At 37.4% G+C, this 65371-nt stretch overlaps 2 protein-coding genes and 1 pseudogene across 2 annotated transcripts; 1 reads left to right on the top strand and 2 right to left on the bottom strand.

Annotated features, from left to right (window-relative positions):
- Positions 1-7606: 7606 nt before the first annotated feature.
- LOC127416596 (semaphorin-7A-like) lies at positions 7607-27934 on the bottom strand. Its single transcript, XM_051656023.1, has 14 exons — positions 27676-27934; positions 27061-27179; positions 26365-26406; positions 25647-25745; positions 25491-25566; positions 21979-22071; positions 21455-21594; positions 18800-18972; positions 16901-17012; positions 14521-14695; positions 12650-12771; positions 12387-12532; positions 11285-11310; positions 7607-10966 (listed from the first exon to the last, which is right to left on the bottom strand). Exons 1-14 carry the CDS (start codon positions 27770-27772, stop codon positions 10611-10613), a joined length of 1776 nt encoding a protein of 591 aa, XP_051511983.1. The 5' UTR covers positions 27773-27934; the 3' UTR covers positions 7607-10610.
- A 4534-nt stretch (positions 27935-32468) lies between these two features.
- Positions 32469-46445, top strand: LOC127417112 (uncharacterized; annotated as a pseudogene).
- Positions 46446-48693: 2248 nt separating this feature from the next.
- On the bottom strand, positions 48694-64654 carry LOC127416605 (5'-3' exonuclease PLD3-like). Its single transcript, XM_051656035.1, has 12 exons — positions 64464-64654; positions 63213-63280; positions 63003-63053; positions 61640-61797; positions 58735-58915; positions 58534-58651; positions 58221-58348; positions 56372-56569; positions 55861-56000; positions 55008-55170; positions 50064-50163; positions 48694-49901 (listed from the first exon to the last, which is right to left on the bottom strand). Exons 2-12 carry the CDS (start codon positions 63237-63239, stop codon positions 49714-49716), a joined length of 1452 nt encoding a protein of 483 aa, XP_051511995.1. The 5' UTR covers positions 63240-63280; positions 64464-64654; the 3' UTR covers positions 48694-49713.
- Positions 64655-65371: the final 717 nt, after the last annotated feature.

The raw sequence follows: 65371 nt of genomic DNA, 5'->3' as shown, positions 1-65371 counted from the left end.
TATTCCTACTTGATATATCCGACCATGAATGCATTCCATTCCCCGATATTCGGAACTGCAACGCTCCTGTTAGCTTAGCAGGGTTTGACTCTCATTAGAGATGTCTCCTAGCAACCCAACTGATAAACAATGCTGCAGCTCTAGCATTTGTGCTTCAGGTGTACGATTATCAAAAGAGATTATAATGTTTTATACACCTGTTTCTGCAGGCATTTATTAAACAAGCTTTAATATCATGTAATGTGGAAATGAACTCATTTATCGATATTACTTAATAAAGTGAATGTTTATCACTTACTTTGTATATCTGCCTGAGTGTTGACATGTTTGTGTGACATCATGCCCCTGCATCTTGGCGAATTCGGAGTTGAGAATTTTTGCACGAGCCTACAAGTTGTAATTCTGACTTAAAGATGCTTTCCATTACACTTTTCCTAGTAGGAAGTTGTCAAATCCAACTTTCCGAGTTGAATGTAATGCAGCACTACTTTTCAAAACTTGATCCGACACTGAATGCTCCAGCAATCTAATTTACACTTAGAAAACTCCTGATGTTGCTATGTCAATGCAAAAAGCACTTAACAATTTACTTGAAGTGAAAATCAGTCCTCCTTTCATGATTAATAAATTAAGCAATCACACGGTCATGCAGAACATCTCGTGTTTTTAAATCCATAAGGATCTCTTTCTCAGTGGTGATGTGGCAGTGACAGCGGACTGTCAGCAAGGTCAGCAGATCTCGCGCATTTCATTCTTGAAATACGTACATCACTTAAAGCGTGATTGTGTCACTCAAGGTCAGCTAGAAGGCCTCCACTGGGACATATCCTAAAGATCACACTCACCAAGAACAAATAAATAAATCTGATTGGCTGATGAATCTGACATTCTGACTTTATTTGCTCATTCATTTGCACCGTTGAGGGATTCTGTGGAAATTCTGAAGGCCTGAGGGGTGGAGCTCAAACTCACACGCTGCTTCGGGCATGCAATTTGTGAAATAGTTGTCACACTTCGCTTGTAAGCATCAAGGAATAAATTCTGACTGGATAAACTTTTCGTTTTTCTCTTTTTGTTTGTAGATTAAGAGTGGAAAGCGATTAAAAATACATAGGCAAAAAGGTGATTGAGAATGAAAGGATGAAAAATATTTATTTGGCATGTTAGGCCAGCAGAGAAGGCTTTGCTGGCCCTGAGAATTCGCCACTGAAGATTTACAGTATATATATTAAATATGACTTATTAAGACTTACAATAATTCTGATCTAAAATGTTTAAAGAATGAACAGCCTGGTGAGCTTACTGCTACCAAATGGCATGATCTTAGATCAGCCTCCTTATTGGTCGTCACAACCTTCTTTCCATCAACCAATCAGATGTTAGGGTTAGGCTTTGGTTAGGGTTTGGGTTTGAAGAACATTCTTATCAACCAACCATTCCCTCTGATTTTTGCAGTAGTTTATGCTTATGGATAGGACTAAATTTGATTGACAGAAATGTTGTTCCATGACCATCGAGGTGTGCTGATCCAGGTATGTGATGTCATACTTGGCCAAATCATGGTCACCATCCGTACGGAATCTTCGCCTGTAGAACTCAACAGAAAGCTCTGCAGAAATCCTCAGAACTGGAAAACTTTACATTGTAAAAGTTCTACAGATGCCCCACCCCTTAATTTTTTATATTCTGACTGTTGTAGCTAATTTAATATTGCTTTGAGCTACCAATCGAAGTGTAGTACTCAGCTCCACTTATCACATTCCCCCCACACAAAAAAAAATCAACATACACTCAAACACATTTACACATTGAAATTTCATAACAAAATTCTATCAAATTGAATTGTGTAATTATTAACTAAATTAAATTATAAAACTTAAAATTAGTTATTTAAAATTAAAATTTAGTTATTTTATTTTATTAAAGATTACTAAATTCAATTCCTAAAATTTTATTTTGTTCAGAAATTAAAATGCATAAATCTAAAAATAATTATCATTGAGTGATTACATTTTAAAAAGTCTACACTTACATATTCACAGTTTACGAATGACTAACAGTCACCAGAAAATAAAAAAGGAGTAAAAAAAATATATACAGGTGCATCTCAATAAATTAGAATGTCGTGGAAAAGTTCATTTATTTCAGTAATTCAACTCAAATTGTGAAACTTGTGTATTAAATAAATTCAATGCACACAGACTGAAGTAGTTTAAGTCTTTGGTTCTTTTAATTGTGATGATTTTGGCTCACATTTAACAAAAACCCACCAATTCACTCTCAAAAAATTAGAATACATCATAAGACCAATAAAAAAAATTTTTTTAGTGAATTGTTGGCCTTCTGGAAAGTATGTTCATTTACTGTATATGTACTCAATACTTGGTAGGGGCTCCTTTTGCTTTAATTACTGCCTCAATTCGGCGTGGCATGGAGGTGATCAGTTTGTGGCATGGTCATTTAACCAACTTTTGGTGCTTTTGGCAGTGTGGGCAGGTGTCAAATCCTGCTGGAAAATGAAATCAGCATCTTTCAGCAGAAGGAAGCATGAAGTGCTCCAAAATTTCTTGGTAAACGAGTGCAGTGACTTTGGTTTTCAAAAAACACAATGGACCAACACCAGCAGATGACATTGCACCCCAAATCATCACAGACTGTGGAAACTTAACACTGGACCTCAAGCAACTTGGGCTATGAGCTTCTCCACCCTTCCTCCAGTCTCTAGGACCTTGGTTTCCAAATGAAATACAAAACTTGCTCTCATATGAAAAGAGGACTTTGGACCACTGGGCAACAGTCCAGTTCTTCTCCTTAGCCCAGGTAAGACGCCTCTGACGTTGTCTGTGGTTCAGGAGTGGCTTAACAAGAGGAATACGACAACTGTAGCCAAATTCCTAGACACGTCTGTGTGTGGTGGCTCTTGATGCCTTGACCCCAGACTCAGTCCATTCCTTGTGAAGTTCACCCAAATTCTTGAATCGATTTTGCTTGACAATTCTCATAAGGCTGCGGTTCTCTCGGTTGGTTGTGCATCTTTTTCTTCCACACTTTTTCCTTCCACTCAACTTTCTGTTAACATGCTTGGATACAGCACTCTGTGAACAGCCAGCTTCTTTGGCAATGAATGTTTATGGCTTACCCTCCTTGTGAAGGGTGTCAATGATTGTCTTCTGGACAACTGTCAGATCAGCAGTCTTCCCCATGATTGTGTAGCCTAGTGAACCAAACTGAGAGACCATTTTGAAGGCTCAGGAAACATTTGCAGGTGTTTTGAGTTGATTAGCTGATTGGCATGTCACCATATTCTAATTTTTTGAGATAGTGAATTGGTGGGTTTTTGTTAAATGTGAGCCAAAATCATCACAATTAAAAGAACCAAAGACTTAAACTACTTAAGTCTGTGTGCACTGAATTTATTTAATACACGAGTTTCACAATTTGAGTTGAATTACTGAAATAAATTAACTTTTCCACGACATTCTAATTTATTGAGATGCACCTGTATATTACCACAATTTCAAAATGTGTGAGAGAGTTTCAGTCTGGAAATAGATGTAGATGAAGATGTGAAGTGTAGATGCCTAAAACACTGCTGAGATACTAGAGGACAATCTATGTGCAGTCGGTCTGTCTCTCTCTCTCTCTCTTTCTGAGCTTTTGTCACTTTACAGAGAACTGCAGACCCACCATTGATTTGCATTTTTTTTTTTTTCTCTCCCAATTTGGAATGCCCAATTCCCAATGTGCTTTTTAAGTCCTCGTGGTCGCGTAGTGATTCGCCTCAGTCCGGGTGGTGGAGGACGAATCCCAGTTGTCTCCTTGTTTAAGACCGTTAACCCGCGCATCTTATCACGTGGCTTGTTGAGCGCGTTGTCACGGAGACATAGCGCGTGTCATTTTTTGCATTTGACTGCATATTGAAAACAATCAGTGGCTTTAAATAGCCAAAAGTCTTTTTCCCCTACCTTTGGTAATGGTATTTTATTTTCAAATGATGGATATTGGGCCTAGTTGTGCGTTGCTTACCTTATATATATATATATATATATATATATATATATATATATATATATATATATATATATATATACAGTTGTGCTCAAAAGTTTGCATACCTTTGGAGAATTGATAATATATGTACCATTTTAGAGAAAACATGAGTGAGCAGGCAAAACACATTTCTTTTAATTCTTATGGGATTCATATTCAACTGTAGGTTATAACAGAATGGCACAATCATAAAACAAAACATGGCAACAAAGAAAAAAATGAAATGACCCCTGTTCAAAAGTCTGCATACCCTTAGTTCTTAATACTGTGTATCTCCCCCTTTAGCATCAATGACAGCATGCAGTCTTTTGTAATAGTTGTCTATGAGGCCCCAAATTCTTGCAGGTGGTATAGCTGCCCATTCATCTTGGCAAAATGCCTCCAGGTCATTCAAAGTCTTTGGTCGTCTTGTATGAACCATACGTTTGAGATCTCCCCAGAGTGGCTCGATAATATTAAGGTCAGGAGACTGTGATGGCCACTCCACAACCTTCACCTTTTTCTGCTGTAACCACTGGAAAGTCAACTTGGCCTTGTGCTTAGGGTCATTGTCATGCTGGAAAGTCCAAGAGCATCCCATGCGCAGCTTTCATGCAGAAGAATGCAAATTGCCTGCCAGTATTTTCTGATAACATGCTGCATTCATCTTGCTATCAATTTTCACAAGATTCCCCGTGCCTTTAGAGCTCACACACCCCCAAAACATCAGTGAGCCGCCACCATGCTTCACACTGGGGATGGTATTCTTTTCACTATAGGCCTTGTTGACCCCTCTCCAAACATAGCGCTTATGGTTGTGACCATAAAGCTCTATTTCACTCCAAATTACAGTGTGCCAGAAGCTGTGAGGCGTGTCAAGGTGTTGTCGGGCATATTGTAACCGGGCTTTTTTGTGGCATTGGCGCAGTAAAGGCTTCTTTCTGGCAACTCGACCATGCAGCTCATTTTTGTTCAAGTATCGTCGTATTGTGCTCCTTGAAACAACCACACCGTCTTTTTCCAGAGCAGCCTGTATTTCTCCTGAGGTTACCTGTGGGTTTTTCTTTGTATCCTGAACAATTCTTCTGGCAGTCGTGGCTGAAATCTTTCTTGGTCTACCTGACCTTGGCTTGGTATCAAGAGATCCCCAAATTTTCCACTTAATTAGTGATTGAACAGCACTGACTGGCATTTTCAAGGCTTTGGATATCTTTTTATATCCTTTTCCATCTTTATAAAGTTCCATTACCTTGTTACGCAGGTCTTTTGACAGTTCTTTTCTGCTCCCCATGGCTCAGTATCTAGCCTGCTCAGTGCATCCACGTGAGAGCTAACAAACTCATTGACTATTTATACACAGACACTAATTGCAATTTAAAAAGCCACAGGTGTGGGAAATTAACCTTTAATTGCCATTTAAACCTGTGTGTGTCACCTTGTGTGTCTGTAACAAGGCCAAACATTCAAGGGTATGTAAACTTTTGATCAGGGCCATTTGGGTGATTTCTGTTATCATTATGATTTAAAAAGGAGCCAAACAACTATGTGATAATAAATGGCTTCATATGATTACTATCCTTAAATAAAAGACAGTTTTTTTGCATGGTCAGTCATATTTTCAAAATCAATGCCAAAATTTCACAGTTTCTGCCAGGGTATGCAAACTTTTGAGCACAACTGTATGTATGTATATATATATATATATATATTTTATCATATCTTGGACATCTTAAACATTGACAGCTAGATGTTTTTAACCTGCATCCCTGCTGTACTGTGCGCATGAGATAAGAGTTATCAGATGCTCTTAAAATATTTGAAATTGCGTTGTTTATTCTTTTTCATGAATATACGGTACTGTGCAAAAGTTTTAGGCAATTGTGAAAAATGTTCCATAGTGAGGATGTCTTCAAAAATAATGACATAAATAGTTTTCATTTATCAGTTAACATCATACAAAGTCCAGTAAACATAAAAAAGCTAAATCAATATTCGGTGTGACCACCTTTGCCTTTAAAACAGCACCAATTCTCCTAGGTACACCTGGACACAGTTTTTCTTGGTTGTTGGCAGATAGGATGTTTCAAGCTTCTTGGAGAATTCGCCACAGTCCTTCTATCTATTTAGGCTGTCTCAGTTGCTTCTGTCTCTTCATGTAATCTCCGACTGACGCGATGTTCAGTGGGGGGCTCTGTGGGGGCCATGACATCTGTTGCAGAGCTCTCTGTTCTTCTATTCTAATTTTTTCTATTTGCAATAGTAATGTTTGGGAGTCTAACATTTATATTTCTTATTGACACTAAAGCTGAAGATATAAATAACAATCTTAAGACAAATGCTTTTGTGAAACATCTTATGTGCCTAAGACTTTTGCACAGTACAGTATATTCATGAAAAAGAACAAAGACAACCCATTTTTACCATTTTAAAACGAAAAAGGCCAAGTTGACCCAGCCATAGTTGAACTATAGGTGGTGCTCTGATGCAAAGCAGAGAATGAAAGGGTTGTGATACATGTTTGAACAAGCTTTTAAAGAACAGCATTTAAACACATCAAAGATGCCCTGTTGTAGTTTTTAATTCTATTTTTTATTTTTCATAATGACTCAGGAACACATGCAGAGGTTTTTGCGTTTATCGTGAGAGCCTGACATCGTATTGAGAATTGTTGAATACGTGTATTATAGATATAGATACACAAATGCTTATTGATTACCTCATTTAACTTCTCTTCATTGTTGCTTTGTGTGTGTGTGTGTGTGTGTGTGTTTGTCATTTGCTTGGTTTAACATTGTACAAATCTTCACTGAATACATGAGCAGTGAGTTTTTGCATATTTTTGTACTGTTATAATATAATGTTATTATGACCATGGTGATAACTATATTACTGATATTATAGTTTTAAAGTTTCTCTTCTTGATTAAAAGGTAAATTTAGTTAAAAATTAAAAATAAATAAATAAATAAAAAACATGTGAATGCTTGTTCAACTGGTTTGTGCTGATTGTATTCAAAAGTGGAGCACTTTTCCATAAAACAACATGAACGTGAATTTTGGACACATTGAGTTTGTTTGCAGTAATACTATCAGACATGACATGGTTCTCAGGGCTTTAAACATGTATGTTGAGATAAAACTTTACTTTATAACTTGAGCTGTGTGATTGATTTTGTCTTTTTGTCTATGGGCAGTTGACAAACTATTTTAAACAACATTTTTCTAATTGTATTATTATACAACTAAGAGACTATACGTGGAATTTGTACTTTTATAAATTCATTTGTCACAGTTATAGCGCCTAAAATATAGGCTTTACCTTTAGATTAATTTATCTAAAACTTGTTTTAAAAAAGACAAATATTGTATTTGTGCTTTTTGCCTTTTTAAATGAAGTTTTCTGTGTCTGATTTCTAAATTAAGAATATTTTACTGGCATTTCTAAAAAGAAAATGTAAATACAAAAGGCGCAAACTTTTCATGACCTTCTGAAATAAAAAAATAAAAAATAAAAATTCTGATAAGCTTCCTGTGTTCAGAACACGAGTTCAGTGAAATGACAAGTCAAATGTGTCCTGTGATGTTACCTGTAAATGATTTACTAAAAGCATTACTTTACAATCTTTAATGAATCAGTCATACACTTCACACAAATAAACCTCAGTGTGTGTGTTAAATGTTTAAATCCACCAACACAAACTCCTGATAGAATAAATTACTAATCACTCACTGATCACTGATATTCATACATGTACAATCATTCCAGCTCCAGACAAAAGCTTTACAGAGGTTATGGGTTCATTTCCCCCTCACTGACTCATTCTGTCTTTTTTTTTTTCTCACAGAGCAACATTTAAAAGCATTTGTACAGCTACTCCTATTTATGTCATTTCCACTATTCCAATGACTGTAACATTTCACAGTTCCCAAAATCACTTCCCAAAAGTTCACAGTGCAATAAATATAAAACAAGAAGTAAAAAAAACTAAAAAAAAACATCTTACATAAGTTAGTCACAGTAGTTCAGAAAACATTCACCTCCTTATTGCACAATTACATATTTCCCTCACACTCACAATCTCACATTTAGGCGAAAAAGTTAAGCAACCACTGTCACCGGTTAAATATGTAATGTCTGAATGTCATTGCATTTGTAATGGGCTGGCTTGTTCTGAGAGAGACAGTGTTTTGGGTGAGTTTTGTGATCAGAGACTTGATCACTCTCAGATCACATAATTGCCTAGTCTCCCATTTTTTTCCAATTAGAACACCCAAGCACTTGATTTTGGCAGCTGCATTGCTGTAGAGGAAGGAGCTTAAATACTCCTTTTTAGATCACTGTTGGAGCTAAGGTGGTCAGAACACAGCCGTGGCAAGCTGTCTTTGGAAAAAAACACAGTTGATCTTCTAAAACCTCTCTGTCTCTATTTTTTCCTCCATGCAAAATAATAATTTATGTTTCCTCCCTTTGGATTTCACACCTCTTATGTGGGTTTTGGTTGTTTTCCAATTAGATTTGGGGCCTCTTTTGGGCTCTTTAGTGGCTGTTGTTGGGCTACAATACCTTGTAGATGACAATTTTCTTTTGAGTTGTGTTTTGTTATCTATTTAATTGGGAGATTGTCTCCATTTTATTTTTGTGTGCAGGTTGCAACACATTTAAAAAATATCAAAGCAAATATTATTAGGTTTCAAATGATATAATGTAGATATACAGTAGTATTTCCATAGTTAATGTGATGAACTACACATGTGTGAACTTAAGGGAAACTGACTTCATACATCCACTAAAAATCATTTTGACACCAGTTGTTTAAAAGTCATTGCAAAAATAGCTCAGAAAAGTGAAGTTAGTTCTGAGAAAAGCTCTAGCAGAATTTGTTTGTTGATTTGTAAGGCTTGCTTTGACAATTTTGAATCTAATGCAATGATATTCACACATGTTAAGTGTGATACAAGTAAACAGATAAAAAATTTTGGTACTATTTTATTTATTTATTTATTTATTTATTTATTTTTAGATTTTTTGATTTTGAATGTTCTTGCAAGTGAATCTCAATAAAATAAAATAAAAAATAAAAAACACTAGTCATTTGCAAAAAACAAACTGTGTCTAAGCCCAGAAAAACTCTAATAAAATACACTACATGTGGAGTAAATCAAAATGAAAAAATAAAAAACTCATTCATGTTTCAAAGAAACACTGATGATCATGAAAACAAATTTGCAAAAACTTCTAATCTTCCCACATCCTCTAAAATCACATGAAATCATCAATTCAAAAATGATGTTCCAATAAGCATGACAAACATCAGAGCATGATATTCTCCCACATTAACCTCATGGATGTTCATACTCTTATGACTTGTGACTAGCTGGGCTTTTTAGGAGTACTTTTCTCCCATATATTTCACATTTAATATACTGTATACTGTATTTGGAGTATTTTGAAAGCCAGTGCGATACAAACCCACCATCTTCAACCCACTGCTGACAGATTATTCATTCAGTTTAGACAAAAGCAATATTCATCCCTAGGGCTGGGTATTGCCAGCCACGATAAGATACGTATTGCGATAAATGTCACGATTCTATTTATCACAATACATATGTAACGAATCAATATATCACGATTCACAAGCTTTCGATTCCAATTTATTTGGGTATATTTCAGTTATAATGTTCAATTAGCTCTTTTAGCTAATACTAGTTTTAATTATACAGGGGACATACTAACTTAGTAAATTAACAGAAATATTAATTTGATACATTTTATTTTCATTCTTTTTTCTACATTTTGGTCACATTTTAGCTTTAAAATATACAAAGTCCATATTTCATCAATAAATATGATGTCTTAAAATTGCATATATTATGTATATATACAGTATACAGTACACACACACACACACACACACACACACATATATATACAGTATATATATGCAATTTTAAGACATGGTGCTCTGAGTTTTGGACAACGGACCTTTGAATAAATACACAAATTGTTGAACATAAATATCGTTACATGGATCTAAAGTATGGATACATTATTTTGAGAAAAAGTATTACGATATAGGCCTATCAGTATATTTGACTGTATCGACACAGCCCTATTGATCCCATTCTTTAGGGTCATTATTAAACCATCCCTATTTTCTTTCCTAATACATGTTCCTGGTTTTATTGTGAACAATTCATCAGTATACATTATTCTGAAATAAAATAAAATGTTTGTCTTCTTTCATCGAAATCAAAAGGTCACCAAGCCCTCTTATTTTTCACCATCTGCCCTCAACCACCTGTTATAGAGACCACTTTACCCCATCCAATCAATGTTAGATAAAATCAAGTCTCATCCTATATCCTGTTTCACTCAGATATGCAACATTACGTAAGTAAAACGGGTTGTAAACAGCATTTCATGCAGCACATTTTCCCCTGCCAAAGTCGCAGATTTTGCCTTTAACTATTTCTATCAATAATATCAATATTAATCATTAAAAAGTTTTTTTTTTTTTTTTTTTTTTTTTAAACAGGACCTGCTCTGTGATTTCAGAGTCAAGTAATACTGTTAAAGGTCTATAATAGAAGAGACATTGTTAGAAGTAATAAGCATGTTAACATTATTGGTGCGACACTGAGTGCTGGTGAGCCACTCATACTGAGCTCATATCGAGTAACAGTTCTGTTATAGTCCCCTTCTGAAGACACACATCTGTACAAACCTTCATAAGTTGCATTCATACTCTCGATGAGATACAAACAGCCCACATCAGCATGAACACACTCCTCACGTCTATTGCCATGGTACCAGTGGTACGTGGCATGATGGGATATTATCGGGCAGAGCAGGAAGTATCTAGCAGATGCTGGGATGATTTGCACTGATGCTTTGGCACTAATTTCAGTTTTTGATTCAGCAAATTCAGCCATACCTGAGGAACACAGATTGAAACAGGTTAATCTGAAACTATTTCACTCTGTTGTAAAACCTAAACACTACTTAGCTAAATCAAGGCTTACCCGTGTGTAATACAGAAACTTTATCATATTCCCTATCAGTTACTATTGATATCAAAACTGGGCGGCAGTGTTACACATACTGTATCAAGTTTAAAGCAGTCCAAACTATATTAATCTTGTAGGCAAAAATATTAAGCAAATATTAAGCAATTTCAGTATATTTTACATTTATTCATTTAGCAAATACCTTGCAAGAGGTACACACCCAAACATGCAAAATCTCAACTTACTGCAATAAATGTGATCCATGGTGTCACTGTGAAAAAGAGGACAGGTTACTGAGATGAGACCAGTAAACTACTAAAATCAAAATGTTTATATTTAAAAATCATTTTTGATCTGAAGTTAATCAAACATATTCATATGATTATTGACTCATCAGTGTTTGTGAGACATACTGTGTGGTTTTCAGTTCAGAGTGAGTGTTGGTGGGTGTGTGTGGGTTAACACTGTGGTACTAAACGTTGTATGCAAATGTGTGTAATCTTAGAAAAGTTCACTTAGAAAATGTACATGATTTGATACTTTTGATAGTTTAATTCTGAGGCTTAGTGCTTTGTTCAAATGACTTAAAGGAATAGTTCACCCAAAAATTAAAATTCTCTCATCATTTACTCAACCTCATGCCATCCCAGATGTGCATGACCTACTTTTTTCTGCTGAACACAAACAATGATTTTTAGAAGAATATCTCAGCTCTGTAGTTCCATACAATGCAAGTGAGTGGTGGCCAGAACTTTCAAGCTCCAAAAAGCACATAAAGGCAGCATAAAAGTAAAAAATCTCCACCTCTGACCAGCCCTGACCAGTAGGTAGCAATATGCACAAAGAAAATCTCCACAAAACAAAAGAAGAATGTGGAAGTGAAAGTGAAAGTGGAGATTTATGGTAAAAAAAGATTAAAAAAAGGACTTAAATATTGATCTGTTTCTCACCCACACCTTTTATATCGCTTCTGAAGACATGGACTTAACCACTGGAGTCGTATGGATTACTTTTATAATTACTTTGTGCTTTTTTGAGCTTCAAAGTTCTGGTCACCATTCACTTGCATTGTATGGACCTACAGAGCTGAGATATTCTTAAAAAAAAATCTTTGTTTCTGTTCAGCAGATGAAAGCAAGTCATACAAATCTGGGATGGCATGAGGGTGAGTAAATGATGAGAGAATTTTCATTTTTTAGGTGAACTATTCTTTTTAAAGTATAAGCAATAGTTATGTTGATGCTTGACTTGGGAAACACCACTACTATGAGCTTTATTAACAGCTAATAGGGGCTTTGGGCCTCATTTTTCTGTCATGCTGAAAATGCATTCAAAATGAGGTCTTACACTGTGGTGGGGGTGCACTGCAAACCATTCCAATAGCAGTAGGGATCTCTGGATAGGACACATGCTTTACAATCATCTCCATACACATCACAACGCTGCAGGTTGATCTGTACCAGCTCGTTACCAGAACTCACATACAGACGCTTCTGAGAAATTAAGACACAACACACAATAGTTCTTAGTACATCCACAACAGTTACAAAACTGCAATGAACTATATAAAAGCTTGTTAACATCAATCTTTTTAAATATACTGGTCATACTTGAGAACTGTCCAACAGCATGCTGGTGATGTGCGTTCCATGTGGAAACGTCCGAAACTCCGCAATGACAAAAACGTGGTGTTGAACATGCTCTTCTAAGACTTTATGGACCCCTCCACTTTCTGAGGAAAAAAACTTTCAATATTAGAATCACTACAGGTTGCATTTTAAAAGGCATAATCTGTATTTGACACATAAGATTGGTTCCAAACCCTTTTTTTCCCAAACCCTTTTTATTTTTATTTAAATATTTTTTTATTTTTTCAAACAGTCCATTTTCAATTAGACTTAACTATTTCGCCATTAAAGGAATAGTTCACCCAAAAATGATCTTCTGCGGAACACAAACAACAATATTTTAATGGTGATTTGATGTCTGTTTGTCCACACAGTACAAAACTTTGAAGCTCCAAAAAGCACATAAAGGCAGCATAAAAGTAATTCATACGACTCAAGTGGTTAAATCCATGTCTTCACAGGCAATACAATCGGTTTTAAGTTAGAACAGGCCAAAATGTAACTCTTTTTCACTGTACTTCTTGCCATTGTGGTCTCTTGGCATGATCTTGATTTCAAGCTCGATTACACTTCCTAGTGCTTGATGCATACGTAGGGAGCTAGATGGCGCTAAGAAGTGTAATCTGGCTTGAAATCATGATCTCCAAGGAGACATTAAAGGTACATATGATGCTTACATTTTGGCCACAACAAGGTGTCTTATAAGGCAGCATCATTTTGCTGCCTACTAATTAGAAGCATGCCTATGATGCCCAAAAAAAAACACCTATTTAGACTGCTCACTAGGGTTTGAAACAGAGCTACAGCATATTCTGATGCATCTTGACTTGCCAAATCAGTTTGATACTTTGATACACTTTATTCATAGTAAGCGTTCTGTGTCATCTGATTAACATGCAAATGCTAATGACTCATTATTCCACTTATTTTTCCAGTAATTACATACACTTGCTATTTCCTGTACCAAAAATAAATAAATAAAATTGAAAGATAAAGGCAGCATTCACACGGAACAGGATCTATAACTTCAACAAAAACTGAACAGAGAGTGTGGTTCTAAGGTTAGAGTGACCATTTATAGATGTTAGATACTTCAACGAAATGCCACATTTTCAGTTCATACAAGTTACTGACCAACTGCCTAGTTGGTTGCTGCTCATAACCACAGTGACAAATTGAGACATATGACGACATCCTGCCTCAACTTCAACTTAACCAACAGCATTAGCCAACAGTATTTCATACCTTTCAGAGCAGTTCATAGTTGTATACCGGTTTAATTTCTCAATTAGTGTTCAATCAGACATTGTTAAACTTAAACTGTAAGCAATTACAGTAAGTTCTATTCTATCATGACCGATAGGGTTAGGAATCTAGAACTCTTTCTGAATAATGCATGTAACAACTAAAATACAGTGTGGCCAGTCTAGTAACAAGTAAATCCTGTGAGATGAATCTGTTTGATTAAATTCATTAAAGACTTATAGGTGTGAATCTGTCTCATCTCTGAATAATTAGGAGCGGTTCTTGATTTACTCGTCGCTTGAAGTCAATACTTTCATCAAATGAAGCATAAGTATAAGAGTGTAACACTTAAATCAGTTTGCAGGTTATTCATATGACAAAACGTAGTTAAAGATACACATTCAGTTTTGTAAAAATAAAATGGTACTTATTATATTAAAACAAGTTAGCCTCCCATAAAGTACTGTTTTTGTTTAGTGGCTTGGTTTAGTTTACAATTTGGACAAATAGATTTTTCATCCAAAGTACTACAAGAATCGCTAAGTGGAATTGGAACCAGCATCATTAAATTCCTTAAGATTTCCCTCCCTAGTGACAGATGCACATACCTAGAGACAGAAACAGCACCGTGCGGTCTCGAACGCGGTCCACCTGTATGTGAGTGTAGTGACGGTGTTGAAACAGCAGGGGGCTGTTCTCTGGCATCACCCACTCCTCCATCACTGGACGCTGTTTCATAAACTTCAGTACTTCACTGCTCAGACGAGTACTGTCTTGAACACACTACAAGAAAGATGAGGAGTTAGGAACAACAGAAAAACACTGTTGAGTAACAGTAGGGTTCTTAAAATTAAAACTTCCATTCAAAATCTCCATTGATTTTAGTGATAACGTATAAACTTTTCAGCACAGACCTACAACTGTATGAGCTCAACGAAATAAAATCATTGATCAACCCCCATTTCTAGCACCCAAATCTATATGGTGACTACAGCACAGGCTTGATCAGGTTTGATGACATGACGTTTGTTAACAATGAGGTTCGATGTTCGATAAATTACAGCATAATTTTCTGTAAAGCTGCTTTGAAAGAATGTGTGTTGTGAAAAGTGCAAAACAAATAAAAAATACTTGACTTGATGTTATTGATATCCAACCTGTGCCGTTGCGGTCATATTTAATTTGAGCACTGGACTACAGAGTTGACCAAACTTACATTTTAGTTCATCACACAAAGTGATCGTATGGCTCCAGAAGGCTTGGAATATGCACAAGTCAGTTCAGTTACTTTTACTGTGGTTTTATGATGTTTTTTTAGCTTGACAGCTAGGCCTGTCACGGTTATTTTTAAATAATCATATGATTGCGGTTATTTGATTGTTCACTTCAAATATTAAATCACATTTTAATGTCCAAATAAAGGAATTTTAAGTGAATATACACCGATCAGCCACAGCATTAAAACCACCTGCCTAATATTGTGTAGGTCCCCCTCATGCTGCCAAAACAGCGCCAACCCGCATCTCAGAATAGGCATTCTGAGATGCTATTCTTCTCACCACAATTGTACAGAGTGGTTATCTGAGTTACTGTAGACTTTGTCAGTTCAAACCAGTCTGGCCATTCTCTGTTGACCTCTCTTATCAACAAGGTGTTTCCATCCACAGAACTGCCACTCACTGTATGTTTTTTGTTTTTGGCACCATTCTGAGTAAATTCTAGAGACTGTTGTGTGTGAAAATCCCAGGAGATCAGCAGTTACAGAAATACTCAAACCAGCCCATATGGCACCAATAATCATCAATGCGATTATCTAATCATCCAGTCATGTGGCAGCAGTGCAGTGAATAAAATCAGCAGATACGGGTCAGGAGCTACAGTTAATGTTCACATCAACCATCAGAATGGGGAAAAAACTGTATCTCAGTGATTTGGACTGAGGCATGATTGTTGGTGTCAGATGGGCTGGTTTGAGTATTTCTGTAACTGTTGGTGCTGTTTTGGCGGCATGAGGGGGACCTACACAATATTAGGCAGGTGGTTTTAATGTTGTGGCTGATTGGTGTATAGGCCAAATGTCGTCAACAGCACGTTTCATTCAGTTGAACTCGGAGCGTCACCAAGCAGCTCCTGTCCAAAAGAGCATGTGAACCGCATCTCAAGCACTCTGATGCACGCACCATCAGCAGAGGCTCACGCCAAACTCCCACAAAAATATAAATGAACAAATATAAACTTTGATAGTGAACACAAAGCGCTCCGGTTTTACTTAATTTAATGATCGTGTAATGGCAAATGTTTCTAGTCATTGTGAGTTCATACACACAGTTTTATTGACACGCAATGACACAGAGGAGGAGCTGCACGCTTACTCTCTTTATGTGGAGTGATAAAATGATGAAATGAAATCTCGTTTCACTTCATGAGAAACAAGGGCTCGTGGGTTTAATCAAAGAACATTAAAATAATGTGTGAAAGTGAAGAAATTAGGACAGATATATTTTACTTTTGCATAATATAATATAATATATATATATATATATATATATATATACACACACAACATTTTTTATAGAAAAAAAATATAATGTAAAATACAGGAGTTCCAAAAACAGCAATGTAAATGTAGAATTAACCAAAACTAAAGTTGACCAAAAAGAGAGACATATTCTAAGTATTTAGAAATATTTTGATGTTTAAAACATTATTTTTCATGACATAAGTTTTTAAAGCCTTAAAAAGAAAATCAAATATCCCAATTTTATTTTTTATATATTTGAAGTTAAATATGAAATATGACAATCGTGAAAGCCCTAAAAGAGACAATTAATTTTGTGTTTCACGGTCGAAGGAAGAACAAAAGTCATATGGGCATGGAACAACATGAGGGTGAGTAAATAATGACAGATTAAAATTTTTGGGTGAAATCTTCCTTTAATATTTAAGGAGGACCTGATTTATCAGTTTTTAACAGAAAAAAAATCTCACCGTTCCAGGCCGGTGATTCACAGGAGGTTTACTGCTGGATTTCATGAATTCAGAGCGATAGAAGACGCTGCTTATTTCAGTCATTTTATAAACACACACTGCACTCATGTTCCTGAAAGACAGAAACAAATAGTTTAGGCTTTCACATGCAAACACACATGCACTCACACCAGTGGCAGCTGATGATTTTCAAAAAAGGGGAAGCACAGATGTCAGTCAAAAAAAAGTGTACTCACATATTTTTAATTTTTAAATGTTATTTATTTCATTATTTTCTAAATAACATTATATAGGAACTGTATCTAAAATAAATGAGGGGTGATAAATACTAATACAACAGGCTGGAAAAATAGACATTTATTCATTTTAATATCCTATAAATATTTTGAATGCACCCTGAAAACTGCACTGTTAGAACGGTTTCAGGCTGAAGAGCCACTTAAAAGTCTTTTCTCTCTCGTAAATGTAAACTGGTGTAAATGTCAACATCATACTGTATGTTGAAATGATTGATGCCAGTCACGCAAAACATGACTTCCGTAAATATTTAGTTTATACATAGGGTTACGTCCTACCTAAGTTTAATGGTGCAACGCTCAAATATTTAGTAGTGCATAAATTGTGACTTAGTGCCCATTTACGCCACAACAAGGCTAAGTTGTAACTTGTAAGTTGTAACAACTGGCCCCTGGTCCTGTCCGACCTGCTCCGAGCGGGATTCGAACCAGCGTCACCGGCATGGGAGGCGGACATGCTAACGAGGAGGCTAAAAGCTAGTGTGCCCCTTGAAGCCAGGGGAGTGAGGTTTACACACTGCACAGCACATACCAGCTGGCTCCTTTTACGCTCACCCCCCTAAACCCCACTCCCATCCAGGTCATGGCACCACCGCAACCGGTCCTGACCTGCTCAAAGCAGGATTCAAACCGGCGTCGGCGGCATGGGAGGCGGACGCGCTAATGAGGAGGCTAAAGGCTACAGCACCTAGCTCCAGTCACTAGTGCGTCTCGAGGCCAGGGGAGTGACCGACAATGGAAGGAATGTAAGATCCAGTCTCCCACTAAACCTCTCGCTCTGTCAGAAGACATCCAAATATCAGAGTTTATTCTGATGTCCAAAAGCAGTCAACATCAACAGCTTGTTAAGTTAACTCTTCTACCACCCCAAAAGCTGAAAGCAGCAATGGAACATAGAAGATAGGAGATGAAGTGATGAAGTTAAACAAGTGTTATTATACCAGTGAAAAACAATGGAAAGTTAATGCTTCACAACAATAAACTTTATTAAAAGTTAATTAAAACTTAATTTATTAAACAATAAATTTAATATATGAAATTAATATAAATAGTAACTATATAAAAAAATAATATGATAGAACAGCATAAATGAAGTACAGCACATATGTACTGTATGTTTTCTCCCTAGAAGACCCCCACACACGTTGGTTGCTTTAAAAAGCTCAAATTAGATCATTAGATCCATCAGGTTAAAGAATTAGTTCACCAAAAAAAAAAGAAATTCTGTCATCATTAATTAACCCTCAAGTCATTCCAGACAATAACGGTGTTTATTGTACAAAGACTTGGACTATAGTGTGGAACTGTTTTGATACTTTTACAGTGCTTTTGTCCTTTTTGGAGCTTGACAACTCCTGGTCACTGTCTGCTTTTACTGTATGGAACAGAGCAGTGTGAACATCCTGCTAAACATCTTTGTGCTCCACAGAAGCAAGAAAGTCATTTGGGTTTGGAATGAGTTAATGATGACATAATTAAAAATTTGGGGTGAACTACTCCTTTACCATTATACACTTCTTGAGAGAATATGGTTACACACACTGACCATCTAAAATGAAATATCCTTTGCGACATATAAGAGGAAGTCAGGTTTTTGTCTTACCAATAGTTTCTGAACAGGCCATAAATTTTGATGTCATTGTCTGTTTCTACTGTGTCGACATCTATTAGCTTAGTAAAGTGATATCCTGTCTCCTTGTCTCCACAGAATAGACGGGCGTAAATCATCGACGTCCAGCTGGACTGAAGCTCATCTTTAGGCCCACCTCTGTCATTCTGAAACACATTGTGATGTTTTTTTTTATTGTTTTGAAAAAAGAATACATGAATACATGTGTATGAATAATTAGTTCCTTGATGAACTGTATAATGCTAACATGATCACACGGTAAGTCGGCATGTTGTTTCCCGAGAGTTCTGGTATCCTAGGATTGGCAACATTATGCCGACTCACTGACGAGCTCCACCTCCTATCAGACATGATTTCATGTTTACCTTCCCTGTGGTGCAACCGGAAGCATGCTGTGTGGGAGACCCCATTTGGATCCCACGTTGAAACCAGGAAGTAATCACATTCACATAATCAGTGATGAGCAAGATTAGGATGTTGCATTTTTCCCTCCAACATTACATTTTTACTCTACTGATGGTTAAGTTTGGGGTTTGGGTTGGGGTGTAAAGTTTATAAAATGTGCATTTCTCTTCACTGTATTACAGCCTGTACAGCTGGCGCCCCTCCGTGGACATTACACCAGGAAATGGAGCTCACACGTGTCCATATGCCCAAATTTACTTACTGCTTTGGCCACTGGGGGCAGTGTTTCGCATTTCGGTAAGCACAGACTGATTTTAGCAAAAGAAAAGTAAATGTTTTAATCAAATGTATTATCATGTAGCTCAACTGGAAGAGCACAGCACTAACAACGGCAAAGCCATAGTCAGGTGGCACAAGATCTGGCCAAGTCATCAAAAGCTTTTAGGTTTGAATCCCACACGAGGCAATCCAAAAGTTACTGTACCCTTGATAAAGACACCTCGGGTCCCTCCAGGGAGACTAAAATTGTAATAAGAGAGCTGTAATTTGCTTTGGATAAAACCATCTGCTACATGACTAATTACTTAAAGTACTAAACTGTTGGGTAACAATTCAATGTAAACATATTTGTCATGTGACATCAACACCTATGGTTATTCTATTTCTAATTTGCCCTTCAACCTAAATGCGGCTCTGAGAAATGAATCTTCATTAAACATGTGCAGGTGCTTCTGTTTGTCAAGCACATTTCCTTAGAAATTCAAATGCGCTAAAATGGCATGTAGCATTTTTAAGAGGATGAAAGAGTGCAGAGGAAATAAACAATTACACACTCATTCTGTTAAGAGACAGGTGTGTGGGGGCCTGAGTAGCTCAGCAAGTAAAGACGCTGACTACCACACCTGGAGTCGCAAGTTCCAATCCAGGGCGTGCTGAGTGACTCCAGTCAGCTTCCTAAGCAACCAATTGGCCCGGTTTCTAGGGTGGGTAGAGTCAAGTTGGGTTAACCTCCTCGTGGTTGCTATAATGTGGTTCTCGCTCTCGGTGGGGAGGGGTGTGTGGTGAGTTGTGCGTGGATGCCGTGGAGAATAGCACTAAGTCTCCGCAGTAACGCGCTCAACAAGCCATGTGATAAGTTGCGCAGATTGATGGTCTCAGACACGGAGGCACTGAGATTTGTCCTCCACCACCTGGATCGAGGCAAGTCAATACGCCACCACGAGGACTCAGAGCGCATTGGGAATTGGGCATTCCAAATTGGGGAGAAAAAGGGGAGAAAAAGGGGAGCACCCCCCCCCCTGGATTTAACACAGTTCAGATCTTTGGCCTTCATGAGATTAAGATTTGGTGTGGTAAATATTGAGTAAAATAAGTGTTGATTTCATTTCAGCTATTTCTAATTTGCTGTCATTAAACTGTATGTCTATATCTGAATTATTTGGACCACTGGTCATCCTAATCTTCAGATATTGGCTAAGTCCTTTAATAAGTCCTTTTTTGATATACCCATATTGGTCGACCACTAGTGTTGGTATTCAAACCTAAAAAAGGAATGTTAGTTTGACAAAGCCAATCCTTAAAGGTGCACTCAGTAATTTTTCCTCTATTAAAAAAGTTTTACTCCTAAAGAAATTAATTGTAATTTTGAAACATATATATAAAATCATGACCACTCACATGAGATGAAAAACTGAGTCATATCAGTAACCTTATAAAAGCTGTTTTATTCTACATGGGGCAGGGGTGCCCACATGGGGCTGCCATTTTAGAATCACATGACCAGCTGAAAACTACTCACTTAATCTCAGTAACCATCTTGTTATTGGACACTTTCACTCTTGGGTTAAATTAATCATGGCCGATTGTGAATAGTGAATTGCTACAATGGCACCTGTCACAGAAAACTATTGAATTTGAATAATGCTGCATCCACACCACTAGGTGTCACTGTAAATTCAAGATGATACTAACTAAAAGTTACTGAGTACACATAAAAATAAATAAATAAATAAATAAAAAATAAAATAAAATAAAAAACATGAATTCTTGACAAAGTCAACCCTGATTTCTATAGATAGATAGATAGATAGATAGATAGATAAGGACCATAATAATATAACTTGTTACTTCTCTAATTTATTGTCTGTGCAGCAAACACAAGCTCAATTAATCAAAACAGGAATTGCATCATTTTATGTTTTACACTGTGATATTTCCACTCACCATGCAGCTCTGGGATACTTGTGGAATCCACAAGTCTGATTCTGAGTCTCCACTGGCACTTTTGTGTTTCTCTGTGAAGAACGAATAAACTTTGTCCTGGTGTGGGCCAGTCCCAGCGATCAACTTCACAAACTTCTGCTCTACAAATCACAGAGAGAAAAAAAAAATAAAAATGGCAGTTTTCAGTAACATGAACTCATTTCAGTAAAAGAGTGACTTCATGTCCCAGCTAGACGTGGTCGCAGAAATAAAAAAAAAGTGATTGTGTGTTGCTGTTGCGGCTGGTTAGAACAAACACTCTGCTTAACATGGAAAAGATACCTTTTATTGCATGTTGTGGTGCGTTGGTTAGAACACAGTGTGAAACTCCTTGTGGCTATGAAACCGTTTAGATGTCAGTAGTATTGTGAATGGTAAAGTAGGGCTGCACAATTAATTGAATAAATAATCAAGAGTACAATTACATCTGCCACAATCGTGCAGTTCTATAGTAGAGTCTTGTAAAACATTGTTTAATCTCTCACCTGTTTGAGTGGACTGAGGCCAGATTGTCTGTGTATCTTTGCTGTTTATCCTGTACAATCCCAAATCAAACTTAGTAAAGTACAGCATGTCACCTGACAGGACAAATAAAGACACAGGATGTCACATTTAGCATGTAACAACATAAATAACGTAAAGAATTTATGATTATTTATTATGAATTTAATAATATCTGTTATTAGTGGAAATTGCTAAGGCAAGCGTCACTATTACTATTTTAAATAGGACCTATAAACATAACACAAACATACTGTATATATATATATATATATATATAAAAAAAATAACAAAGATAAATATATGTGAAGTATATTATGATTGTGTTACAGACGTGAATGACACCTCAAATTAGCTGGTTTATTAAGGAGATGTGTGCCAGTACTTGTCTGTGTGATCAGACTTACAATGTAGCACAATAAAACAGGTGAAACAACCCATAGACTTGAATTAAAGGAGATAGCCGAGCCATATCTAGTGACCAGAATATCAGACTTGAGGGTGGTCTTTTTTTTACTTGGCCAAGAAAGCAACCACCCAGAACATCCTAGCAACATGCATTGCGTTCAGCTAATAGGGATATGTAAAACTACACTTTCTTTAAAAAAAATTGAGTAGTAAATTTATTGTTGATAGTGAATTTGCTTGTCAAAAAAGTGCTGTTTTGATGACTGTAGCAGCAGTGCTTTAAAGAGGATGAGTTTAGTAATCTTTTTAATCCTGTGAATGTTGCATTGTATTGAGGTCCTTTGCTTCTTTGCTGAAATCTGCACGTACAGCAGTTTATTTTCCATGACATCTCCAGAGAGGGTTTTAGCGTGCAGACAGTCAGTCAGCTCAGCACAGATCAGCATATAGTGTTTTCAAAACACCTGATTTAAGTAACTGATAATGAACAGGCAGCCAATTCTTCTGAATGTACATTATCCTGCTTATTAGGCAGCTACTTACCAAATTAAGTATATAAATTTACCCAAATATTGATTTGAGTTGAATGATTTGAGAAATTTTAATTACTTAAAAAGAGAAAGTGGAGTTATTAATACAAGAGACATGAAATTAGCATGATTGACCAATCAGATTCAAGTTTTCCAGAAAGCTGTGTAATAAAGCAATTTGTCCCGTAAGCTGGTCAGATGGCGTCACGGAGAAATCGTTCCAGAACGTTAATTAAACATTGATATAAGTTGGAAGTTTTCCTACAGTGTGTAAGGGGTCACACATTGTGCTAAAATGTGCTAATACTGTGGAGGGTGTGGTAAGGGACTGTCTGAAAAGTCCACATACTTTGCTAAAACTATTTATTTATTTATTTTTAAACAGAAGGTTCAATATAAATATTCAATAAGATGTACAAAATTCAATATACTATCACTGAGTCATAAAGACAACAAGTACAGGTGAAGGAAAAATACAATTAAGTAAATAAAAAAACTTAGATGTATACATAAATAAGATAAATAATCGAACAAAATATTTTTATAAGTCATGGGTCAGAAAAGTTCTCAGCATATAAGAAAGGATATACACTTTTTATTATTAATAACTCAAAAGCATTTATTGCTAAAACTGTGATGGATGTGGCAAGGGACCATCAGAATACAGGGTCAGTTTCTTGATATTATTCATCTTCAATGTAGTATTACTGACCGGTACTGTCGCTTTCTAAATGTATATTATGCAGTCTGCGTGGTGCACCTACTCCCTACAGGGGCACCATCTTACCCTAGAGGGGGCACCAAAAACTCCACCGGCTGCCGTTCCTCGCACCAAGATGCAGCCTGATAGACGTGCCACTGTCTATGTAATTAATATTAACAACAATAACAAGAAAACCATTCATTGCTCTAGGCTGGATAACTTTAGAAACTTTAAAATAAAATATTAATGTATTATAATCATAAAGGGAAGATCTGTAATCCACGTGAATGTAAGAATGTTTACTTGAATACTTGATACTGCTGTTAGAAATTTTAAGCACTGTTTTCTTAATATGTTTCTTTGTTCTTATTTTATTACTGACTGTTTCCTTGTCTTGAATAATTACTTGACAACTTGAAACAATGTTTACCCAATTAACAAATTAGTCAGTATTAGTTTTTGCTTCGAGAATCATCAAATTTCACTGTTATTGGTTCCGACTATGCTGAAGTGTTGGTATCATGACAACACTGCCTACAATGTATATATAAACTGTGCATGGTAGATACCGTAATAGCATTTTGAAAAAGTAGAACTCATGCATACAATTTTTAGCACCCCAATTGTAGACCATCAGCAGGTTTAGTTCCTCTTCATAACCTCATGCCAGTTAGCTTACTGTGAAAATAGGAAACTGCTGCCCTAATTCACACAAGCCTGAATTCACACATTTGTGTCTGACATATTTTTTTACTTTCTGAAGAGTTTTGAGATAACAGTAAAATCCATGAACTATCCTTTTTCTCCTATTAGAATCTTACTGTTATCCAAGACATGAGGCTAAACATTAACAACAACCATTAGTATACCTTGTATGTTGTATCAGCCAACAGCAGAACACATAAGGTGAATACAGAGCCGAGGAGGGCGGGGCCGGGCTGGAATGAGACACACCCGGTCCCCAATTAGCCTGATGGGGCGCGCGAGGGATAAAGGCGGCCGGGGACAACAGTTCGAGAGAGAGAGAGAATTACAGACAGCTGTACTGTGTGTTTTTGGTTGTGTGTTTTGTTTAAATTGTTTATTAAATTATTATTGAAGTTGTCAAGCCGGTTCTCGCCTCCTCCTTTCCACTGAACCCCCTTACAGTGAATTTTCATAGTTATATATTTAAATATATATCATGCAAATGTATGAACCGCACATTGGCTCCACTGATAGTTTTAGCTGCTGCTGTTGCGATAACAGGCAGCCCTGTTTTGCAACACATTGGCTATTAAATGTGCATCCCTGTGTGTCACCATCACATTGAAACACTTCATTATTTCATAATGCAAAGAGCTTCATACAATTCAGTGTATTTCTATAGCGCTTTTGACGTAACGTATATGGTTTCGAAGCAGAAAATTGCAAGGAAGAACTCTCGAAGTTTATGTATGGATATCTCAAAGGATGTATAGGAATGACATCTAAAACCAAGTGGCTTGTTGAGGAGAGTTGTGCTATTACTTTGAGATCAGACTTATGATTTTCACCTTCCCATAGACTTGTATAGAAGGAGGTATCTGAGCCATTTCTAGAACCAGGGATATCATAGACACTTGGGTGTGGACTCTTTTGACCTGGGCAAATAAACAACCACTTAACCACCCAATTCTCCCTAGCATTCTCATAGCAACTCCTGGCAATCACCAATAATTCCCTAGCTCTGTGGCAGCGGGTTTTGCACAGGCAAACACCACTCTTATTTTCCTAACAAAATGTACAAAATCTAGTTATTTTTGCACAATGACAATTCACCTTTAAATCAAATGTATAAAAACATACATGCACACTGCCAATGCATAATACTTACCAATGAGTAATGATGGCTCATTAATTTCTAGTTCATATTCTGATTTAAAGGATTCAGTCAGGGAATAACTTGAGTCCTGAAACAGAAGCGATGACTCAGCTCATCATACTTAATAAGGACATAAAGTTAAAATGTTTCGGTAAAAACAGGACATACCATATGATAACACACTGTATAAGCCTTTGTAGTTCTACAAAGGAAAAGGAGATTTCCATTAACACCCTCTTGGAGCTGAGAGATATTGTATTCACAGTTCTGAAATTCAACAAACTGGGAGTCAGACAGCTATCAGTGAGCTTATATATGTAAACAAACAAGAAAAGCTTTTCCTAAAAACAACATACAGTATGAGAGCCTTCTGTTTCCAGAACAGATTAACCTTTTTCTACTGAAATATCAAGGGTTCCCACAAGTTTTGACCAATGAATTTCTGTGACTTCTTTAGTCATTCATGATTACTATTGTGATTTTAAAAATAATTTTCAAGAGATTTCTGGGGAGGTTTTCCATTTGTTTGACATGTACTATTCCTTGGAATTAATATATTTGTTAAACTTATACTTATTAGTAAACAAATGTCTCCTAACAATATCTATTAACATAAGCTACTAGCCAAATATTTACAAACTGATTAAATATTTTAGAGCAGAACATAACTGAAAGAAAATCTATATTTAATGTAAAAAAAATAAAATAAAATAAAAAAAAATTCCATGGATTTTCCGTGACTTATGACTTATTATTATTCATGACTTGCCTGGAAATATTTAATGTTCCCTAAACTTGTTTTCAATGACTATGGGAGAACCCTTCAAATGACAAAGCTATTGCACTTGCCTTAAAAAGTTCATACTTTTTGAATATGAATACTTACTGAGTTTTCTTTACATTCAACCTTTCCAAGAGACGCATTCACCTAAAGATCCAAACGGAAAAAACATTACATCAAATACATTACGAAACATAGGCAAAGTGTTAGTCCTGGAAATTAAAGAGTCACTTTGGTTAATGAATGCATTTCTCACTCTTATTCACGACCAACCTTTGAGTGAACATCACCATATGTAGCACTAACAATCTGTGGTGATGGGGGCATGGCCGAGCGACCTCTGTGGAGAGCGAGGCCATGAGAGTGAGCGGATAAGGTTTGACTGCCTTGCAGTGGCGGATTTAGGCATGGCCGACATGGGCAGTTGCCCAGGGTGGCATCTTGCAGGGTGGGGGTGGGGGTGGCACGAGGCACCCACACAGACCCCCAACACAGAGTTTGTATAGTCAAAACAAGTGAAAAAATCTACCAATGCTGAAGAAGTAATCCAAAGTATTTAGAATACGTTACTGACCTTGAGTAATCTAACGGAATACGTTACAAATTACATTTTACAGCATGTATTCTGTAATCTGTAGTGGAATACATTTCAAAAGTAACCTTCCCAACCCTGCTCATGTTATATAATTAAAAAAAAAGTGTGTTTTAAATACAGGGTGTTGTGTTTACACCATGATGTGTTTTGAATGATCAGTGAAGCAGATATACTGTAGCTACCGCCTTAAATAAATTATGAGGTACCTTGGAGTTTTGTGCTGTGTTCATGGAATAGAGGATCTTAGAACCTCCAGCCCAGATGTGTTCAGAGCTCATGATAAGTTTGACCATATGATCATGTTCAAAATACAACCGGGTTATACCTGAGAGAGAGAGAGAGAGAGCTGAAGCATGGTGTCAAGTGTGGAATATTTTCATTTTAATAGTGTTCCTATGTTACACTCCATTGCAGAATACGTGTTCTGTGTATGAGAGATAGTGGGAAGTTATAGTTCTGTCAAAATAGGTGTGAGAAAGAAGCGTCACTTTGACACATGAAAACTGTGAATGTTTGAATTTGCTTTCCTGTGACACCTGTTCATTAATCGAAAAAATTATATCTTTGATTACACAACTAATAAAGCCAAAATGTTACTCTTACTGTCTGACCAGTAATAGTTTCTGCTTTTCTTTTTCTTTCTTTTTTTTTGTACCTGATTCTTTTAACATAACAGTAATATCTAATATCCATTTTATTTTAACATAACATTAAGGATAAATAAAATAACATTAATGGTTAAGTGTCTTCTTAACATGACACTGAGGCAGTGAGGGCTGTTTAACAAATTATAAAAATATAATGATAAAATAGCAGCTCACCTTGGTCTGTCAGCTTCACTCGAGCATCGTTATGCACTCTTGCTGAACAAACACATGAAATACACACAAACAGCACGCACAAACATGTCAAATCCATCTTACATATGAGAGACAGAGCTCGTTAATGCTTTTACTTCCTGACACTAAAAGTGTATTGACTCTAGAGGCGGGGCGGATGATTTTGTATTATTTATTCACTCAGACACTCGATGAAAAGGAGCGTTAGTTTTGTCGCGTCGCTTGTCATTGCTTTTACCATAGCAAAAAAATACATTATACAGTACGTAACTACATTTATTATACTGCATTTAAGATGAGTAACTCTTATAATCCTCCCTTTACAAACACCGCGCCTGTCATCATATCCTGCCTAACGTTCCGATTACGTTTAAGATCTTTCAGTGATAACTCACAACTGTGACAAAAATATTATACGAACGTGACTGGCATGCGCATTTATCATTATTAAACGTGTGGGGAACAAGGCAAGTAGGTGCGAAATAAGGACAAAGTTGTAGTAAGTGTTGAGTCGCGCCGTCTGGTGGCATTTGAAATGTACATTTATTCATTTAGCAAAAGTTTTAATCCAAAGCGATTTACAACTGAGGAGAACAACATAAGCAAATCATCCTAGGGAAGCAGCATTAAGAGAAGTGCTGTAACACAAGTTTCAAAATTGTTTAGAGAAGTACCCCTAGCAAGGAGGGTGAGAGACTGAGGTTGAAGAATGGACAGAATTGCAAATGCAAATAGCATTATATACTGTCATGATTCACTGTTGTTTGCCTTGTGTTTCTCCCCTGTCATCTGTTCCTCCCGGACTACATTTCCCATAATTCCCTGCCCTCATCACTGCCAGCTGTCCTTGATTGTCCTCACCTGTGTTTCATTAACTCATTAATCTTTGTGTATATAATGCCCTGATTTCTGTTCAGTCCTTGTTAGTTGTTATGTGTTTTGACCTGTTATTTGACCCGTTCCCTTCGTAGATGTTTTGCTCGTTTCTGTGTTTTTCCCCATCGTGGTTGTTTCTTTTGTTCCTGTGTTTACCCCGTTAATCTGTACTTTGTTTATTTTATTAAATACTGTTTCACTGCACCTAGATCCAGCTCTTGTGACTTCCTTACGTTACAGAACAACTGACCGCAAAAATGGATCTAGCGGCATACTTCACGCAGCTGAGCCAGTTGGACTTACTCATTACTTCACCACCGTTGCCACCCACACTGGATTTGATGATGCATCCCTGAAGTCCATATACGAGATTGGACTCGCAACACGCCAGTGGAGGGAATTACTGGAGTCCGTAGATTACACGTGGGAGGAATATGTGAGGCTAATACTCGACACTCGCTTCGGAGGATCCTCCTCTCTAAATCCTGGTTCCGGCTTCCAAGTCGTCCACGTCCGAGTCCGCGCCACGCCAGGTCACAGCCACGTCTGAGTCCAGCCTTCTGCGACACATTGCTCCAAGCATTCCACGGCCCCATCTCGAAGCCCTTCATGGCCCTCATCTCCAAGTTGAATTATTCGCCACTCGCATCGGTGCGTAGGGCCATGAAGACCCTTCCCCACAAATTGTCAGTGCCCTTGCCTGCCACGGCCAATGAGCCAACGGCCACGCCTGCCATGGTCAACAAGCTGGAAGATCTATCCATCCCAGAGCCTGCATTGCCAGCCTCGTTTGTCCCAGAGCCTGCGTTGCTTACGTCTGCCAGGAGGAGGAGGGTCTGTCATGTCATGATTCACTGTTCTTTGCCTTGTGTTTCTCCCCTGTCATCTGTTCCTCCTGGACTACATTTCCCATAAGTCCCTGCCCTCATCACTGCCAGCTGTTCTTGATTTGTCCTCACCTGTGTTTAACTCATTATTCTTTGTGTATATAATGCCCTGATTTCTGTTCAATCCTTGTCAGTTATGTTTTGACCTCCTGTTATTTGACCCGTTCCCTTCATAGATGTTTTGCTCATTTGTGGGTTTTTTTTCCCCCCATCATGGTGGTTTTCCTGTGCCCGTTAATCTGTACTTTATTTTATTAAATACTGTTTCGCTGCACCTAGATCCAGCTCTCGTGACTTCCTTACATTACAGATACTATTTGCACCCCTTATTAAATACTAACATTCAGTATAGGGGCATCACTGCAGCGTGTTTATTTAAATATATATTTTCTCCCCTATCTGGAATGCCCAATATGCTCTCAGTCCTCATGGTGGCAAAGTGACTCATCAATCCAGGTGGAGGATGAATCTCATTTGCCTCTGCATCTGAGACCGTCAATCCACACATCTTATGTGGCTTGTTGAGAGCGTTACCACGTAGACATAACGTGTGTGGAGGCTTCACGCTATTTTCCGCGGCATCCACAACTCCCCACGCGCCCCACTGTGAGCGACCCCCCCCCCCACACACATTATAGAGACCATGAGGAGGTTACCCCATGTGACTCTACCCTCCCTAGCAACTGGACCAATTTGGTTGCTTGGGAGATCTGGCTGGAGTCTCTCAGCACGCCCTGGATTCCAACTCGTGACTCCAGAGGTGGTAGCAGTTTCAATACTCGCTGAGCTACCCAGGCCCCTGCAGCGTGTTTATTTAGAGTCCCACAAACACCCTACACCAACTCCTACCCCTAAACCCAAACCTAACCTTCCCTTATGTGACTGGTGTGGCTGACACTCTGCGTTGTTTCAATAAGAGTCACTGAACCAAAGATGCTGGCATGTGCCTCCTTAGGCACAGGAAAAAACCACACTACCTGTTCAAAATCCTTGTATACAAGACATATCAGACAACAGGGGTGGAATGGGACTAAAAAGTGGCCTTGGACTTTCTATCCCAGAGCGGCCCACCAAACCCAGCCTGCAACATACCACACCATAACACACTGGCTCATTGATTTAATTTTTCAGCTCAATTTAAAAATTGTTGAAAAAAAAACATTTCTATTGACTGCTAGTCTTGACAACAGGCCCCACAGTGCAAAAATTTTAACTTTAAAACATATAAAGCCACTGTAAATGTGATAAGTGGATTTTTGTAGAGAAAGCACTAAAAATAAGTACTTTATAGATCAGACAAATAATGTGTGAGAAAGTGTGTATTTAAGGTGCTGTGACAAGTCAGCATTTCTTCAAAGTTTTTAAAGATCTTAATCACCTTTCAACTTTTTTCCAGAAGTGCAAATAAACTATTATCTTAGTTAATATGAGGTTTGTGGAAACAAGTATAATAATAATATATATGTATATATACTGTAGCTATAAAAGATCATAAAATGTTTTTTAGAAGTGTCACGCTGCTGGACACTGATGATAGTGCTTAAAATTTCATGTCAATTACTCACATAACTATGTGTAAATGTTTATTTTTAAAATAATCTATGAAAACAAAGCTGGCCAGAATATGTACGTACATAAACAAATACAAATATATGTAAAACAAAATAAACATACCTCTTAAAGTGTAGAACTTTGCAGATATTTTGCAGATTAATTGCTCATATTTTCACTCTATGTGAGTTTGTTACAGTGTTTTAATTCCTTCCCCAGATTATTCTTGAGAAAAAGTGAAAAACCCAATGCTTTATAGGCACTGTTTCTGCTATCCTTTAAACAAAGTAAGCCTCTAAGACTTAAACAGCCACAAAGTAATATTTTTCATGATTTATTTTTCATGATTTATTTTCTGCATTTTTATCAGGCGTAAGCATTATTCAGCAAGCCGCACTGCAGTTCCCTGAGGTATGAATAAATTGTCCAAATGACTATGTACTGCTCATAGCTTTACTGTTTGCAGATTTTATATATGCTGTTATTGTATTATAACTTGTAGTTACTTGTAATTTTGTGATTATTCAGAGCTCATCTTATACTTAGTATTACATTATTGTGATTTGTATGTCAAATAATGAGGTTCAAGCAGTTAATAAGCACATATAGAAATGCCATACAATGTGTAAGTAATTTCAAAATAAAAGCCATTGTACTGACTTTACATTACAGAGTTTATTGAATATTCACTCTGTAATTGGGTTCGGACGGGCATACTGGAGACCAGGGCGGCCGCCTATATCGCTTGCAGGATGGGCCAGCACTTGCGCAGCGGGCCGGCCTAAATTAAAAACACCTGGTGCTCCCAACGGCCAGTACGCCTCTGTCAGACAATACACAATTACATGGTGACCAGCAAATTATTTTTCTGGATTTAACCCAAATGTAAAACATCATATGAAACACATAACATATAAAACTCATAGGGTGTAATATACCTGCAAAACTCTGGGAAAAAACACACTACGGGTTCACATTCATGGCTGCTTTTTGCACAAGTTCCCTTTTGATTACGGTTCACTCGACATTGCATCATAGCTAATGCTTTTGGGGAATTCCTTCTCCGATGACCTAGTTGAAGCCCCTGTACAATAATGCCAATTGTCTGATTGGCAATGGTGTTTGAGCCCTGCCCCTTTAGATGTGCAGTTGGCCTATATAAGCCGGTGCGAAATCACCATTCCCTCAGAATTTTCTTCCTTCAAGACAGCGACTTCATCTCTCATCTCGACAAGGCCTCTCATCTCTGCTTCGCAGTCGAGAGACACTTCTCCAGCAGACAGGTTCTTCACCTGTGGACACGAGCAAGATGACTCGGTGCCTTGACAACTCGGTGCCTGTAGCGAGATGACTGACCCGCACCCCTGCAGTGTTCGGTGGAGATCCTTGTATCCTTTAAATATAATTATAAAGAAAATATATCAGAAAATAGCCGCTTGTGTGCAACGCGTCTTTATAAATATGTTGCTCTACAAGTGTTACTTGTGCGAGGGACACATCCCGCCATCAGACAGGCACACTAAAGCGGCTCTCATGGAGACAGACAGTCATCACTGTGAGGACATGAGCCTGAAGACGCTCCGCTCTAGAGTCACCCTAGTTTTGAGGGATGATCCCACCTCCCGCACCCTCCCACCCACCTCCTCTGTGACTCCCAAGGGACCACACGATGAGGCACCGCAAGGTTCGAGCTGGATGAATGTGGGGAGGATCTCGAGCCGTTGCAAACACTGCGAGCCCCCGATCTCCTGACCGTCTTCACCAGTACAGTACGCACGTGATGAGCTCCGACCTAGAGGCTGGCTCTTCCAGAGGCAGACATGATCTAATTTTTTAGTTCCTCAAAGGTACAAGGTGCCTAAACCCCCCATCTTATTTCTAGAAACTATAAATGTAATAGAGTAACATTTAAAAATGGGCGTTTCATTTAGTTTTGGCGCACTTCCGGTTTATACCCCGCCCATATCAGACAACAACACCTAGATCAAGCGTTTGAATGCTTTGATTATTTTTTTTGTTTGTTTGTTAACTTACACATATTGGCTACCCTATCACATATAGGGGACATCTAGTAGTCAGACTTTTACTCCAGTGAATATTTCTCAAGAAGGGAATTAAGGGACTAGACAGGGTATGCTGATTTTTGAAAAAGCCTACTATTTCTGTATAGACACAAACCTCCGCTCAAAGTCTTGGCTAGAAAAAAAGCTACTGAATCGATATTGCTAAGGGGTAAAAAACATGCAGGTAATTAACTGTGTAAACAGGACATGTAATAGGGACACTAAATAGTAAAAAAAAAAAAAAGTATATGTCTGTATGTAAACAGGCGACAAAGGAGGGAGTGTTGTCAAATTTGCGCATTTAATATGAAAATAACAAAAACACCACACATAAATTTAATAATCTAGATCTGCTTCTTCTTGATCAATTTACCTGCACTGCTGCACGTGAGTGATGCGCGTTCACATTCGCAGTGCGCGCGCCACAGTCTGAAGGACCCGCTAAGATGTTCCATTTCTGAGCACTGAATTGAGAGCAGGACTGCAGATCAGACTGCACAAGTTACTGTAGTCACATTTAGAAATTGATTTCACAAGCTGTGGCATTGACCTCCCATTCTCTGGGAATATGTGGTTAGAATTCGAAGGTAAGCAAAAATATCGCCATGATATTAATTTTCTTCATGCATGGTTTAGATTTTTGTTATTTTTGTTATGTTATTTTTTATTTTATTTTATTTTTTTTTTTACTTTGGTGTAGGACAATTATTAGCTATCTTCTAGTAAATTAACATTTTCTAGCTGTGCATTCATAACCTAAGGGTAAAAAAGGAAATACGTCACGGATTAAAGTTTTACAGAAATGCAGTACCTTGTAAAAAAAAAAAAAAAAAAGCCTAATTGAATGCTATGACATTTCAAAAATCATCATCTGAAACCAATTCTAAAGGGCTCAAATAAGAATACTATACTATACCATATAAAGGAAACAGTAGTCTAATTAATTATTTAAAGGTATGAAAGGGAGCTGTTTACCCATTTATTTATTTTTTTTCTTTTAGTTGAGATTTAAACAATTTGTGATTATTTGTGTTAGTTGCACAAATAATTTCTTATGCATACCAACAGTTTCCAAATATTCTAAAATATTAAGAGTCAACGCACAGTTGTACAGTAGACTCCACAAATGGCAAGTTAATTAATATTCTTTTATTGAGAGATCAATCTTGTTATGTGAATAAACTGCATTATGATGTCTGACATCACATCAGATCTGTGTTTGATTTCTGAAATCTGTGTCAATGAAATGAACACAGGGTCATTTCCTCTGCACAGTTATTGCCATTAGGAGTGATTAGTTGTACTGGACAGAAAGGAAAAGCAGTAAACAAACCTTCTGTTATCATGTTTTTCTGAGTCCTTGTGTTTGCCTCTAATACTTATCACAGTTAGCAACAGTTGTTTTTTTTTTGTTTTTTTTTATTTTATTTTTTTTGCTTTTCACACAGAATATTCTGTATACCATATACAGTATATGGATATGCATAAAAGTAATTAAAGCAAAGGAGTGAAACAAAACCCTTTTTCTATTGTATCTCATCAGATTATTTAGTCATAAATTCTGATTAACTTCTGAAATGATATCGTTTAAAAGATTTTGTTTATGTTTGCTTTTCAGTAGTACATCTCCAAATGTTATTGGCTGTTGGCTTGGCCATCATCTGTTTCTTCCTGGTGACTGGCTGCATCATCTGTTGGTGGCACCAGAAGTCCCACCCCTCAGACGACAAGGAGGCGGGGCTATCCCTACCCTCGTTACCCACAGATCATGTGACTGTAACTCTTAGCCCCGCCCCCTATATCAAAGCTCTGCCAATCAGACAGCAGTACGAGGAGCTGGACGGTGACGTCCTGGACTATCCCTCTCTTAACAGCAGTTCCACCCCTTCAGAAGACGACCTTTCCTTTTTTTTTCTCTGCCTCGTGCTCTGACTGAAACAGAGGGACCTCGGAAGTGTCGTTTTTCTCTGCGGCGACTTAGCTCCCCCGCAGTCCCCTCTGCACCAACTAAACCTGTTGTCCTTGACAGATCCTCACTCCCAACCATTCCTAAATTCAGCCTGGTGGCAAAGACCTGCCGAGCACTTGATCGCAGAAGCACTGGGATTGGTGATAACCTCTTGTATTCAGAAAACAGCAGTCTAACTGCCTGCCATTCTCCCTCTAGTCTCCAGGTGGCGCTCTCTCAAACGCAATATGGCTCCAGTTCCAGACGTAGATTCAGTTCGCACAAACCCCCACCATTTCTTCACTTTACCTTGGTCTTCTCACCTACAGAGGGCAGACTCACAGTCACTATTCTGGGTCTCTACCGGGGCTCTAGGAGACTGAGCGGAACAACAGTCAGGGCTTGCCTGCCTCCGCTTTGCCCCACACCAGTGCAGGGCGGCCCTACGCGCAGACGTAGCCTTAGTCCAGAAGCGCCAATGCTAGTGTTCTACCTGCAGGTGAGATCAGCCAGAGAGCTTCGTTCCTGCACCCTTAGGCTGGCAGTATCTAGCAGAGATTTCTCTGGCCTGAGGGAGACGTCTGTGGGCGAACTCGATCTGGCATGTGCGGACATCGACTGGGAGCCCGATTTCACAATCACCCTCAATCGTCAGCTCATCCCTACTAGGAGGAGGATAAGGAAGGTATTAGAGCTTTCCACTTAACATGATAAAGCTTCAAGCAACAAATCTTATCTCATCCATGTTTGAACTGAAGTGTACAATTTCTGCACCACTAGCTTTATCAAAATGGAATTGAAAAATAATGACTGTTTTCAGTGAGGTTTCCGTAAGCCTCTCCCAATTTGCCATTGGTTGAACAAACAGATAGTCCCAATGCAAACGATTTTGGTTGAGCCAGTGTTGCATGTCAGGCTGGTTGGGATGCACAACAACAAACAGCAATGTTTTAAAGCCCCACAAAGCCATTGGGTTACACTTTTTGGAGTAACCAGCCAACAAATTGCTTACGCATAGATAACTGCATATTAACACATTTTATTTTCAATTACGATTTTGGCTTCCAACGATTATGAAAACAAGATAATGGAGATAAAATTATTATTATGCCACATTCCGTTTTGCAATGAAACACCCCGGCGTTATATCTTTAAAGCATCCTTTATTAAAGTTCAAATTATAAGGAAGCGGGTTATGAAAATAATCTCAGAAACCGGCATTTCTCTGTGCGGTCAGCACCGCGTGTATGAGATGCGTGAAGTGACCGGGGAAGAGATTGAATCTTCTCCCGGCTGATGAACACTCTGGGGCAGGGACACTCGTCACTCGCACGCATTTGCTGTAGCTAGATTATAACGTGATGGCTCGCAATGTAGTGAATCATAATATATGTGTCACATTCATCTTATCATGAAGAAAATCGGCGATACACAGCTCTATTAAGGAGAGAAAGTTTGTTGAGTTAAAGATGGATCAAAGTGAACAAAGGTGAGAGAGAGTGTAGTCTTAGTCTATTATACACTGGAACAAAATACATTTTTGATTAGTCTTTTCTGGCTTGTTTTCCAAAATAATATCTAAAACAACATACATTTACTTTAGGAGCTATACTGAGAATGTTGAATACAATATTTAATCAGGGCTCCACATTAACGCTTTTCAATGTGGGACTAGTGGATTTTTGAAGGGGAAAGTGAAAGACAATTTTACTTACCCGACCGGACAAGCAGACTGATTAAAACGTCCATAACGAAAAAATAACCGGCTATACTGTATTTGTGATAGCCTAGGCCTGTGTCACTTATTAGAAAGTTAATATTCTTATTCTGCTGTTGAAAGTAATCCAGAGCACATCATTTTATAATTAGCGATCTAGTAACAGCTGCGCCCTGTTTGACTGACAGGTGGCGTATGTGTGTGCTGAACATGCGCGTGTGTTCTGAAAATGTTCGCGCTAATGAGCACCTGAACGGTCAAATATATTTTAAAATTCTGCCAAAATGCCCGGCTTGGTGAGGTATTCATGTAAACACAGAGAGAGATGTCTAAAGTGAACGTAAACAGTGGATAAAAAAGCGGATTTGTTTTAAAATGTCGGACTTGTAAGTATAAATGTAAGCTAATAGACCTGCTGCCATCTAGTGTAGTCATGTCATAATAATCAAACAACCATAACAAGAAATCACTCACTGCTCTTGACTGGGTAACTTTAGTAGCTTTAAAAAGTATTAATGTATTATAATCATACAGTGAAGACCAGTAGTAGTTTTATGTTGCATTTCATTCTGAATGTTTACTTGAACACTTGATAGCCCACTGCTGTTAAAAACCTTTAAAGCTGTTAAAAAAGCACTGCATTTTCTTAATTTTGTTCTATTATTTTTAATTTATTTCTATTCATTGCTGTTTTTTATTGTTATTTTATTACTGACTGTTTACTAGCCTTGAATAATTACTTAAGAACTTGAAGCCATTCTTCCATAATTAACATAATAAGATATTATATATTATTTTTTGTGCTTTTGAAGCTGGCATTGAGAATCATCAAATTTCACTACAGAGTATTGAAATTTTGGAAATGTGATCATGTATAGCCTTTATTGCACATGGTAGATCTTGCTGCAATAACATGATGAAAAAGTAGATCTCATTCCATAGAAGTGTGAGCACCACTGCTGCTAATGATGGTGATGGAGGCTTTCCTTTATTTGACTACCATACGTAACATAAAATAATTATCATATGACAATAGCCTTCTCCCCTACCCAATGCAGTTTACATTTCAAGTTCAAGAAAATCCACTGTAAAAAGTTTTTTTTTTTTTTTTTTTTTAAAGTTCGGTAAATGCATAATGTTTACAAAATCAGTGAGAAATCATGTTAAATAATCGTGATCTCAATATTAACCAAAATAATCGTGATTATGATTTTTGCCAGAATCGAGCAGCCCTGCTCTGCCCATAGCGAAATCTCATTGGATCCAAACTTCTTCCACATATAGTAGCTGTATATTGTTTTTGAAGTTAAAATCCCATTTATTTTTTCATAGGGGAATTGATTTTTAATGATAACTTCTAAACCTTTAAAGACGGACCTACCGTAAGCTCAGAGGTTGTTAAAATGAAGGTATATGCTCCTGATAAAGGGATAGTTCACCTAAAAATTTAAATTCTCTCATTATTCACTCATCCTCATGCCATCCCAGATGTGTATGACTTTCTTTCTTCTGCAGAACACAAACATAGATTTTTTTTAAATGTCATTTTTGTGTGAACTATCCCTTTATAGCTGTCAGTCTGTGTTATTTCAACTTAATTAAAAAACATTATAAATTATGTTTCAATAGCAGAATTCCTGGTGAAAACCTACTGTACACTATCCATAAATCCTGAAGTGAAAGATCCATCAATCAGAGCCGTAGCAAACGAGCTTTGCAGCGACCGCCTATGACGCACTGTAAATTAACACAAACAAGTCTCCCTACACTCTCAAACTACATATATATTTACGTATATCTGAATAATTTGCAATAAATAGTTTCTATACTTAGAATCTACAACTTTAAACCAATAGTTTTATATTTCTCCATCGTTGTTATTCGATTAAGTAATTTGCAGTGCTTCATCGAATTTTACTGTAGTTTATTCCCTCATTATAGACATTAAGTACAGTCTTGTTCCTTTTTCTTTTTATCCGATTTTCAAATACTTTTTGCTTCAAATCGAAGCTTTTAATATTGTGATTCACGTCAGTGCTGGTTGGTTTGGTTCATGGCTTAGTTGGTTGGAAACAAACGGCTGAAAAAGTGGGCGGGCACTGTTGCACTCTTTGAAACATCAAATATGTTCTGATTGGCTGTGATTTCTATGTGATCCTTGGTACCTGATCTAACATGGTACAATTCTTGAAGTAGAATCAAAAATATCCACATGAAATCCCTAAATTGCCTCATAGTTAGTTCTGAATTACAGCACTGCTGAATGCAGCGGTAGATGTAGTTGTGCTGTAATTTGAGTAGAGAAGATATAATGCCCTGCATCCTAAGGAGTTTTGGTTGGGAGCCGTTTAGAAGCAGCACATCCAGAATTTTGATGAGCCATAAAATATCAGCAGTGTACAGTGCAGTGTGTGATGCACTGTTAAAAACTTACCATCCTCAGGTCAGGTGTGTATGGAAAAGTTTCTGTCTGGTCTGTAAGACAGAAACACAGAAGCAGACTGTTGCAATCTCCACTTCACGTGAACGCAGCACTGTAAAAAATAAAAAGTTGAGTAAACTTAAAAAAGTAAGGCAACCAGCTGCAAAGCATTTTTGAGTTTACTCAACTTCAGGCAAATTTGTTTTACCAATTTAACAATTCCAGTTGGATCTCAAGTTCCATGAACTTAATAAGTTCAGCGAACTCAAAAATATCAATGATCATTACGTTCAATAAACTTGAATTTTTAAGTACAGCTGTCCATAATTTTCAATATTTCTGAAAACAATATAATATTTTTTTTAAAGTAGATCTATATTTTGACATAAGATCATGTATCAGCCCTATCAAGAGACCAAATAATTGGTCTAATTTAAATGGTAGTATAGGTTACAAGTACTTCAAACTTTTAGAAGTTGAATCAACTTTATAAATAAAGATACTTCATCAAAGCGAACACTAATTACCCTGATGGTGACTTTAAACAAAACACAACTTTTTCCAGCAAAACATAATTAAAAACACATAAAGAGCAAAAACATCTATTAATTCAAATCAGATTATTTACAAATTGTTTTAAGTCATAAGTCAGCACGCTTTGACCAAACACACTTAAATAAATTCAAGAGCAGGGGATTGTGGGTAGTGTCTTCAGCCCCAATGCTTCACCAGTGGGCATGCTCAGTAGCAGACGCAACAATGTGAAGTTCATAGTGCTCAGCCTTACAAGGTTCCCTCAGATTTTGACCCATGAATTTTCAAGACCTTTCTATGACTTTAACAAATGGATAACATCATTAAAGATATGAGTCGAAATCAAAGATTTAAATTCCCACATATTTCCAGATTTTCTGTGGTAGAGCCTGGCTTTATAGACTTACAACAGTGAAATTTAAACTTCCATTTCACAGAGGTGCACAACGTTTCAAATAGGGGTGTGTTGGAGTGGTCAAACTGAGCATGCTCAAAAGCCTGTATGTTCTACCTTCACCACCAGATTTGATATTGTATGTTCTCACTGTTTAAAAATGTAAGTTGCTCTGACTTAAATGGCATAAAAGTTGACTTAATTGATTGTTTTAATAAACTCACTTTTTTCAAAATTAGATAGTTCAATCAACTTTTAAAATTGAGCTTGTCTGACAAAACTGAAGTTGAATTTTTTACAGTGAGTGATATGATTGTACGACTGCATAACTGGTGTGCCAACAAGTGGTGCGTTAGCATGGCCCGGAGCCAGTGTTCAGTCCACTGCAGCAAGGTGGACGAGTGCCAGTGGACATCACTAACACAGCAGACAGTAGAAGAGATGCTTTACAGAGAAAAAAATTTGAGAAAGGATGAAATAAAGGAGGGACGGAGAGAAAAATACCCTAGTGGCAGGTACTATTTGCACCCCTAATCAAATACTAACATACAGTATAGGGGCATCACTGCAGTGTGTTTATTGTGTTTATTTAGAGTCCCACAGACACCCTAACCAACCCCTAACCTTACCTTACAAAAATTAACCATGTACTACAGTAACCATAGTATTATCATATTTTGTAGTAAAATCATGGTAACCACAAAAGTTGCTATATTAAAACCACATTACTGTAGAAACACCATGGTTAATTGCATTCAAACTATGGCTTCCACCAATAAAAACATGGTTACTACAATATTACTACTGTAAAACCATGGTTAATTTTACCCGGATCAAATCTTTCTCACAACTCCCCGACCTTCTCTGTGAACAAATTATTGTGTGGAAATCAACATTTATATTCATTTTTATTTATTATTATAAGTAGTATTAAAGGAGATATTAATAGTGAAGTCAGGAAACTGGATGGAAAAAAGTGTGACAAAATGGTGAATCCACACCATCTTTATACCCCTCACCACTGCATCATCACTAGGGGAGCAGGTTATCTTCAATTTCTGTTTCCACCAGACAATTATCCAGCAAATAGAAATTTACCTAGTGCAAACAGTCACTCCAATAAAATTAATGTGGATAGCATAGCTCATATCACTTGATCTTGAAAGAATTTGATGAGAAAAGTTCACATTAACATCTCTTTTGATTGACTTTTGATTGCAGAATTAGGTATCTGAGCACAGTTTGTAACATTGTTGAGATCTCCTCAGAAACTCTAGAGGAGACACAAGTGAGATTACTGGGGTCTTTTTGAGAAACCGTAATCTGAGAAACAGAAATCTTCCGTATATGAGGGAAGTGCTATAGCAATGTCCTAGACACAGAGTCAGTTAAAACCTGGAAAGATCCTCAATAATGGTCCAGAGTCAAGCCGATATGAAAATAACTGATTCATATGTGATTTATAGTGAATTATAATTCCTAAACCTAGATTTTTACTTTTTCTGAAGAACATTCCCTGAATATATAATACTGACATTTACTGTTGACCTGTTTCATTGTTTTAGCCTATAGCTATAACACCTGAGACACACATAGACAATATTGCTTTCCCACTGGACATACAATGTTATTTTATCTGTCAGTTCTGCTTATGATACACTATAAATTTAGTTATCAAACTAATTAATCATGTCTACCCTTGAGTTGCCTTAAAGGGTTAGTTCACCCAAAAATGAAAATTCTCTCATCGTTTACTCACCCCCATGCCATCACAGATGTGTATGTCTTTCTTTTTTCCACAGAACACAAATGAAGATATTCTGAATATTTCAGCTTTGTAGATCAAAACAATGCAAGTGAATGGTGGCCAGATCTTTGAATCTCAAAAAGGCAGATAAAGGCAGCAGTAAAGTAATTCATAAGACTCCGTGGGTTAATCCATGTCATCTGAAGCAATCCAATCAGTTTTGGGTGAGAACAGACCAGGCGCTTACACTTTCTAGCGCCATCTAGTGCTCTGCACATGTCAAGCACTAGGAAGTGTAAACAAGCTTGAAATCATGATCATGCCTAGAGACTACAATGTTAAGATGTACAGTGAAAAAGGTGTTATATATTGGTCTGTTGTCCCCCAAAACTAACAGAATGACTTCAGAAGACATTGATTAAACTACTGGAGTCGAATGGATTACTTTCAAGTTGCCTTTATCTGATTTTTGGAGCTTCAGATTTTGGCCACAGTTCACTTGCATTGAAATGACCTACAGAGCTGAGATATTCTTCTAAAATGTTCATTTTTGTTCTACAGAAGAAAGAATCTGGGATGGCATGAGGCTGAGTAAATGATAAGAGAATGTTAATTTTTGGGTGAACTATCCCTTTAATGCTTAAAATATAAAGCCTTTAAAATAATAATTGAATTGCAGAGTCATGTATATATGTATATATTTTTTACGTTCTCACAATAAGTTTTAGAGCAAACAATAATTGGTGAACCCCCTGCATTGGCGCCACGGACCCTTGAAGTCCCCTGCACTAAAACCATATCTCTGCCAATAATTTTTTATTATCTATTTCTTATTATTCTTTAAATTTTAAATGTCCTCCTGTGTTTGTTTGCTTTCAGAGTCAGAGTTCCCAGGATGCAGTGGGGAATATGTCGCATTCTGTTTATAATGTGAGATTTGTGGGTCAACTCCTGAATCTGCTGCAGTATCAGACTCTCGCACACCGCATGAAAGTAATGGTGCGAAAAGCTGAGAACCTGCCAAAGCTCACCAGATTGCCTGGAACCCCAGGTTATCTATCTATCTATCTATCTGTCTGTCTGTCTGTCTGTCTGTCATAATCGGACTACATCAAATTAGTCATTTTGGATTCAGGGTTGCCCGTTTGTTGTTGCAGATCACTATGTTGTCATCAACCTATGTCAGGATGGAAAAATAATCAGCACCAAGGAGACAAAGGCCACCAGTGGTCCAAACGCTGTTTGGAACGCTCCCTTTCTGTTTGATTTACCTGTTGGTGACATAAGCCAACTTCCTCTAGTCCTGGAGTTCATTGTAATGCAGGTAACCATGAGACATCAGCTTGTTTATTGTAACGATTGATTATGCAATCAGTATTGATATTTAGAATACGCTTGTTTTGTTTTTTGTTTGTTTTTTTAACAGTCATTGTGCCTCAAAATGGCAAAATAAGTTCAAAACAATGCCATCACTCTCTCACTGACAGGGAAGACTGTACACCAAGAGTTGCATTCTGGGTCGTGTTCTGATTGGACACAAGCGTCCTGAAGTGGGAAATCAGCACTGGGAAGAGATGTGCAGCAGGTCGCAGGTGGAGACAACGTGCTGGCATGAACTTCTACTGAGCACCCCATAGGCCAGCAGACCTTGATTAACATGTCCCCTAACCAATCAGATCTTTCACTGTCACTGTCATTGCTTACTCATTTCTCCATGGAATTTTAGATGGAACCCTGGAAGATGCTAAATGAGGGACCTGGTTTGAGGAAAATGTGAAACCATAATGCACCACAGCAGGGTGTGCTAATGCTGCATTATGAGTAGTTTGGTGAACTTTACTGGGCCATCATGTGTCATTTATGTAGTTCCCTAAAACATCACTGGTTACTTTTGCACTTGTGAACTGTGCAATGTTTCCCTGTCATACAGTGAATCAGTCTACATCTGTGTCAAAGATGATCAAGATAGATTTGTAGTTATAAGTCATTTTAAGATGAAGTTTGTAATTATTTTTATGTTAAAATACTTAAAGTATAATAATATGCAAAGTCAACTAAATGTAATATGCATGTGTAATGGGAGCCAACTGGTATGTGATAACTGTGCGATATGTGTAAACCTCACTCCCCTGGCCTCAAGGGGCGCACTAGTGACTGACGCTAAAGGCTACAGCTTTTACATCCGTACTTTTATGGCACCACTGTAACCAGTCCTGCTCGGCCTGCTCCGAGCGGGATTCGAACCGGCGTCTGCGGCATGAGAGGCAGGCGCACTAACAAAGAGGCTAAAGGCTACAGCCTCCAGCGTCAGACCCTAGTGTGCTTCTTGAGGCCAGGGGAGTGAGGTTTACACATACTGCACAGCTATCACATACCAGCTGGCTCCCATTACACTCACTCCCCTAATCCTAACTTCCATCCAGGTCAACAGCACCACTGTAACCAGTCCTACTTGACCTGTTCCGAGTGGGATTTGAACCGGCATCTCCAGCATGGGAGATGGGCGTGCTAACGAGGTGGCTAAAGGCTGAAGCCTCTAACGTCAGTCCCTAGTGTGCCTCTTGAGGCCAGGGGAGGGAGGTATACACATACCGCACAGCTATCACATACCAGCTGGCTCCCGTTTCACAAAGTCATCTAAATGTAAAGCATTGGTAGGTTGGCTTCTTGAAGAGTACAAACACTGTGTCTCTGTGGCACTTTAAAAACATTGCTCTGTATGTTTGAGCGACCCGACATGTCAGGTACTTGCTCAACCAGTAGCGTGAGTTTGAGGTTCTACTGACTGTTTTTGAACAATGAAAGATGAGGGGGCAGGCCAGAAGGGCTGAAAGCAGTTAGCATGTTAACCTTTAATATGGTCTCGGTAATGTCAAAGGGAAAGTTGACCAAAGACTGCAACATAAATTCACAGAAACAAAATGCTCCCTTCTCGTGTGGTGTAACTGGAACAATTGCAAATGTTTTTTGGTTATTTGTGTCATTATATTAACTGGTTGTCATTTGCATAATTGTACTGTGTTAAATATGAGAGTCCTACCACATTCTCCTTCTGAAGTGTTTGTTTCATTAGTTTACGTCTTAGGCACTATAGCACGTTGCATGACGCTGAAATTCTAAATCTTACAAAACTCTCCAGGATGCCTGAAACCCCTACTTAAACCAACCTGATTTAATGCTTTAGTGTTTGTTTCAACAGTTCATCTGGTGAAACAAATTTCTATGCTGGTTAAGGCCGTGCTAGGAAGAATTATGAATGTTAATAATAATAATATGTTTATTTTATATAGCGCCCTTCTACAAATTCAAAGTCACAATGTTTAGATCCACTGTGAAAATCTGGTTATTTATATAACCCCAAATGCTCAATGAAGTGAAAATGGACACACCCCCACACTGTGCAGTTTAATGCAATTACATGAAGCTGAATGGTCTTGTTTGGCAGATTTATCATGTCTGTGATTCTTTCTAAGCATTTGTCTTCCTGCATTTGATCAACACAGTTGGAAGTATCTTTTTTAAAGTGTGGGCTGAAAATCAAGAGTGTTAAATGACTATGTGACATAAATAAATGCTAATGAATGAGCACAGTCCAAAAACATTTAGCTCAAGTGGTGGAATAGAATCATTTTGTGCAGATAAACAGAACTCATTGGACTCATGTTGATCTAACTACTGTATATAGCTGCTCTGGTGTTGGACCAACATGTTTTATGTTGAAAATGAGGGTGAAATTTGCAGTTTAATTTTCAGTTAGGCCTGTAATACCTGGAGAAACTATCTGCTAGCATTCCCATTCATCTTGCAGCCTGGGAAGAATGCAATGTTGCCATCTTTGCTTCATGGGCACCCAGTTCTGGAAAATATTTATTTGTTTATTTATTTATTTGTGAATGCCATGTAACAGATGGCACTGTATTAAAACTCCTTGCTGCAGCCTTTTCTGGTAGATGCTGTAACTACACCATTATGGGGTAAAAAGCATCTTTCTCCATTGATGGCCATTCAAAAGTATCCGTGTATTCTGACAAAATACAAACATTGCAATCTACATAAAAATAGATAAAATATTAGTACATTATTTTTCACCTGTATTTCTTAAAAGTGGCTCCAGGAAAATTAGTTTGTCTGTAAAATAAGCATTGTTTTTCAAAAGCATGTCTCTATCAAACCTTTATGAATGGTGTGCATATACTTGTTATACATGTCATGTAAAAACATACTACTTTACATTTTTGCACAATTTCGGTGGTATATCTCTCTGACTGTTTGACCGAACAGAATAAGAACTGACTGACAAAACTAATGTCCCATTGTGACCTGATGACGTTGTGGTTAGACACACAAACTTCATGATATTTGCATGACAGTTATTTTGTGTGTGTGTGTGTGTGTGTTATCAAAAATATATGTTCGGTTTAGGCCACAGTATCTCTAACTACAGGTCAGAGTTGTATACAAAAGTCTCTTGCTTAATAAATGGTCTGATATTTCCAAAAAATATTAAAGAAGTTTAAAGAAAGTATATTTTTTCTTCTATGGGTTTCTTCACTTCACTGAATCTAAAGTGTCACCCATAGGTTTCCATTTCTGTGACATTTTCCATCAATAACAGCAGGTCTCTTACTCCCTGTATGTATCTCTGTTCCTCCTCAGTGATGCTCTCTCTGTCAGTTCAGAGTATCGATCACTCATCACGGGTGACTCTAGGGATCGTTGCTCACGCTGCTCGTAGGGGACACAAGATGCTCACGACTCATCTGCCATGTGTGTTGGAATCATGCTGTGTGGTTCTGGGTCAGATCCGACCCGACTCCAGAATCTAGAGTTCAAAAGGTGAGGTGAGTCAGAGTTATGGTAGTGAGTTTTGACAGGGCTGTAGAGCAGTGGTTCTCAACCAGGGAGCTGGGACTCACTAGGGGGCCTAAGCACACTTCCAAGGGGGCCTCAAGATGACTTAAAATTAATTTAAAATAAGAAATATTTAAATAATTATTACACTTAAAATGCTTACTTTTAAGATGTATACCTACAAATTATAGACAGACTCTTTCTGAAACTTTTAGAATCAAACATTTTCCATGATTAATTATTTTAATCAGACACGTCTAGTTTCGTGCGAGGGGGCCAAAAATGTGTCTTGGACAGTGGGGGGCCTTGGAGTCAAAAAGGTTGAGAACCACTGCTCTATAATATTGTAGCAATTATCCAGAGATGGAATGAGATTATTAAGCAAACTGTTATCAACTTCTACATGCCAATTGAATATAATAAGGCAAAAATAAATACTTCAAACAGTGTTTAGTGAAAGATATGATTGATTCAAACACTAAAAGTGGTTGTTCTGTATATGTATTATGTATTACAGTTGTAATAATAAAGTCTTAATTAACATTATGGTTATTTAACATATTGAGGTATTATTATTAAGTAAACTGTAGCATTTGGTTACATTGTGTTTTGTGATTTCTCATACCTTGTTTATATAACATCCATCCCTTGTGCACTTTTGGTCTCTAGCGGGTGAGACAGGGCAGGGAAATATAGTACAGCACCATGAGTGAGAGTGTTACCCACTAGGACAGTTTATTTTGAATAAGAGGGGCGGAATGTAACGCAGGAGTGCAATACCGAACTGATGTGGATTGATAGAGAGAGCCCGTCTGTGCGCGCAATGGTGCAAGGAACCGGACGGCGGGGGGAAAAAAAAATTATGTTCAGTGAAAAGTCAAAAGAAGATCGCAATGTATGTAATTGTAAATCAGATACAAGGGCATTGATCCTACCCCCAAAGTACAATCCTCCAATATTTATTTCCTGATCAATGGAAACATGTAAATGCTTCACGCTCAAGTAAAAGTACTATTATATATTTATACTTAAAAGTTGTTAAACTTGAAAAAAGTACTCAAGTACTGTAACGAGAGTAGTTGTAATTTGTTACTTTCCACCTCTGCTCATCCAGTGGTGTCAGGCAAGAGCCAGAAGAATGGGGTTAAGAATCAAGACCTGGGGCCGGTTGCACCAGCTTTACGAAAGTCACAACTTAGCCTAGTTGTGGTGTAAATGGGCAGTAAGTCACAATTTACACACTACTAAATATTTGAGCATTGCACCATTAAACCTAGGAAGAACGTAACCCTATGTATAAAATAAATATTTACAGAAGCTCCCGACCAGGAGTAACGATTCGAATAAAAAATAAAAAAAAGCAGCCTGATTTAATGATATCAATGAGCTCATGTTTTCTTTCACTGACTTCACTGAAATCCTTTAGACATTCTGAAAAAACATACTTCTTTGCAACTCTTCAGCATGAAACCGATCTAACCAATCTAAGTTTGCTGGATAGGTTTGCTTTTTGTCATTTATCCCTTTCACACCAAAATTTGACGTGACTTGCTATAACACTGTTAAATACTACTTTCCATTAAAAAAAGAAAATGTACTATTATTCTAAATTGTAGTTTAAAAAAAAAAAAAAAAGGAAAATAAATAATAAAAAAGTAATAATATAGAATAAGTAGGTATGTCCATACTTTGACTACTAGTATACTTAGGATTTGATGTTTCATTGCATGTAAGTTACACTTTAATGAAGTTTTAAAAAATTTTAAACAATCTTTGCCCTTATAAGCACAATTATTTATCTTGAATGTATATTTGATTCAGCTCTGAAACCTTGTCTTAGGTACAATACCTATAATTATTTCAACATAAGGTAAAAGAATCACACACTTAAAATCTTACAAGATTTTCCACTTTATGGATGTTGCAATCGGAATTAAATTTGTATAAAATTGTCACTTGAATTAGTGTAAAATAGCTAGAAATGCAAAAACAAAGAAATGAATACTACTATTAAAGGTTATACTTGTTCAAATGTTTACTGAATCAAAAACTGCAGTAGTTTCAGTTCATACAATACACAACTCTCAAAGGAAAGAGAGATTAAATGTAAAATGAACTTGAATGTGAAAAGACTCCCTTGATAATGCTCTTTAAATATAAAAATTCACAAAAATGTTTGTATTTTCAAAAACAACAGAGGTTACTCCATGTAAAACAGGTATTGTACACATCCCTCATTACTAGACTCTACATGAGTTATGTGGTATTCTCAACAGATTTACAGACATAATATAAACACACTTTACAATTTATCACCCTGAAGACAAAATTCATATGTGCAGATAAAACATGTGTAATTGTTGACAGTGGCCTCTGAATGATGGTGTTGTAACATAAAATGCCACAGAACAAAAATGCTCTTGGTGTCAGTGACTATAGCCAACAAACTTCGATCCATGCTGACATGATCATTGTTAAAAAGTTAAATACTGTTAAGATTATTTTTTAAACGAAAACAGACAACTTGAAGAGATCCAAGTCAGCACATAGCAATTATTAAAATCAACTTTAAAAAAAAAAGAGAAAGCAGAAAATCAACAGTATTTTAAATCATTAATAAAACAATGTCTTCCTGGGACGAGGGTTAGAAAACCCCAACACTAAAAGTTCATCAAATATTACAAACAATCAAAAGGAAAGTGTTTCTGTAAAGAGGTATTGCATGTCAGTTAAAAAACAACATGTGCAGTTATATGCAAAGGTATTTATATGCTACAGATATGAAATGTGAGTGGAAATGTGATTCCTCTTAGGAAACAAGGACAGATCATAATCAATGGATGTTCTTTGACCCCTTGCCCCTTGTTTAATGATAGAACAAAAAAATAGGTGATGGCAAGGTTAAGGTCAAGGTGCATTTTAGACCCCCCAAATGGTGCAGTAATCCATAATGTATGCCAACAGTGTTATCCCAAGCACTCTACGGCGCCCTCTGCAGTATAAAGACACAGTGCAAGGCACAAAGCTGGTCTAGCAAATAACTTTATAGTTGGTGGTGTGGTTGATCTCACTGCTGTATGAAGAATCCCAGTCTCTTTCAAACACAGCTTGTAGCTGCTCTTGGACTGTAGGGGTTGTCGTCTGAGCTGAAGTCTGGTTCACCACTAATGCAGAACCAGCAGTGTTCACAAAGTAGTCTCCTGACCAGTTAGATGTACCTGAAACAGCATAGAAATATAGAAACATAGAATATTCAAAAGAAGTCAGATTAAGGAGGCATACTTGGCAGTTCTAAGAAAGTTTATAGAAGTTCTAAACATTTATAAGAGGAATAACTACATTAGGGGAAAAAAAGGTAACATAAAAATAAGGCGGCATACCTATATATGCAACCTGGTCTGTGACCATGTACTTGTTATGGTTTACTCTGGCAAATGGAATTTCTTTCTGTCGAGGGTTGGAAGGCACTGTAAATATTTTCTGCAAAGGACAAAAAATTGTCATTGTAAGTTTGTTACTGGCACAGGCAACAGGTGAACAGCTGTGGTGCACATACAGTGGTGTGAAAAAGTGTTTGCCCCCTTCCTGATTTCTTATTTTTTTTGCATGTTTGTCACACTTAAAAGTTTCAGATCATCAAACAAGTTTAAATATTAGTCAAAGATAACACAAGTAAACACAAAATGCAGTTTTTAAATGAAGGTTGTTATTATTAAGGGAAAACAAAATCCAAACCTACATGGCCCTGTGTGAAAAAGTGATTGCCCCCTAAACCTAATAACTGGTTGGGCCACCCTTAGCAGCAACAACTGCAATCAAGCGTTTGCGATAACTTGCAATGAGTATTTTACAGCGCTGTGGAGGAATTTTGGCCCACTCATCTTTGCAGAATTGTTGTAATTCAGCCACATTGGAGGGTTTGAGCATGAACTGCCTTTTAAAGGTCATGCCACAGCATCTCAATAGGATTCAGGTCAGGACTTTGACTAGGCCACTTCAAAGTCTTCATTTTGTTTTTCTTCAGCCATTCAGAGGTGGACTTGCTGGTGTGTTTTGGATCATTGTCCTGCTGCAGAACCCAAGTTCCCTTCAGCTTGAGGTCATGAACAGATGGCCGGACATTCTCCTTCAGGATTTTTTGGTAGACAGCAGAATTCATGGTTCCATTTATCACAGCAAGTCTTCCAGGTCCTGAAGCAGCAAAACAGCCCCAGACCATCACACTACCACCACCATATTTTACTGTTGATATGATGTTCTTTTTCTGAAATGCGGTGTTACTTTTACGCCAGATGTAATGGGACACACACCTTCCAAAAAGTTCAACTTTTGTCTCATCAGTCCACAGAGTATTTTCCCAAAAGTCTTGGGGATCATCAAGATGTTTTCTGGCAAAAATGAGACGAGCCTTAATGTTCTTTTTGCTCAGCAGTGGTTTTTGTCTTGGAACTCTGCCATGCAGGCCATTTTTGCCCAGTCTCTTTCTTATGGTGGAGTCATGAACACTGACCTTAACTGAGGCAAGTGAGGCCTGCAGTTCTTTGGATGTTGTTGTGGGGTCTTTTGTGACCTCTTGGATGAGTCGTCGCTGCGCTCTTGGAGTAATTTTGGTCAGCCGGCCACTCCTGGGAAGGTTCACCACTGTTCCATGTTTTCGCCATTTGTGAATAATGGCTCTCACTGTGGTTCTCTGGAGTCCCAAAGCTTTAGAAATGGCTTTATAACCTTTTCCAGACTGATAGATCTCAATTACTTTCTTTCTCATTTGTTCCTGAATTTCTTTGGATCTCGGCATGATGTCTAGCTTTTGAAGATCTTTTGGTCTACTTCACTTTGTCAGGCAGGTCCTATTTAAGTGATTTCTCGATTGAGAACAGGTGTGGCAGTCATCAGGCCTGGGTGTGGCTAGAGAAATTGAACTCGGGTGTGATAAACCACAGTTAAGTTCTGTTTTAACAGGTGGGGCAAACACTTTTTCACACAGGGCCATGTAGGTTTGGATTTTGTTTTCCCTTAATAATAACAACCTTCATTTAAAAACTGCATTTTGTGTTTACTTGTGTTATCTTTGACTAATATTTAAACTTGTTTGATGATCTGAAACATTTAAGTGTGACAAACATGCAAAAAAAATAAGAAATCAGGAAGGGGGCAAACACTTTTTCACACCACTGTACAATATGGAATAGGAAGAATTTAACCAGTTCCCTTCTCTGCTTAGCTGCTTATTAACAGAAGCATTCTGGCATAATTAAAATAAAATAACATTCTGGAACCTAAATTACACTGATGCTCTGAAGAAAAATACCTTGCAATTCATACAACCTTTTAAGAACACACCCCATCATTCTGTCCAAAAACAGGGTATGGTTATTTAAAATAGCTTTGGTACAAAAGCATCTGCTAAGAACATTCCTCTAATGCAACATAATGTATCATGTCCTTTTGAGTAAGGATGGACATTTTAGGGAATTGTAGTAATGATTTCGATTGCTTAATGGTTCTATTAACTGTTCTTTTACAGGGTTGCTGCAGAGTTTCTAAAATCAAATTTAAGACTTTTAAGACCTTTTTCAAGACCTGAACAAATAAACTGAATACGTATCCCCATACCAAAACAAACCCACACAATCTTATAGTTCATGTATCAATAAATAAATCATGTATCACAGACTCTTACTTAAACAGGCAGGGGCACACATTCAACATGGCCTTAACATATCAGTAAAAAAGATTTGATTCATAGTGCGGAACTTTTAAGTTTAAAAGCTGAAATACACCGGGGACTCTTATTTTGAAATGTTTGGGCTTCACTGCATCCAGCTGCTTACTCAAACAGATAAGGGAAATAAAATGTGCACTCCTACAATAATCTATAACGTATTACAATATAAACAATTAAAAGTAAACAATGTCATATTTCATCAACATTATATCATCATCATCAACAGGGGATCAATATTGATCGCTTGTCATAAATTGACGATATGGCCTAATGATTGCGAACTGCTCAGCAACAGCTGGAAACACTCACACGGCCCACGTGTGTGGAGAAAATACAGTGCCATGTTTTCACTCTGAAAGACGCAGCGCATGCATTTTTTTAATTGAATCTTATTCTTTTGAGGTTAGATAATCACATTAGGTAATATCACAATTCCCATCTTTCCGCCCCTAAATTTAAGACCTCTTTAAATGATAATAAATACTTTTGTTGTATCATTTAAGATATTTAAGACTTTTTATGACCTTAAATTTTGGAAAAGTGAATTTAAGACATTTTAAGGATCTGTGGGAACCCTGTTTTAAAGTTTTGAGTACTTACAAGAAAAAAATTTTATGTTACTTATTTACTGGCCTCAGCAGTCTGTTACCAAAAGAAGAGATCACTTCATATTTTAACAGAACAGATTCTTGCACAGTGGTGTTAACATAGACTTTGTAATTAATAATTTTATTCGTTCATTTATTTTTATAAAATACCACTAATTACAACAAAACTCAAGGTTGCACTTTATAATAAGGTTCCATTTGCTAACATTAGTTAATGCATTAGGTATCATTAACTAACAATGAACAATATAGGTTTTTACAGCATTTATAGTCTTTGTTAATGTTATTTAATAAAAATACAATTGTTATTTTTTTTTTTTTTGTTCATAGTGCATAAAGTAATGTTAACACATAGAACTTTTGATTTAAAAAATGTGTTGGTATATGTTGAAATTAACATTAACCAAGATTAATAAATGCTGTAAAAGAATTGTTTATTATTTCATCTTAACTAACGTTAATAAATGTAACCTTATTAAAAGTGTTACCAAACACACAATGTATCTTTAACTAAACACTGTCATACAAACATCCATCCAGTGATTTACTCTCAGGGTATCTGCAGGTTTAAGCCATTTTAAGACTTTTAAATGCCAAAAAGAATTTTAAACCATATACAGTATGTAACAAAACATTTATGTATAATAGCAAGGTCAACACGTTAAACTGAAGTGTATGAATGGTGATTAGGGCCTTCTAATGATATTAAATATTTTCAGATGACTTAAAAGGGTGATTTTTACCCCCAAAAGACAAAACAAATCATTGCAAGGTAAAAATAATTGAGTTAAAATAGTCCCACTTTTGCACTTCATGAGTTCATGCAAGAATATTCACCTGCATTTATTCACATACAACAATATAAATAGAAATATACATAGAAATATATCAATAAAATGATTAATCTTTTTTTTTTAAATGTTCATTTACATGAACCATCTGAAGGAACCAATTTACTAGAATGAATCGGACGTTCTAACGCTACATGTGAAAGAGAGGACAGATTAGGAGAGCATGTTTAAATATACTCGGCTGAAAACTGTGTGCAAACATGAAAAAAACCCCAGCAATTTAGCAGCAATTTTAAGTCCTTACATTTTGAAAACTGAATTTAAGTCTTTTTAATACTTTTTAAGGATCGATGACACCCTGACTCTGAATTCTTGGTTTATTTAAAGGAAAAGTTCACCCAAAAATTTTAATTCAAGTGCAATGGAAAGCGGTATTAACATTTGAACACACAATGCAAGTGAATGGTGGCCAGAACTCTGAAGGTACAAAGGCATCATAAACGTAATCCAAACAACTCCAGTGGTTTAATCAATGTCTTAAGCGATCCAATCGTTTTTTGGGTGAGAACAAACCAAAATATAACTCCTTTTTCACTGTACTGTACATCTTGCCATTGCAGTCTCTAGGCACGATCATTATTTCAAGCTCGATTACACTTCCTAGTATTTACATGCACGCACAGAGCGCTAGAAGGCACTATGGGAGGTGGAATCGAGCTTGAAATCATGATTGCCAAGGAGACTGCTGTCAAGATTTATACTGAATAAGTAATTACATTTTGGCCCAAAACCGATTGGATCACTTCACAAGACATGGATTAAACCACTGGAGTCTTATGGATTACTTTTATGATGCCTTTATGGTTCTGGCCACCATTCACTTACATTGTATGGGCCTACATTGTTGATTTAATAGCGGTGTTGCAGTGCTGCTGAAGGGTAGTACAGGAAACATTGTCTGAGTATTTTAGCATGGTTTCCTATCCGCATCTGCGGAAAAATGCACGTTCAAGAACCATTAACAGAACCTAAAGTCAGAAAAATCATTCGGATCGGATCCAGTGTTTTTGATTAGAAAAATGGCATTGGTTCTGAATAACCATGAGGTAATATGTCACATAGCGGACTACATATGAACTACCTGTTTTGTCAGAGCTACAGTACCAGCTGGTAAACTTAAAGCACAGATAAGACACTCACCACTTGAATGTCCAGCATTTTTGTATCCTGTAAGGAAGCAAGTGAGCGGAGGAAAGGGAACATGATTGGGCTGGTAGCCTCCCAGCAACTGATCAGCAGACGCACACGAACTTTACGCTCATAAGCCACACGGCGCAGCTGGGTGTCAATATCTGCCCAGTACCTGCGAGATATCACAGAGAGCCAGGGTCAAAGATTATTAATTATTTTCAGAAGCCTATTTGGAAGTTTAGAAATGCCTCGTCAACGGCAAACACCAAACTGATTAAGTACACATTAAAGTTCACATATGATACATTTTCATAATTTTTGCCCTGAGGCAAAGAATGCTAGGCTAGATTTTTTTGGACTATAAACTCTCATAATATAGCTGCTCATAGCCATTTTTCACCCTCTCGCTGACCCCAAGAATTAAACATGCACTTGTTGCTGTGCCTTTAAAACAACCAAGTAAACTTCTTAATCCTGACTATCTCACTGTGACTAGACGGGCCAAGTTTTAAGCTAAAACAGGCGTTCATATGTAAATTTTTTTAGATTCTGACGCCAGAAATCCAATCATATCTAATCAAACGGGGGGTGGTTAAGCAGGAAAGGTGGGGAACCCGAGTACCCATGAACACACAGCTACGACACTGTATGTTTTATAAAATAAAAGTCTTATTTCAAAACATCAAGGATCAATTGACTAATCAAGATAGAACGCCTTTAAATAAATGATGGAAATAACTTGTAATTCTAATACCATATTCTTTTACAAAACTTCATAATAAACAAAGACTTTTAGGTTGGTTTGTTATGAAACATAAATGTTGTATAGCTGTAAAAGAGAACCAGAGAATATATCACAGACCTCTGGGATTTGGAGAACTCCATTGTGGGAAGATAGTTCATCACAGCAATGTAGACAAACTGCTGGGCATCCCCAATCACACTGAGGATAGACTGCAGGTCTGGAGTCCTGCCTTCAGCACACAATGAAGGAGGAGAACTCTGTTTGAGAGACAGAAAGGCCTTAAAGTTCCCCTATCTTGACTCAATTATAGCAAATAAAACTGCAACTAGTAGAGTAAAGAACACCAGAACAAGGAACAATGTAACCCACAAAATTTCCAACAGCCACTGTTTTGTGTGAGCACATAAATGTGATAATAATTGTTGTATTAGCTGTGTCTTTGCTTCACTCTGTTTCCTGGTTGAAACCTGTGTATTGTTTATATATTTTTATTCTATACAATGTATACAGTATAGTCATTCTCCTATATGTATATGACGGAAGTGTGTGGACCACTAAGAAGTGATTCGATTGGGTTAAAAGGTGCTCTCTTTAGCTCAGTTTATTCCATGAGAGGATATTTTCTTACTGATAGGTACACACTGGCATCAGTCCCATTGAGTGACATCTGCATGGGTGTATCCTTATTGTACAGAGTGGAGAATTTGCTAGGCCAGTGGGTGGGAACTGTCTTGGTCCGATTCAGGTACCAATAGGCCTCGAAGATCTTCCCCAGGTCCTCAGCAAGACAGCTGCAGTTATAGACAACTGCACCCAACTCCTTCACCTGAGAAGGGACAAAATGTAAAATACTCCACCGAGAACTTCTGAATACATGATGTATATGAAAGGTGTAACACTTTTAGTACATTTAAAGTATACAGTAAAACTAGATAGGTACTCTAAGTTTGTCAAGACAAACTTTGAAAAACAAAGTACTCTTGGCCCATTTGAACATTCTGCCAATGTAAGTCTATAGGACTTTGGGGAGTTTTAAATATGCGCCGTGTAAAAACCATAACCTGAATCAAAACAGCCTGAAGGTCTTTGCCAAGTTAGATGAATGTAGCTTGAAATCTCTAGAACGAGTTACAGTCAGAAATTTTGGTCTTGGTTTAGAGATTTTGAAAAAAACCCTAAACCATATCTGTAGAACAACAGTATGTTGGCTTTATCAAACCAGCATAATTACTTGGCTAAAAAAAAGGATTGCCACGATGCTAGGGTGACGTGGGTGATCGCTAGGCCATTGCTATGCAGTTGTTAAAGTGTTCTGAGTGGCTGTTAGTGTGTTAATATATGGTTTCTAAGGCTTTCCTAGGGTTTTCTAGGAGTACTAGCCCAAGTCTAAATGGCCCACCCCCAAGTATCAATAATATTCTCATTCCTAGCTATGACTCAGGTACCTCCTTTAATGTGATTTTTTTGCCTGTTTTATCATCCACCATGCAAAATCGTAAGTGCTTACAAAAGTTATAGCACACCGTTCCTCAACAGGCCACACGATTTAAGCAGTGCAGGACTGAGCAGTTAATAAGGCTGTCAAATTAATATTTGAAATTCAAATTGTAGAATTTACAATAAAAATGCACATTTAAATGCAAAAACAAGAGCATTCGAATTTTAGCTTTGTGCCAAACACTGACGATGACTTTTAAGCACTTCTGTTGCGCTCCATCTAGCGTCCTGCTTGAACAGACCCTATTGCTGAACTAGGGTAAGATATACGCCATTATGAGCTCAACTGCATACCATTACTTCCTGGGCAACATAATCACACCGGGTGTCGGGAATGTTGTTTCTAAGAGTTATCGACATTATCGACTCTCTGACAAGCACAATTTCCTATCAGACATTATTGCCTTGGCTCAAATGTGTTTACCTTCCCCTGTGGCAGGACCGGAAGCACGTTGCGTTAGCAACGTGAGAGACCTGAGTTTGGATCCCACGTTGAAACCAGGAAGTAATCGTGTTTGGACTATCACTGACGAGCGAGATTCAGAGGTTGCATTTTTCCCTCTAACATTAAATTTTTTCTCCACTGATGGTTAAGTTTGGGGTTTTAATTGGATGGTACAGTTTATAAAATATGCATTCCTCTTCACTGTATTACAGCCTGTACAGCTGAAAACAACTTGCTTTAGGCGCCCCTCTGTGGACAATGTACCTGGAAAATGGAGCTCACATATTCCCATAAATATCAACAACACTTACCTCTTTGGCCACTGGGGGAGTGTTTCAAATTCAGGTGAATTCAGTTACACACCACAGTTTAATACATTGGATTCGTCTAATGCATAGTAATAGTAATTGTAATGCTTGCCATATCAAGCACTAATAAAGTTTATATGGAATATGAAACTATGTTATATTTAAAAGTTATGAGAGGCAATATGTAGTAGACAATGTAAAAGTGACAAAATACAACTAAGGCTGACCTGGGTTAGTGATCTCCAGTCCATATTGGCGCTACCTATGTAAACGTGCTTCTTATCCACAATCCAGAATTTTGTATGCAGCACGCCTGTCGTGAGCTCTCGCATATTCACCATCCGCACAGCTGCACCTGTGAAAGGGAAAGCATTCCTAACTAATGCCATACTTTCAGACATAAATATAAAAGTGATTCATTTGAAACCACAATAAATTAAATGTTTACTTGGTTTATCCTGTTTTAAACTGTGCTGAAATACCTTATTTTGTTTTTGTTCTGCAATAGCATCAAATATGGCAGACCTCACATTGACTTACCAGAGTTCACAAGGAACCTAATGTCATCCACAGGTTTCGTCTCTGATGGTGTATCGACTGCAATCCGAACAGACACTTTCTCAGAGATCCGCCCTAATTCATGCAGAATCTGCTCACCCTAGAAAGTACAGATCACTCAGACAAAGAGTCACTGATTAAATCTATTTGTCAAAGAGAATTCAGTTAACTTCAAATCCAAACCTGATTGGCTGTGGTCTCGCTTGTGTGCGTGTCACTATTGGTAAGAGTCCAGTAGAAGGAGGCAATATCCAAACTGGTTTGAGCACCAGCTATGAGGTTAAGCCAGGCTTCATATATGGATTGGTGAGAGGCAGAGGAGTTAAACACAAGTCCCTCAGGAATACTCTCCACTAAAACAATCCTGTTAATGAGAAGAGAGATTTTCACAGACATTTTAAACTACAGCTGACAACTAAACCACAAACACAGACTTTATTAAAAATGCAGATGTGAAACTGTGTATGCTATGGTTAACCTCATTTACCAGTGGACCACTAAAACACTCAAAGGCTTTGTTCAGATTTGAATGCAAATCAGTTTTAGTTGTTTACGAATCTGATCCATATCACATCCTTGTGTGGTTTGAAATCCAATTAAAATAATTTTACTTTTCAGATCTAAAGCTAACGGCATATAAATTGTGCAAAATTGACAGGAACCGAGTCTGAATTCACTCCATTTTTGCTCACTCTTTCCTCATATAGCAAACTCTGTAACATGTATGTAGTGAATAGTGAATGAGTGAACATGTCAGCAGTTTAGGACATGATATATGCATAGTGGAATACAACAGTATGTACATACTACAGTTGAAGTCAGAAGTTTACATGCACTTAGGTTGAAGTCATTAAAACTCATTTTTTAACCACTCCACAGATTTCATATTAGCAAACTATAGTTTTGGCAAGTCATTTAGGACATTAACTGTGTGCATGACACAAGTCATTTTTCCCAACAGTTGATTACAGACAAATTGTTTCCATTTTAATTGACTATATCACAGTTCCAGTGGGTCAGAAGTTTACATACACTAAGTTAACCGTGCCTTTAAGCAGCTTGGAAAATTCCAGAAAATGATGGCAAGCCTTTAGGCAATTAGCCAATTAGCTTCTGATAGGCTAATTGGCGTCAATTGGAGGTGTACCTGTGGATGTATTTTAAGGTCTACCTTCAAACTCAGTGACTCTTTGCTTGACATCATGGTAAAATCTAAATAAATCATCCAAGACCTCAAAAAAAAAAAAAAAAAAAAAAAAAAGTGTGGACCTTTACAAGTCTGGTCCATCCTTGGGAGCAATTTCCAAATGCCTGAAGGTACCACATTCATATGTACAAACAATAGTACGGAAATATAAACACCATGGGACCACGCAGCCATCATACCGCTCAGGAAGGAGACACATTCTGTCACCTAGAGATGAACGTAGTTTGGTGCAAATCAATCCCAGAACAACAGCAAAAGGACCTTGTGAAAATGCTGGAGGAAACAAGTAGACAAGTATCTATATCCACAGTATAACAAGTCCTATATCGACATAACCTGAAAGGCTGCTCAGCAAGGAAGAAACCACTGCTCCAAAACTGCCATAAAAAAAGCCAGACTACAGATTTAAAGTGCACATGGGGACAAAGATCTTACTTTTTGGAGAAATGTCCTCTGGTCTGATGAAAAATGTATCTGTTTGGCCATAATGACCATCTGTATGTTTGGAGGAAAAAGGGTGAGGCTTGCAAGCCGAAGAACACCATCCCAACCGTGAAGCATGGGGGTGGCAGCATCATGTTGTGGGTGTGCTTTGCTGCAGGAGGGACCGGTGCACTTCATAAAATAGATGACATTATGAGGAAGGAAAATTATGTGGATATATTGAAGCAACATCTCAAGACATCAGCCAGGAAGTTAAAGCTCGGTCGCAAATGGGTCTTCCAAATGGACAATGACCCCAAGCATACCTCCAAATTTGTGGCTTAAGGACAACAAAGGAAAATTTGTGGGCAGAACTGAAAAAGCATGCGTGAGCAATGAGGCCTACATACCTGACTCAGTTACACCAGTTCTGTCTGGAGGAATAGGCCAAAATTCCAGCAACTTATTGTGAGAAGCTTGTGGAAGGCTACCCAAAATGTTTGACCCAAGTTGCTTCCAAATGCTACCAAACACTAACAAAGTGTTTGTAAACTTCTGACCCACTGAGAATGTGATAAAAGTAATACAAGCTGAAGTAAATCATTCTCTCTATTATTATTCTGACTTTTCACATTCTTAAAATAAAGACGTGATCCTAACTGACCTAAGACAGGGAATGATTTCTACAATTAAATGTCAGGAATTGTGAAAAAATTAGTTTAAATGTATTTGGCTAAGGTGTATGTAAACTTCTGACTTCAACTGTATATGCTATACTATGTCCTAAATCCCTGATGTTTTCTACACTTACAGCTACTCTCAGTCATTACATGAATAAGTCTCCAGCAATAGTGCTGATGACTCATTACTAGAGGTAGACCGATACATTGGTTTTACGATTCATCTGTACCGATAGTTGCTTTTTGGAACTATCGTTTATCGGCAAAAATCTATGCCGATAATTGCTGATAGTTTTTTTATAATTTCATAATTTCAAAATAAGAGTCCCCAGTATGTTTTGGGCTTGTTTATACTTAAAAGTCCCGCGTTATGCACCAAATCTAACCTAATCAAAACAAACTGCATCTGGGGTTTTATTCATTTTGGGCTCATAATAAAAAAAAAACATTTTGACAGTCTATAAATCAATTTTAAAAACTATCAGCCAATTAATCGGTTATCGGTCTTTCCCCACCACCTTAGTTATTGTTATTGGCAAAATCCACTGCTGGTCGTCTTCTACTCATTACCACAGCAACCGATATAGACTCCATATAGTTGACTACGCTCTCAGAACAAAATGATTAGTTTACTTACAAAATTACATTGTGATTACACAATCCTAAAGATCACATGCAGAAAAACAAATGCAGAGTGAAAAAAGCTAATGAAACTGAATTCACGTGTCACATCCTGAAAAAATAAATTAGACACGTTTGGCACAAAACAATAAGTGACCTGCAGGGATCAGTACAGGTCTCTCTGATTAGACGATGCTCCTGCTGTCCAGGTGATTCTGAGGAGGATGTTACCATAGGAACGAGCAGGGTTTGGAGGGACAGGAGTATTAACAGCACTGTGGTTAGACAGGTAAGGATGATCAGACACCTGTAATACTAAACACAGATATGGGACAGGTTCAAAACCTTTGAGCAACAACAGAAATGTACATACAGCCAGCCGCTCATTGGTACAATATAAACCCTGATAGTTTGATCAGGCGAAGCGTAAGTGTCTTTTAAGTAGCGGTTAATTTGGCAATAATGACTGGCTGACTACATGATCACATTTATTAAAGAGTAACTTAATGTAGTTTTTGGGAATAGTTCACCCAAAAATGACAATTCTCTCATCCTCATGTCCAAGATAGGTGTCAATTTATTTTTATTTGTATAGCTCTTTTCACAACACACATCGTTTCAAAGCAGCTTTACAGGAAATCATGCATTTAGAGAAAAAAAAAAAAATTAAGAAACTGCATTATCTATAATGTCTTACAGACATCATTGTGTAGGTGTGGGTGTGAAACAGATAAATATTTAAGTCCTTTTTTTATTATAGATTCTCCTCTGTACCCAGTAGGTGGCAGTATGCATGAAGAATGTGAATCGACAAAAATACAATAAGAAGAATGCAAGTGTAGATATATAGTAAAAAATATTTAAATATTAATTTGTTTCTTACAGTGGCCCAGGGGTGCACAACACAACAAAATTAGCCGAACAAATAAAAGCTGGAAACAAAACGGAAATAAACCACAGCACAGCTAAATTAAGCCACAACACAACCAAGTTAAGCCACAACATAACAGAAAAGCCAAAGCAAAATTTAATTAAAACCACAATACAACAATATTAAGCCACAACACAACAAAATTAAGCCTCTTCTGATCATTTTGTTTTTTGCAGCTTCATTTAATTGTTCATCTTTTTTTACTTTGCTATTTTTGTTGTGTTATGTACCCCTGGGCCAAATAGCTTCTCACCCACACCTATCAAATCACTTCTGAAGACATGGATTTAACCACTGGAGTTGTATGGATTACTTTTATGCTGCTTTTATGTTCTTTTTGGAGCTTCAAAATTTGATAACCATTCACTTGCATTGTATGGACCTACAGAGCTGAGATATTCTGCAGAAGAAAGTCATACCTATCTGAGATAACATGAATGTGAGTACATGATGAGAGAATTTACATTTTAGGTGAACTATTCCTTTAACAAATAAATAGAGTTGAAAGTTGACATTACTTTATTAAGCTAGAAGAAAGAGATCACAGAATATAGATAGATAGACGGATAGATACAATTAATTTTAATACCTTTTGTGAGCTAAGATGTGTTTCTCCTCTACTTAGCTCCACGTCAACCATCTTAAAATTTTAAAAGAATATAAGTTTGTGTAGAAATTTGTTAACAAAAACAATAGATAACTTTCAAACAATATGTGGTTTTAAAATGTGTGGAACAAATCATTAAAATCAATAATTATAATTCATTTTAAATAAATAAAAACACTATGTTTAATATACCTTTATATAATGAATATCTGACTTCATTGTGTTAAGGTTTGCCAACACATGAGGAGGAAACACAAATCCTAAAAAAATAAAAAAATGAAAGCTGAGTCAATCATTGCTCTGGACGAATGGGCGGTGTGTTTCACCATGTGCTCGTTGTGCATGCCCATGTATGCTGCCATTCACTGTTGAGTCTTCTGTGTCCAGCATTTCTATACACACAAACATTTGAGCCGGGCATTAGTGGCCACAGACTGATCAGCCAGGTGACCAACCAATGAGCAGTCTTGATGAGCTTACCAAATATTTTACACACACAGCTGGTTCTTAGGGCAGTCATCTGACTTGAAAGTAGAAGTGAGGTTTTTTTTAAGATGCAAGGAAAAATGAAGAAAATGTAGATGCTGTGGGAGTCATGAGCACTGAATCACGAGCCTAAACTTCCTGATAGCAATGTGATCTAGTTATTTACTCTATTCTGGTGTTTTCTGTTGACTAATGCTGACAACGAGTAATGATGACCGATCCTTTAGAATGGAGCAAGGAAAACAAGAAATAATGTCCATAGATCCAATTGAGACATTGACAGTGTACACATTATGTATGGATACTAGTTTCATAATGTCTTATAAATTTGTTATTCCAGGATTTATTTCAGAAATGTGCAGTTAAAGCCTGTTAAAATGCCATTTGGTTGGTTGATGTGGAGAAATATCTTAAAAAAGGCCATTCATTCATGTCTTCCTTTAAAATATATATTGTAGCCCATGACAGAACTGGCTATAAACAGGAGCGTTCATAAATGCAAACATGGAGTTCCAAACAGGTATCTCATGAGTCTAATCAATGGCATTAACAAGCCCTGAAGATGCATATATAAGAGAATAAATCGAGTAAGGCACCATAAAGTATTTGTGCAACCTTAACTAAGACTGTGAATGCATTGCAAATGCAACAATGTCCTACTGGCATAATATCTGAGCGTTTAACTAATGGGTTGTGTCTCAAAACCTGTGAGCTGCTTGCCAAGACGCGCCTGTGATGCCCAAAAATGCTGCACTCGCCTCTGTTGCCGATAAATGCTGTCTAGGCAGCTCACCAGGATTTTAAACACGTCCATGTTCTATTACTTTACTTTCGTAAGTATACTGTACAACACATTTGTAGTAAATGTCCATATTACTGAATTCTGGGTGTGCATGCATTATCTTTTTCAACATATTGCGCAACATAAATCTCATTCGAAGGAAAAGAAGGACCTACCTGTGATCCAAAAGTTTACAAAGCGAATAATCTCGTTTGAGGCGCAGCGGTATTGATGGCTATCAATAATCTCTATTTACAAAGTAATAGAAGCGATCTCTTTTAAAAGTAACGATGTGAAGTCAGTGTAAACCGATAACCGGCGTTCACTCTTTATGGAGTTGTCCTACTTGTGTTCCCTATCTTATAGGGTCACGTGGCCACACTCAAAGTAGATTCATCTGTGTCACGTGACGGCACATATGGCCATATTTGTGACCAAAACTGCGAAACCTTTGCTTTTATTTATAAGGCTTGTTAAAGTAATACTGCGTTTTACTTACACAACCAGAAATGTTATTTTAAACAGTTATCCTTATCTATCAATTTCCATATGGCGTCATTTAGCTAAACCCATGCAATGAAGGAAAACAAATCTCAACATTTTCTAAATGTTTAAAAAAAATGTGGGGGGCCACAAAATACGCTGGCTACCACCCCTGGGGTTCGCTAGTTCGAATCCCAGGGCGTGCTGAGTGACTCCAGCCAGGTCACCTAAGCAACCAAATTGGCCCGGTTGCTAGGGAGGGTAGAGTCACATGGGTAACCCCCTCGTGGTCGCTATAATGTGGTTAGTTCTCGGTGGGGCGCTTGGTGAATTGAGCATGGTTGCCGCGGTGGATGGTGTGAAGCCTCCACACGCGCTATGTCTCCGTGGCAACGCGCTCAACAAGCCACGTGATAAGATGCGCGGGTTGACTGTCTCAGACGCGGAGGCAACTGGGATTCGTCCTCCGCCACCCGGACTGAGGCGAACACAATTGGACATTCCAAATTGGGAGAAAAAGGGGAAAAATCCCCCCCCCAAAAAAATTTGAGTAAGGGCAGTTTAGTAAGGTCTGTACATCCTGTACACTAAAAGTACAGCT

This window comes from Myxocyprinus asiaticus, chromosome 26, assembly GCF_019703515.2.
Source record: "Myxocyprinus asiaticus isolate MX2 ecotype Aquarium Trade chromosome 26, UBuf_Myxa_2, whole genome shotgun sequence".
Taxonomy (NCBI): Eukaryota; Metazoa; Chordata; class Actinopteri; order Cypriniformes; family Catostomidae; genus Myxocyprinus; species Myxocyprinus asiaticus.
The sequence above is the reverse complement of the archived record's forward strand: the minus strand, read 5'-3'. Positions and strand labels throughout refer to the sequence as shown.

Coding starts and splice junctions, on each gene's coding strand:
- LOC127416605 (XM_051656035.1), bottom strand. CDS start 63,239: ATGAAGTCAGATATTCATTATATAAAG. Junction 58,349..58,533: donor TAGGTTCCTTGTGAACTCTG/GTAAGTCAATGT, acceptor TCCCTTTCACAG/GTGCAGCTGTGCGGATGGTG. Junction 49,902..50,063: donor AGACCAGGTTGCATATATAG/GTATGCCGCCTT, acceptor ATGCTGTTTCAG/GTACATCTAACTGGTCAGGA.
- LOC127416596 (XM_051656023.1), bottom strand. CDS start 27,772: ATGGATTTGACATGTTTGTGCGTGCTGTTTGTGTGTATTTCATGTGTT. Junction 21,595..21,978: donor GCCTCAGTCCACTCAAACAG/GTGAGAGATTAA, acceptor TGTGATTTGTAG/AGCAGAAGTTTGTGAAGTTG. Junction 12,772..14,520: donor GGTGCTGTTTCTGTCTCTAG/GTATGTGCATCT, acceptor TTTTTTCCTCAG/AAAGTGGAGGGGTCCATAAA.